The following is a 69,612-nucleotide window of genomic DNA, read 5'->3' on the forward strand; positions in this document are numbered from 1 at the left end:
TGATATACCCTAGTTAAAAAGGTAAAGGTAAAAGACCCCTGACAGTTAGGTCCAGTCAAGGGCAACTATGGGGTTGCGGCGCTCATCTCGCTTTCAGGCCGAGGGAGCCGGTGCTTGTCCACAGACAGCTTTCCGGGTCATGTGGCCAGCAAGGCTAAACTGCTTCTGGCGCACGGAAACACCATTTACCTCCTGCCACAGCAGTACCTATTTATCTACTTTCACTGGCGTGCTTTCGAACTGCTAGGTTGGCAGGAGTTGGGACAGAGCAACGGGAGCTCACTCTGTTGCAGGGATTTGAACCGCCGACATTCTGATTGGCAAGCCCAAGAGGCTCAGTGGTTTAGACCACAGCGCCACCCGCGTCCCTTTTCCCTCCAAGGTAGGCAGTGACTGATAAAGTACTTCTAGCCTTTCAGAAAAGTTGTTGTTTATTAAATTTGTATACCACCCTTCATCCATAGATCTCAAGGCTGTTCAAAACATAAAAATACAATATAAGAACATAAAATACTTAATAAAAACAATACAAACTAATACTCCCTCCCTCAAACACACGCTTACTCAGCCAAAAAGGCCTGGTTGAAGAGGAACATTTTTGCCTGGGAATTTAGAATATGAGATGCAGCTGACCAGAGAGACTTTGAGTGCATAGAGACATGCCTCACGGCTGTGCAGGGTTGGGCGATGTCAACTTTTCAACATTGTGGTGTTGAAAAATGGAGGGAAGAACAAGCTGTGTTGGGACCAGCCCTGCAAGGTGCTGGAGTGAAACTGCTGAGGCCCTTCATCCAGGTAGCATAATTACATCTTACTTGAACATATATAATGTGGTTAGTTTGGGGGATTCAGTGGTTAAAGTAGCCAGGCCAGCTTTTGGGTGAGTCAGTGGGCCTGGGCATGGTATAACAAAGGAAGTGGCTTTGTACCAGAGGACAAATGGGTGGGCCCTGGGCCCCCTCCCTCACCTGGCTGCTAGTGAGAAGGGCAATAGCCAGCGTTGTGTGAGAGAGCTGGGCTAGAAGCAGGCGGCTGGCAGAAGCCAGGGCGTCAGAGCTGTACCCGATTCCTGCTTGGAATCCAAGGCTGTGGTCGTGGGAGAAGCAAGACCCTTTCGGGGTGCTGATGCTGTGAGCACCTCCATTGTAGACTCAGGTTGTATATATGTGTAGATAAACCATCTCTCCTAAAGACATAACAATTGCTGCTGTCCATCATTCCAAGGAAACCGAACATGGGTAAGTGCCTGAAACCCCTGGAGTCCCACACCCTTCGGAGACTGGGGTAGTGAAGCACAAAAGAGGGTGTGTCTACTTGAATTTGCTTCAATTCATGCAAATTAGTATCAAATAAATTGTTGTAATAATTTTAAGGTGCACACGCTTAGTGGGCCACACTCCACAGAAAACCAGTAATAATAATAAGTTATTATTTATACCCCACACATCTCGCCGGGCCTCCCCAGCCCCTCTGGGTGGCTTCCAACAGGGTATTAAAAACACAATAAAACGTGAAACATTCCCTAAACAGGGCTGCCTTCAGGCGTCTTCTAAAAGTCAGAGAGCTGTTTACAGTATTCCCTTGACATCTGATGGGAGGGTGTTCCACAGGGCGGGTGCCATTACCAAGAAAGCCCTCTGCCTGTTTCCCTGTAACCTCACTTTTCGCAGGGAGGAAACCGCCAAAAAGCCCTCGGCACTGGGCCTCAGTGTCCAGGCTGAATGACGGGGGTGGAGACACTCCTTCAGGTCTACTGGACTGAGGCAGTTTAGGTGTGCTGGTCCAGGGGGGAGGTTACTGTTATTGGTTTCAGAACTCACAGGGTTAAGGAGTTCTGGTGACGTCTCTTTCCTGAGGCGTGGTTAGAAACACATACGGGAGTGGTTTGACGCTACGTGTTTCAGTCTGGTTTCGCTTTTGCGGAGGGAGGACGCAAGATGTGTGCGTTGTCACCGGGACAGATTTAAGATCTGGTTTACTTCATGATTAAAGGCTAACAAGATAAGGAACGCTTTGTGTCAGTTCTGAATTATTCACCCACATGCTGCAATTGCTTCACCGCTGTGTTTATCTCTGCTACCGGCAAGAGGGAGAGGCAGGAAGGATCTTTGGATCAGCACGGACAGACAACAGAGCTGCGCAAAGGGAAGCGTGCTGGACTCCATGTTTGTTTTTCTTGGAACTCATGGCAACACTGACCTCTCCGTTGCCATAGGTTATGGGTGCTTGCCAACGCTTTGAAGCATTGCAGGAACGTCTCACATGTGGGGGAAGCCAGCAGGAAAGTTGCTGGGGCCAGCCGGAGCTGTCTTTGAGGCTGGAAGGAGCTCGCTGGGAGGAGAAGCCGATCTGCCAGAGGCCGGAGGAAGCTGATGCTGTCGTGAGTACGCTTACCCCGGGGGAGAAGGAGATGGCTCAGTCCCAGGAACATGGCTTTGAGCTTAAGCTGCCATGTGCGAAGTTAACAACCCAAACGTGGTTGGAGTGGAGTTATTTAGCAGAGTTGTCCTTAGTTGGAGCCAAGCTCTGGGAATTGGTGAAGCCGATGTCTTCGTCAGCTGGGGCAGTTGGAAGCCAACGTGAAGCTGAGCAGCGTGTTCTGGTTTTCTGGCTGAGAATGTAAGTGCTGATTTAAGGCCTATAGTTCTGGATGCAAGGAAGCCGACGGTCGCTTGGCTAGCTCTCCAGGAAGTGTGCAACGCTGGGGGCGGAAGCAAGGGCCGGGAGATGGCTGCATCAGAACAGGAGAGGCAAGATGGAGCTTACCACCTTTGTGGAAGCCAGTGCACAGCTGGGAAAGGCTGTGGGACCCCTGAGGGGGGCAAAGGGACTATTACCACTACTGCTGCTGTTGCTGCCAGTTTTGCAGAGTCTAAAAGCTGCGTGGGTGATGCAACGTGTCTGCGTGAGGAGCTTGGAGAGAGGCAAGCTGCTGGGGGCCCTTTACCTACCACTGGGGGTGCAGGAAAGCGTCCTGGGAGCCCTGGGAGCAGTGGGGGGGCAGTGAGCAGTAAAAGAACAGAAAAGCCTCTTTTTCCAAAGGCTGCCAAGAGTTGTTTGCGTCGTGAGTCGAAGCCTGGGAAACAGGACAGAGCTAAATGCTTCAAGGTCAGACATCTGCTGCAGAGGGAGATAAGGCCTGCAGAGTTGTCTGGGAACTCTGAGATAAGTCCAGTCTTCAGAGCAACGCAGGATGTTGCGGTTTCGGACGCTGCCAAGGACAGAGGCGGCAGCGGGACGTTTGTTGCTGCTATGGCAACTTTGAAAAACAATGCCAGCAGGAACACAGATGTGAAGTGGGTGTTGGATTCGGGTGCCAGTCATCACCTCATTGGGACGCCATCTGCTGGGGAGCTGCGGAATTGCAGGGCTGTTTTAACTGGAACTGCTGTCACATTAGCTGACGGGACAAAACGAAAAGTTTCTAATGCTGCAAATGTATATGTTTCTGTTTTGCAGGCGGAGCTGGAGTGTTTCATTGTACCAGGGATGAAGTGTTGCCTGTTATCGATACCTGCTTTGGCGAAGCAGGGGTACAAAATTTGTTTTGAAAATAACACCTGTTCTATTTCCAGAGGGGGGAAGCTGCTTGTCAACGTGGAAGGCAAGGGCAATCTCTTTGTTCTGGAGACACCTCTGGAGGGTGGGGGGAATGCAGGAAAAGCACAGGCGCAGTGTGCTAGTGTTCCCAGTCATGATTCATGTGTTCATGTATGGCACAAGAGAATGTCTCATGCTTGTCTGGAAGATGTTAAGAGGCTGCCAGGCTGCACCAAAGGTTGTAAAATCACACCATGTGAGGGATCCCTAGTGTGCAGGGCATGCAGCAAGGTTCAAAGGTGCGGGTTTCCCGGGGTAAAGAGGGTAACCACAAAACCTTTTGAGTTGGTTCACACAGACCTTACAGGACCCATGAAGTGTGAGAGTCTGGGTGGGGCCAGGTTTCTGCTAACGATGGCAGATGATTTTTCTCAGAATTTATGGTGTTTCTCTCTCAGGTCACAGAGGGAGGCAGCGCAACTGATCCAGGATTGGGTTGCGGAGGTGGAACTAAGGTTCTCCACCAAGGTGCAAGAGTTCAGGAGCGACCGTGGGTCACAATTCACTGGGTCTGCTCTGAAGGAATTCTTCAAGGAAAAGGGAATTCGTCACCAGGTGACGGGTGCAAAGTCTCCTCAAGAGAGAGGCATGGCAGAGCACAGGAGTGAAGCACTGGCTGAAGCTGTCAGGGTTTTACTGTGTGACTCTGGGTTGCCTCAGAGCTTTTGGAGTGAAGCTTGGAAATTTGCCAGCTTTGTTTTTAACAGGTCCTACAATCATGATGTAGGTGACACACCGTATTTTCTGTTGCACAAGAGGAAGTCACAGGTGCATTTCTTCCGTTCGTTTGGGTCTAGGGCTTCAGTGCCGATACCAACAGCGCAACGGAAGGAGGGTGGTCCTAGGTGCCAGGACATGATCTTCTGTGGGTATGATCCTGCAACAAATGGGTGGAAGTTTGCATACCCAGAGGGTGATCAGACCAAGCTGCTGGTCAGCAAGCATGCTGAGTTCTTTGAGCAGGGTGGTTGGTCACAGCCTAGGTATGGTTCTGATTTTCTCTCAGAATGTCTGTCCGATTCTGAGGGGGAGAAAAGGGAGGAAGAAAGGGAGGAAGGAGAGTCAGAGGCGGAGCCTGTTGCTGATGACCAGGTTGCTGATGATGGTCAAGCACAGGGGTGGGTTTCTCCACAGGTTAAGATGGAACCCAAAAGTGAGCCTTCATCTCCTGTTAGCCAAGTGCAGGAGGCCCGAAGACGCAGCAAGTCAGAGGGGGAGTCCTCTGTGCTGGGAGACACACTTGCTGACCCCAGTGGGTCAGGAGGAGCGCCCGAGGTTGTACTCCGGCGGTCAACTCGGACCAAAAAGGGGATTCCACCGGAAAGGTTTCAGGTCACCAATGCGTGGGTTGGTTTCGCACAGTGTGATTCTGGGAGTGTGGAAGGGATTCAACAATTGCCTGGGATAGATGCCAGTGGGAGGCAAAAGGCAATGGGAGGTGAGTTGAACTCAAAGAGGTCTGTAAATAGGGGTTCACAGTTTCCCTCAGGGTTCGAGACGAGAGGGGGTGTTATTGGTTTCAGAACTCACAGGGTTAAGGAGTTCTGGTGACGTCTCTTTCCTGAGGCGTGGTTAGAAACACATACGGGAGTGGTTTGACGCTACGTGTTTCAGTCTGGTTTCGCTTTTGCGGAGAGAGGACGCAAGATGTGTGCGTTGTCACCGGGACAGATTTAAGATCTGGTTTACTTCATGATTAAAGGCTAACAAGATAAGGAACGCTTTGTGTCAGTTCTGAATTATTCACCCACATGCTGCAATTGCTTCACCGCTGTGTTTATCTCTGCTACCGGCAAGAGGGAGAGGCAGGAAGGATTTTTGGATCAGCATGGACAGACAGCAGAGCTGCGCAAAGGGAAGCGTGCTGGACTCCATGTTTGTTTTTCTTGGAACTCATGGCAACTCTGACCTCTCCGTTGCCATAGTTACCGTGGGGCGAGGTCCAGGACCTGAGTCGAGGGTCGGCAGACAGTTCTCCACGAGCGAAGCGGGGTCCACAGCGAGGAGCCGGGCAAGGACAGGAACAGGACTGGGTGCTGGCCGAAACAGCTCTTCAATGACGTTGCTCCCGCAACCTGGGACCGGGCTGACTGGCCTTTATCTTCTCTGAGGCCGGGGGCAGTCCCGGCCCCCAGGTGACCCGCCTCTCCTGGCCTTAAGGCGAGCACTCCTCCTGGGAGAAACCAGTTCCCTCCGCCTCTCTGTCCTGAGCCTCTGCAGCTCAGGAGAGGCCGGTGGGTTACTGGACCCAGGGGGAGACTCATTTTCCCCTGACAGGGCTGGGAGAGGCGCACCTGTAGGCAATGTGTCCTCAATCACCTCCGGAGCCAGAGTGGATTCACCTGGTGCCTGCTCCTGAGGTGCAGGCGCTTCAGAATCAAGGCCCTGCCCCAGCTCAGCCAGCCCTGGAGGCGGGGACTCCTGTGCAGGCTGGGATTCCTCCGGTTCAGCCTCTGAATCGGATTCCCAGGCCATCACATTAGGGCTTTAAAGGTCAGCACCAACACTTTGAATTGTGCTCGGAAACGTACTGGGAGCCAATGCAGATCTCTCAGGACCAGTGTTATATGGTCCTGGCGGCCACTCCCAGTCACCAGCCTAGCTGCCACATTCTGGATTAGTTGTAGTTTCTGGGTCACCTTCAAAGGTAGCCCCACGTAGAGTGCACTGTAGTAGTCCAAGCGGGAGATAACCAGGGCATGCACCACTCTGGCACGACAGTCCGTGGGCAGGTAGGGTCTCAGCCTGCGTACCAAATGAGTCTGGTAGACAGTTGCCCTGGACAGAGATTTGACCTGTGCCTCCATGGACAGCTGTGAGTCCAAAATGAGTCCCAGGCTGCGCACCTGGTCCTTCAGGGGCACGGTTACCCCATTCAGGACCAGGGAGTCCTCCACACCAGCCCGCCCTCTGTCCCCCCAAAACAGTACTTCTGTCTTTTCAGGATTCAACCTCAATCTGTTAGCTGCCATCCACCAACCGCCTCCAGACACACAGGACCTTCACCGCCTTCACTGATTCTGATTTGAAAGAGAGGTGGAGCTGGGTATCATCCGCATACTGATGAACACCAAGCCCAAACCCCCTGATGATCTCTCCCAGCGGCTTCATGTAGATGTTAAAAAGCATGGGGGAAGAGGACAAAACCCTGAGGCACCCCACAAGTGAGGGCCCAGGGGTCTGAACACTCATCCCCCAACACCACTTTCTGGGCACGGCCCTGGAGGAAGGAGCGGAACCACTGCAAAACACTGCCCCCAGCTCCCAACCCCTCCAGATGCTCCAGAAGGATGTCATGGTCGATGGTATCAAAAGCTGCTGAGAGATCCAGCGGAACAAGGAAACAGCTTTTACCCTTGTCCCTAGCCCGCCGGAGATCATCAACCAGTGTGACCAAGGCAGTCTTATGTGGATTAAGCTTCAGTTTGTTGGCTCTCATCCAGTCCATTACCATTTAATTTTTAAGATGGCAAAAATGGCAAATTTAGGATGATCTTGGCATTCATGTGGGAGGAGGCAGTTCTCTGGGGAAACTGATCTCCCAGCTGTTGTCAGACTACAACTCCCAGAATCTTTAGCAATGCTGACTGGGGCTGATGGGAGTTGGAGTTGAGGCTGATTTTCTACCCCTGGTGTTCATCATTTTGACAGAAAAGGAAGCTGTACTATGAATATTTAAAGTCATTTTCAGGCTTATTTAAAGGACAGAATGAATAGCTAGCTGAGCTTTCCTTCTGGTCCACCTGGGGGCAATTATTCAACACCACCTTCTTCATGAAGTTTGTTCACCATGATTTCTGAATCCCACTACAAATCTCAGCATCAGGCAAGCCATTCCCCCTCATGTTCTTGGCCCCAGGTATAATAATAGTGCTGACCTACCTTACAGGGCTGTTTCTAAGAATTAATGTGGAAAAGCCTGTGAAGAACCTTTGAGGACTTTGGTAGGCAGTTGTGCCTACCATAGTGTATAATAGCATGTAGCTACCTCCCAATGATAATCCTTACAAAAGCCCTGTAAGGTAACGTTTATTAAATGTTCAGCCTGTTAACTGATTGCCATGTAAAGCGTCTCCAAGCAACTTACAAAACTTTTAAAAAGCATAAAGCACAGCATAAAAGTATGTGGTTTTTTTCAGGTGGTTCACAATTTAGCGGAACCACCTGCAACATCGGGGCCCAATACGGGCCACATGTTCTCCTGCAATGATTTTGCAAAGTTTTTTGCAGATAAAATCGCTCAGATTCGGGAAGAGGTAGACTCCACCGTGGGAGCAGGGCGGGAGAGTGCTAGAGTTCTGTCTAGTCAAGTTGCGTGGGATCAATTCCAACCTGTTACCTCCGAGGATGTGGACAGGCTGCTTCGACGAGTGGAGCCAACCACCTGTCTCCTGGATCCTTGCCCATCCTGGCTTATAAAAGCTAGCCGGGAAGGACTGGGCGATGGGCTTCGTGGGGTGGTGAATGCTTCCCTCTGTGAGGGAGCCTTCCCAGACCTGCTGAAAGAGGCGGTTATTAAACCGCTTCTTAAAAACCATCTTTAGATGCGGCCACGATGGCCAATTATCGCCCAGTCTCAAATCTTCCATTCTTGGGCAAGGTGATTGAGCGAGTGGTTGCTGAACAACTCCAGGCACGCCTGGAAGAAGCGGACCATTTGGATCCCTTCCAGTCGGGATTCAGGCCTCACCATGGGACTGAAACTGCCTTGGTCGCACTGGTTGATGATCTCCGGCGGACTAGGGACAAAGGTGAGAGCTGTTTAATAGTTCTGCTGGATCTCTCAGCGGCATTTGATACCATCGACCATAACATCCTACTGGACCGTCTTGAGGGGCTGGGAGCTGGGGGCACTGTTTATATATACAGTGGTTCCGCTCCTTCCTCCTGGGCCGTGTTCAGAAAGTGGTGTTGGGGGATGAGTGTTCAGACCCCTGGGCCCTCACTTGTGGGGTGCCTCAGGGTTCTGTCCTCTCCCCCATGCTTTTCAACATTTACATGCAGCCACTGGGAGCGATCATCAGGAGGTTTGGGCTGGGTGTTCATCGGTATGCGGATGATACCCAGCTCTACCTCTCTTTCAAATCAGAACCAGTGAAGGCGGTGAAGGTCCTGTGTGAGTGTCTGGAGGCGGTTGGAGGATGGATGGCGGCTAAAAGATTGAGGTTGAATCCTGACAAGACAGAAGTACTGTTTTGGGGGGACAGGAGGCGGGCAGGTGTGGAGGATTCCCTGGTCCTGAATGGGGTAACTGTGCCCCTGAAGGACCAGGTGCGCAGCCTGGGAGTCATTTTGGACTCACAGCTGTCCATGGAGGCACAGGTCAAATCTGTATCCAGGGCAGCTGTTTACCAGCTCCATCTGGTACGTAGGCTGAGACCCTATCTGCCTGCGGACTGTCTCGCCAGAGTGGTGCATGCTCTGGTTATCTCCCGCTTGGACTACTGCAATGCGCTCTGCGTGGGGCTACCTTTGAAGGTGACCCGGAAACTACAACTAATCCAGAATGCAGCAGCCAGACTGGTGACTGGGAGCGGCCGCCAAGACCATATAACACCAGTCTTGAAAGACCTACATTGGCTCCCAGTACGTTTCCAAGCACAATTCAAAGTGTTGGTGCTGACCTTTAAAGCCCTAAATGGCCTTGGTCCAGTATATCTGAAGGAGCGTCTCCACCCCCATCGTTCTGCCCGGACACTGAGGTCCAGCTCCGAGGGCCTTCTGGCGGTTCCCTCACTGCGAGAGGCCAAGTTACAGGGAACCAGGCAGAGGGTCTTCTCGGTGGTGGCGCCCGCCCTGTGGAACGCCCTCCCATCAGATGTCAAAGCGATAAACAACTACCTGACATTCAGAAGACATCAGGGAAGTTTTTAATATGTGACATTTTAGTGTATTCTTCATCTTTGTTGGAAGCCGCCCAGAGTGGCTGGGGAAACCCAGCCAGATGGGCGGGGTACAAATAATAAATTATTATTATTATTATTATTATTATTATTATTATTATTATTATTATTAGGGGGGGATCCATATATTACAATAAAAAGCATACAAAATCTGCAAATCATGCTCTGTAAAACTGAAGAAAAACTTGGGTAGCAAAACAGCTTGGACCCGTTTACTCATGAGATTTCCTTACCCCACCTGTGCCCACTCGCTTTGTACAGTGGAATTGGTGCTGCTACAGCTGCCAAACAACACCCGTCTTTCAATTGCTTAGTGTGGCAATGCCAACACTGTGGAACTCCTGGCCTATTGAATTCAAGCAGGAGCCTTCACTGTACTCTCTTTCGTGCTTGCCAAGCCTACCCGGATGCTTACAAAGTAGAAGTAATTTTAATCTGTTTTAGTATTTTAACTTCTGTATACTTTTTAAGGATTGGTTGTGGTTTTTTCTTGATTTTACTTTTTTTGTAAATGGCTTTGGGGTTAAAGAAAATGAAAATAAGCCTTGCCCTCTTGTTTAAGCTTCTTCTTCCAACAACAACAACAACTGTAGTTGTTATTATTATATTTGTACCCCACTCATCTGAATGAGTTGCCTTAGCCCCTCTGGGTTGTTCCCGAGAAATAAGAAAAAGCATAATCAAACATCAAACATTAAAAAGCTTCCCTATACAGGACTGCCTTCAAATGTTTTGGCATATGACAGGAGGGCGTTCCCAGGGAGGGTGCCGTTACCGAGAAGGCCCTCTGCCTGGTTCCCTGTAACCTCACTTCTTGCAGAGAAGGTTCTCAGAGCCGGATCCTGTGTCCAGGCTAAACGACGGGGGTGGAGATGCTCCTTCAAGTGTACTGGGTTGAGGCCATTTAGGGCTTTACAGGTCAACACCCACACTTTGAATTGTGCTCAGAAACGTACTGGGAGCCAGTGCAGATCCTCCGGAACCCGTGTTATATGGTCGCAGCGGCTGCTCCCAGTCACCAGTGTAGCTGCCACATTCTGGATTAGTTGTGGTTTCCAAGTCACCTTCAAAGTTAGCTCCATGAACATCATGTGGCAGTAGTGCAAGTGGGAGATAACCAGAACATGTACCACTCTGGCAAGACAGTGCATAGGAAGGTAGGGTTGCAGCTGGTGTACCAAATGGAACTAGTAGACAACTGCTCTGGATACAAAATTGACCTGCATCTCCATGGACAGCTGTGCATCTAAAATGACCCTCAGATTGTGACCTGGTCCTTCAGAGGCACAGTTACTCCATTCAGGACCAGGGAATTTCCCACACCGGCCCTCCTCCGTCCCCCAATACTTCTGTCTTGTCGGGATTCCACCTCAATATATTGACTGCCATCCATCGCCCAATTGTCTCCAGACACCCACACAGGACGTTCACCGCCTTCACTGGTTCTGATTTATATGAGAGGTAGAGCTGGGTATCCTCATACTGATGAACACCCAGCTCCAACCCCCAGATTATCTCTGTCCACGGCTTCATATAAATTATTCTGGGCAACCTTCTGAGCTCCACATGCCAGTGGTAGGTGGGGTGAGGCAAAAATGAGTAGGGCAGCTAATGTAAATGTTACCTCTGTGCAGCAGGCCAGTTTCCATATCCACACACGCCCTTCCATATCCTTCATCTAGGCAAGCAAGAAGTATTATCAGAGTGAAAGAACGCATTCCTGCCAGGCAAAAACTCTCAGGGAGGATGTGAAACATGGTTTGTGGAGGGTTGTGGCCAGGGGAGAGTCCTGAGGGCCAGGCAGGGAAGCCTGGAGGGCCACATCTGGCTTAGGGGGCCTGTGGTTTCACCATTCCTGGGCTAATGATCCTTAAGGTCCCTACCAACTTTATGATTCTATGAATGCAGGAGTGATAATAGGAAAGCTGAGCACTGATGGGTGGGGCAGGGGAGGCACCCCATCACCAGAGGCTGTTTGGCTCAAGAAATGTGTCAAAAACGCAACCCACACAGGCGTCACCATTTTCAAGCAGCCACTCTGCTTTAATGTTAGGGTGTCGTTTTTCAAGAAAAGTCTCTGTCCGAGTGAGAAGAAGCTGTGACCCCACTCCAAAATAACAACCAGAACAACCCACCCTACCATCTCTGTTAGCACCCTGGGTATTCCTAAAGGTTGGTAGTGCTGGATCAATGCAAGCCAATTCCACAGGGAAGGGAGAGGAGAGTACACAACTAAAGCAAAATGCAATAGGAAAGGCATTCTCAAACTCAGCTTGGCCTGACCAGAGGGTGTGTGCATGTGTTAGGAGGAGGCAGTATCCCAGAAGTGCATCAAACCATGCCCTGATCTGCAGCGGAGGCCCAGGGAGTCACAGCAGGCTGCCTTCCTTGGCTGCGGGAGCTGGGCAGGGCCAATCCGGCAGAAATGCTCCTTCCGCCTACTCTGCCATCCAAAGCTTGAAAGTCCTGTCATAAGAGCATGTGGCGATCAGCTGCCCGTCCAGGGAGATGTCCAAGCCCATGACTTTGCCCTCGTGTCCTGCCAAGGTTTTCAGCGGGGATGAGCCTGGGTGCGTCCAGACCTTGGCTGTGTTGTCGTAAGATCCAGTAAGCAGGAAGTTGCCATGATTTGCTGGGTGGCGGAAAGAGAAAAATAACAGGAAGTGGGGAGGAGGACTAAGGAGGTAATATAGAGATTTACCACTTACAGCAGGGGTGAGGAACTACAACTCCCATCGTCCATGACCATTAGCTATGCTGGCTGGGGCTGATGGGAGTCCAACAACTTCCAGAGTGCTACCAGTTTCCCCAAAACCTTACCCAAAAGCCAACCATAAGCAGGGAACGGGGGATGCAGGAAGAGGGAGGGTGAGTGACAGAGCATACAGGCTATTCTCAAGAGCCAGTGTATTTGGGGAGGGTGGGGAGCGGTATATATCCAAGTCTTGGGAATCTATGTTGCACATGGAAACCACAGACAAGGTACTTTTCAACCCATTATATATCCTCAGTTTCTGGGAAAAGGCATTAGCAGCTACAGAGACTTACGTTCAAACTTCACTCTGGTCACCAGGTTCTGATGGGCAGGGATGGTGTAGATGCACTTTCTCTGGCGGAGATCCCACACTTTACAGGTGTTGTCGCCGCTTTCAGTGGCAATGTGGTACCTATGAGAAGTACGGAAGAGGAGGAATTCGGGTTTGCGTGCAAGGGGGTTGTTCCCAGTTTCAGCCCTATTCATAATCCTACATGATTATGAAAAAGCTTTAATAAAATATATTGGAGGAGGGGGGAAGGCTATGTACCCATCATACATTTAAAGCACACGGCTTCTGCCAAAGAATCCTGGGAACTGTAGTTTACTAAGGGCATAGGGAATTATAAGCTCTGTGAGGGGGAAACTAAAATTCCCAGGGTGATTTGGGGTGGGAAATGTGCTTTGAATGTATAGTGTGCATGCAGACCAAATTAGTTCCATTAATTTCAATTAATCTACTCCAAGCAGAAGTTAGTTGTCTGTGTGTCAATATTAAGACCTGCACCCCAAGAGGGGAAGGCAAATTGGTTCTTACCCGTTAGGGGAAAAGTTGATCCCATAGATCTCCTTGAGATGACCCTCCAAAAACATGATACAACGCCCTGTGCGCAGATCCCACACGCGGCCAAATGCATCAAGGCCACTGAAAGGAAGAGAAAAACGTCAAACAATCTCTTTCTCACACAACCCCCTTCCCATGCTTCCACTCTGAATAAGAGGCATCACTTAAAGCCATCTTTGGATCTTCTTTCCTCTTTAGTTGTCACCTAGGCTGGATGCCTCTTAACATCACTAAACAGGAGCCAAAGGAGCTTCTGCGAACCACAGTTGTTAAATTGGAGCAAAGCCTTTCTGCAATGCAGCTCGGATTGCCTCCCATGTTACTACCACCTCCTGTCTGCAGTTCCAAGGTTTTGCAAGCAGGACCCAGATCTGACCTACCTGGCAAATCACATGTAGGAAAGTCTAATTAGCACACTTTGTTTGCATAGATTTAGAATATTTATTATGCACTTAAATCAAAAAGTTATCTAAGAGGAGTACAAAAACTGAACGTGAAACATAGCTAAAATCTACAGAACAATTAAAAAGCAAATATACCTAAAAGCCATTGGCATTATAAACACGCATAAAAATAAGTAGAACTTTAAAAACAAAGTAACTAAATTATGCACTTGGGTAGGCTTTTCAAGCCAAAAAAAAAAAAAAAGGATTCAGCAGGTGCCTAAAACTATATAGCTTGCTTAATGTCAATAGGCAGGGAGTTCCAAAGCATAGTTACATGACAATGAAGGATCGACTCAATTACAAACAAGCTAAAGCAAGAGCTGCCCAGATCAGAATTTGCAAATTAAGAACAATGATGGGGCAAATCTTAATATTGCCCTAAAAAGTTGAAACTTTTATTTTAATGAGCAGTATAAACTCAGGAATACAGTCAAGCTATTAGGAACAAAGGAAGTTTCCTAGAAATGAGTCAGAACATTGGTCCATCTAATTCAGTAGTGTCTACACTGACTGGCAGCTGCTCTCCAGGATTATAGATAGGAAGATAACCATTGGGGATTGAAGCTGTGACTTTCTCCACGCAGAGCAGACGCTCTTATCGAAGCTATGGCCCCTCCCTCATTAGAATTTCCACCCTGTGACTTTTTAGCTCCAGGAGTGAAGACTTGAGTGGGATCTTCTGAAGGTAGAATCCCAACCAGTTCTCTCTCTTTTCTGGCATTTTAGAACTAGCAAGAATGAGCATCATTACTGACTGGCTGATACTTGCTCAGTGACACCCCCAGGGAGGGTTAGGACTTGCACATGCATGTAGATTTACCCAGTGGCAGAAAGGGAGCCGTCAACATGGAAGGTGATGTCGTAAACTCCTTTGCTGTGCCCCTCCTGGTGCAAGATTTCCTCCTGAGCCTCCAGGTCCCACAGGCGCCAAGAGTGGTCATAGCTGCAGGGGGGGAGGTGGAGAAGAGACAAAGACTCAAGTGAATATCTCACAAGGCCCCAACAGGTCCCCCCCCCCCCGAAGTTCAAGCAGGTGGCTGGATTGTCTATCCTGATCTCCACTACAAGCTAAGACCATGGAATTAATCTAATCTGCCCCTGGCCCCCACAAACTTAGACGATCAGCCAACTGATACAGGGATATGTGTAGCATTTAGGACACATAATTCAATTCTCTGCTCAGTATTGGGATCTTCAACTGCAGCTTCCTCCCATTCTGACCTCTCACTTTCCAGTCTTGTGTAATGAGTGCTGGGCTGAGTGGAAAGAAGTAACATATCACAAGGGGATGACAACAACTGTTTTTCTATCGAGGGCAGAATTATTTCGAAGGTAACCCATGGTGGTGGCATTGCCAGTGGTGGTGAGACTACTAACAATGGAAGGAACTCTCTTTTCTTCCTTTTCTTTCTGCTGCTCTCTGCTCTTCCTCTTTCTCCATCACATCATTTCCCTATTTATTCACCTCCTTGCTACCCACAAGAAATTAGACCAGGTGCCATGTGTGGCCCTTTGGGCAGCACCCCCTCCTCTGACTTACCAGGTGGTGCCCAGAAACCTGCCAGAGGGATGCCATGCCACCCGGGCTACTCTCGCTGTGTGTCCCTCGATGTCAGCCACTGGTTCATCACTGAAAGAAACACAACATCTCACGGCAAATTCTTGATGATGCTGACTGTCCCATAAGAGAGACTAAAATAAAGAGGGAGCAATACAGAATAGGAGAAAGGGAAAGGTGCGATGGGTGGATCCAGCTGGCTGGCTGGAGGACAGAGGGGGGGGGGTGTGTACAGAAACTAATCTGCTGTGTGAAGGTAAAATTTACAGTAGTTACTCCACCCACCACTGGTAAGTGACCCCCCTGAAGGGTGCCCAGAAGAGAAAAATGTTTCAGTTGTTATTGAAAGATTCACAGACTAGCTTGGCTTTATCCAATGACTTTATTAACAGCTTAGTCATAGTATACTACTGTATAAGATTTGTACACTGCTTGCTGCCTTTCAAGCCTAAAATATGTTGTGACGGGGCTTTGCAAAACTAGTTCACAAGTAAACAAACAATGCTGTCTCTGACTGGCTGCAAAAATACACAGGCAGCTTGGGATGCTTCATGTAGGCTACTCCCCATTGTTCCCAGGGCTGCAAAGTACAAATATTAAAGTAATCAAAGGGCATTCGAAACAGAAGGGAAAACCCTGCCTGCCCAAGCAGAGCAGTTGTGGCTCAGTGGTAGACACACTCTGCAGGCAAAAGAATCCCAGATTCAATCCCTGGTGTCTCCAAGTACGGCTGGGAAATCCTCCCACCTGAAACTGTGGAGAGCCACTGCCTGTTAGAGCAGACAACAGTGGCCTTGAGAGGCAATTAGTCTGGCTTGCTATAAAGCAGCTTCCTATGGGGTTGTATTCAATTCAGTTCATTTCAGAGTAGACCCAGTGAAATTAATGCATGTCCATGCATTTCAATGGGTCTACAACCCTGTGTTCCAAAAGAAAGCAACTGGATAGTGAACCAGTAACCTCATTGGCAGGAGGAAGTCCTAATACTTCCTCAAGTATAAGAGCTACTAGACCAGCTCCACTTACTGTAGCTGCTCTCTTCAGTTTGATTGAGCCCCCTTGTTGCTGGAATGATCCAGTCCTGTACACGCAACCCTGACTTTCTTAAACAAAAGGTGAAGGAACTCAGGGAACTCCAGAAGGAAGCCTAGCCCAGTGGGGTTTGAATTTGACATCAATATAACAAGCCACAGAATGGCCCCAGAACAACATGTTTTAAAGCTCTTCTACTTGTTCCTTTTGCGGCCGTGTCTTTACCTGCCCCATGTTATACAAGATGTCAGGGGTGGGGCAGGTGTGGCTTGGCAAAAATGGCCCCATGGGCCATATCAGGTTCCCTGCCAGGCCCAGTCAGGCCCATGGGCCACAGGTCCCTTACTGTTGCATAAGAGGGTCTCGAGTTCAACAGGTGGGAAAAAATCTATCACTAAATATGAGTTTGAGCAAAAGATTCCTGCATTGCAGGGGGTTGGATTCAATGACCCTTGTGGTCCCTTCCAACTTGACAATTCTATGATTCTATGATTCTATGACCTCACAGGCACCCAAGACTGAGAGAAGGAGTGCGAATTTACCACCACTGATGCTTCGGCCCACAGCAACAGTATCTGACAGAAATAAACCTCTTCCCTGAGGCCCAATTAAAGAATCTGCTCTCTCTCTGTTTCCTTGGATAACGCACTGACAGAATCAACTGCCTTCCCCAAGAGTCACAGTGCCTTGACTGTTGGAACAAATGCAGCCTATCTGGGGACATAGCAAGACAAGAGGTGTAAAAAGTAAGACAAGTATGACATGGGGGAGAAGTGGGAACCCCCCACCTCACAGTTTGGGCCAGGGGGCACAACCAATAAGCCAAGCAAACTCGTGTCTCTATAAAGGTTTAGAAACAGTAACACAGAAAAGAAGCCTCATTATAAGGAGAGAGGAGCACTGCTGGATCAGGCCCCCAAAAGCACCCACAGCAAAATAACTCTGGGAACTATAGTTCACCCTCACAGGACTATAATTCCCAGCACTTGTAACAAACTACAGCTCCCAGGATTCTTTGGGGGGAGCCATGTGCTTTAAAAGTATGGTGTGGTCATGCCCCTGCCTCAATCACTTGTGTTAGTGTTTTGTTTGTTGCAGAAGGAGGTTAAGCAGGAAGCCATTCTTTAATATTTTTCTCTACCACCCGCAGCAGCCAATAAAATAAGGAAGGGAAGGCAACTGATTTTCCTGGGCCCAGGCGTACCTTTCAAGACTCCAGAGTTTGACAGAGCCATCTGCTGCGCATGAAGCCAGGTTGACGTCCTTCTTGTCCAGGAAGATGGTTGCCTTTGGGTGAAAGACAATGGCTCCAACGTTGGTGTTGTGCCCTTGGGAACAGACGAGACAGACAGACAGTTTGAGAGCCAGCCAATTTTAAGCTTGCTTCCTCTGTCTGAGTCTGGGCCTCTTCCTATTGCTCCGAAGAGACTCTTTGACTGGGAATCACTCCAAATTTAGTTTTTGTGCTAAAGCCGGGGTGGGGAACCTTGGCCCTGTAAGCCAAATGTGGCTCTCAAGGCCTTCCACTTTGGTCCTTGGCACTCTCCCCACACTAATTCACTCTTTCCCCTCAGGCCACACACTTCACTCTCCCTGCTTCACGCCCTTCTTGAGTGTCTTCTGCTGCATGCCAATAGTGGGAGGGGCCAAAAGCAAAAGAAGGTGGAGCAACAAATGCAGCTTTTCCCTTTGTATAGTAGGCTACCTGCCTTCACACTCCCATTTCTAGTCTCCTTCCAGGCCTGATCAGAATTCAAGGCCACATTCCACCCAAGTAAAAACACTAAAGGAGGGTGCCAAGCAGGGTTGGTGCAGTTTGAAGAGAGCCCCAAGGGCCAGAGAGGCTGTGAGGGCCACATGTGGCCCACGGGTCTGACGTTCCCATGCTCTGAATTAGTCAGCAGCTAAGCAGTGGACCTATAGGATATGACTCCCAACACTGATTATTAGAGTCAAGGCTGTCTTCCAGAAAGGAATGCCATCTCACCCAAGCCCAAGGGGGACAAACAAATAAAGGAAGAAGTTTGCACAGCACCACTCTCAAAATTCATAGCCTCCCACCCATGTAGCCTTATGCTCCTAATCAGCCATATACTGTAATTGCTCCAGTCATTTGAGGGAAGATAAGAGAAAAGCAGGCTGCTTTGGCAATGGGTGCGGTGGGAGTCAGATACTATACCTCGCAAAGTGCAGATGAGATTACAATCCGGCACTGACCACAGTTTACAGAGGCCACTCCTGGGAGAGAAAAGGCAGAAGGAAAACTGACTGGCATTTTATTTTATCTTAAAATGTTTTCTATCCCTTGTCTTTCTGTTTTACAAACAAAACCAATCAAACAAAAGCAATCAAGGAAGCTAAGAGAGTAAAAAAAAAACCAAACACATATAAAAACCAAGCAAAATTCAGTTGCAAGATAACAAGTCTAAAAACAAAACAGAAGATAGCAAGTCTAAAAACAACCTTCAACAAAATGATAAAATGCACCCACAGAACTATCACATTCTAAAAACTACTCCCACAATAGCCTTCCAGAACTTGCTAATTACAGGGCGTTGGACAAGATGACTTTCGGGATCCTTTCCAGCTCTACAATTTTATGATTTTATGACTGCTCCCAACAGCTCAGGCAGCCTCTCCTGTGCACTATAGGAGAACTTAGCAGGATTGGGAGGGACATAATGAAAAGCAGAACAAAGTTTACCAGCAAGCTGTAGCCAGGAGCTTGGAGTTGGGGCTGAAGTTGCAATAGGAGATAGGGCGGTCGTCTCCAATTTGGCTGCAGAAATTATTCAAAGACTGAAAGAAAAACAACAAAAAAAGATAATATTTTGCCACCAGAGGAAATGAAGGGCTCAATAAAATGAGATGGCGCTGAGATGGTAAAGAAAAGAGATGACGTTTCCTGCCCAGGCTGCTCCCCCACCTCACCCCCAGTAGTGTTTCCTACTGAGCTGAATTGTGGGACCCATTTAGTGCAATGTTATGTGCTCTGAACTGGCAGCTGAATTCCAAGCAACCAGCAGAGATCTTTCCTTGTCCAGGAGATGGAGATGCCAGGGAGTCAACCTGGGATCATCCACATGCAAAGCATTTGATCTACCATTGAATTATGCTGAGGAGGAGCAGAGGCACAGAAGCCTTCTGCAAGCTCATTTGAACCTCAGCATCTCGGGGGCCTTCTGGGCTGCAGCAGCCCAGTGCCCAGAACTTTTAAGTCATAGCAGAGATGGGTCCCACTTACCCTTAGAGATTTGTGCAGCTCCTGTTTCTGGGAAGTCCGTGTGGCCTCAGGGACCTCCTTGAGCAGCCGGGCTTCCTCCAATCGATTCATTGCCCTGTGAAGGGAACAAAAATTAATGCAACCAGGTCTTGCCCATATTCAACCCTTGCAGAGGCCTACAAGTTGTAATGGTGACAATTCTTCTGCCACGTGCCATCTGTCTTTTGAGGTGGGTTTGAAATCCCCCATTTCTCAACCATCACCACCACTCTAGTTAGGGACAATAGATATACAAGGCCTCATCAATGTTTGCGTTAGCATTTCTCAATCCCAGCCCCTTACCGAGGGAGGGAGTAGTTGGCGATCCACAGTCTGGCCGTCTTCAAGGTATTTGGTCCTTCGTGGTACCAGGTTTGCTGATACTAAGAGAAATGAAACATTAAAGGGGTGGGTATCTCTTGTGAGACTTGGGTACTATAGTGGGCACACATTTATAGCTAAGGGGAAAGGTCGGAGCTCAGTGGGAAAGTGTGAGCTCCCAGGGTTTGTGAAGACTCCCATTTGAAACCCCAGAGCTGCTGTCACTCATAACACACTTTAAAATTTATTACCTCCTCTTTTGATTTCTTGGACTTCTCATCTTCTTTTTGGGTCTTCTTCAATGCGTCTGTGCCAACCACAGACAGAATGTTACGTAGCCTGTTGAGAAATAAAGTGAAGATTAACTTGCCTTTGTTTATATGAGTCACATCAATGAACTGGAAAAGGAAGTGAGAGCAAGTCAATTTCATCCTCTCTCACCTCTCCCTCCTTTCTGCAGGGCCCTCTCCAAAAAGTGTGATGGGCTTCCCGAGGGCTCGTAAGCAGGCCTTGACCTCAGAGTCATCTGTGGAAACATTGATTTGCCTGGCACGCTTCCGGCGCTCAAACTCTGCCAGGACCTCTGCCTGGCGCTCGCTGATGTGCTCTTCCAAGTCAAAAACTTCACCTGATCATAGTAGAAAGCCAAAGGTTATAGGAAATACAACCCCAACAGGACCCTACAAAGCCTCAACACTTGACCCTCACTTCAAAAGTTTGCTTCATTCCAATGAAGCCACATTCAAAGAGCAACAATATGTGGTATATGCTGTGTCACCTCTCTCTGCTCCTTGAGTGTCCAGGTCAAAGCTTATGTTATCAGTGAGGCCTGTGGCTTAAGACTTTGACGGCTGCTGTTGCTGCTTGTGTGAGTGCTGGGAAGACCGCTCCCTCTCCTGCCAACTCCATCTGGCCTAGGGGGCGGGGCCTGCACTACCATTACAGTTTAGAGGACTGAGCAGCTACCGGCAGCAATGGACAAAATAGTTTTAAATGTTTTAATTGCTTTTAATTTGCAGCACCTTAAATGGGGGTTGTTGTTTTTTATAATATTATATTATTTCATTATCTGCAGCAAATGTTAAAGATGTTTATATATATTTTAAGTTGTTTTAAAGGTGTTTTTATTGTTTACTTTGTTGTACCACCGTGAATGGTGGTTTTTATCTATGTATTTTTGTTTGTTCCGTCTTGTTTTGGTTTTGGGGTTGGACATTTGAGTGGGGTGGGGACTGGTTTTGTTTGGGCATAATTGTTTTGGTTGTTTTGTTTTCTATTTTGTAAATGGAGGTTAGTATGAGGCTTGGGATTGCTACCGTGGAGGGGCGAGGGAGGTATGGCGGTGGGGGCAGATGTTATAGGCGAAGGGGATCGAGATACGGATATGCTCGTACCCCTTCCAATCTGCGCCCCATCCCGAGAGACAAGGGTAGGGTGAGCAAGGATTACTCACCTCCTTCACTGGTGTTGTGCAATGCCAGGTCTATAGGCAACAAAACCACTACCCTGCGAGATTTCTTTACCTCGCAGGGAGTCGACCTGGCTTGTGTGACGGAGACCTGGGTGCGCGAAGGGGTAACTGTTACCTTACGAGAGATTGCACCCCCGGGTTTCTCCGTCCTCCACCAGTCACGGACTGTGGGCCGCGGGGGAGGGGTGGCAGTATTAATCCGGGAAGATTGTTCTTTCAGGGCTCTACCACCGCCATCGATCCCCGGCATTGAATGTGTTGGTCTAGTGTGGGGCTCCGAGGAGAGCTTGGCTGTCTGGCTGGTGTACCGGCTACCTAACGCACCAGCAGCCACCCTGTCAGGCCTGCTGGAGGCGGTGGCCGGCTGGGCCTTGGAGTTCCCTAACCTATTGGTATTGGGAGACTTCAACTTCCATGCTGATGCCACTCCCTCCTCACTGGCTCTGGACCTGGTGTCTTCCATGGCGACAGTAGGGCTCTCCCAGTTTGTTTCGGGCCCCACACATCAAGCAGGCCACACGCTGGATTTGATCTTTGGCGCCGGTATAGATGTGATCATGTCTCCTTCGATGAAGGTGCCATGGTCTGATCACTATGCTCTGAAAGCCAGGATTGACTTTCCACCCCCACCCTGCTTAGGTGGCGAGCCGATTTGGGCTCGCCCGCAGAGGCTGATGGACCCGGATAGATTCCGTCAAGCCTTGCGGGACCTTGCTCCCCCGGCGACTCATTGACTGAGCTTGTTGAGGGCTGGAATACCCAGCTCCTGGCAGCCATCAATGAGATCACACCTAAGCGCCCTCTGCGACCCCGCAGAAACCGGGCTCCCTGGTTTACCGAGGAGCTTCGGAAAATGAAGCGGGACCTCAGACGGCTAGAGCGAGTATGGCGGGGTGCCCGTGACGGAGCCTCAAGAACATCTTATAGGGCTTTTATGAAAACCTATGAGATGGCAGTGAAGGCCGCTAAGAAGTCTTACTTCTCGGCCTCCATTGCATCCGCTAGCTCTCGCCCGGCGCAATTATTTAGTATAATTCGGTCTCTTAACGTCCCTTGAAGGACAGCCAAATTTAAATAACAATCTGACACACAGCTGTGAGGCATTTGCGAGCTTTTTTGCGGAGAAGGTCCTGTTGCTCCGCCATGACCTCCCTGCCAATTTGGATACAATAAAGGAACTGGAGGCCCCTCGACTGTGCTCGGGTCCAGTATTGGACCACTTTGACCGGATATCTCCAGCCGATGTGGACAGATTCCTCCAAGCTGGAAAGCCCACCACCTGTCCTCTTGACCCGTGCCCGTCATGGCTGATTAGAGCGTGTCCAGACGAGGTGCGGGGCCCCCTGGGGGATATCATCAATTTGTCCCAGGGGAACAAATTATTCCCAGGGGAACTGAAGGAGGCGGTGGTGCGTCCGCTCTTAAAGAAAACATCATTAGATCCCTCAGATCTATCCAATTACCGCCCAGTCTCGAATCTTCCATTCCTGGGTAAGGTGATTGAGAGAGCGGTTGCTGAACAGCTTGGTAGGTTTCTGGATGAAACATCTGCTCTGGATCCATTCCAGTCCGGCTTCCGGGCTGGTCATGGGACCGAGACGGCTCTGGTCGTCCTAACAGATGATCTCCACAGGCAGCTGGATCGAGGCAGGTCGGGGCTGCTGATTCTTCTAGATCTGTCAGCAGCCTTTGACATGGTCGATCACGAACTCCTGGACCACCGCCTTGCCGACGTGGGGATCCAGGGCACAGTCCTTCAATGGCTGCGCTCGTTTCTCTCTGGTCGGGGACAGAGGGTGGCGCTTGGGGGGGAATTGTCATCACGCCACTCCTTGGTGTGTGGAGTGCCTCAGGGTGCAATTCTCTCCCCGATGCTTTTTAACATCTTTATGCGCCCCCTCGCCCAGCTTGTCCGGAGTTTTGGGCTGGGTTGCCATCAGTATGCTGATGACACCCAACTCTATCTGTTGATGGATGGCCATCCTGACTCGGCCCCAGACACACTGACCAGATGTCTGGAAGCTGTGGCTGGATGGTTACGTGGGAGCCGGTTGAAGTTAAATCCTTCGAAGACAGAGGTCCTCTGGCTGGGGCGGGACGATATGGGATCGAGGGGGCAACTCCCATCTCTTGCGGGGGTGCAATTAGTGCCAGCACCGTCCGTTAAGAGTTTGGGTGTAATCTTCGATACCTCCCTCTCTATGGAGGCGCAGATTACAGCTATAACAAAGGCGGCATTTTTTCATCTCCGCCAAGCTAAGCAGTTGGCACCTTATCTCTCTCGTCCTGACCTAGCCACTGTGATCCATGCGACGGTCACCTCCAGACTGGATTATTGTAACTCGCTCTACGTGGGGCTGCCCTTGAGACTGACCCAGAAACTCCAGCGGGTGCAGAATGCCGCGGCGAGACTCCTTATGGGGTCTTCGCTGCGAGAGCACATTCATCCGGTACTATACCAGCTGCACTGGCTCCCGGTGGAGTACAGGATCAGGTTTAAGGTGCTGGTTTTAACCTTTAAAGCCCTATACGGCCTAGGACCCTCGTACCTACGGGACCGCCTCTCCTGGTATGCCCCACAGAGAAACCTACGGTCTGCAAATAATAACATCCTCAAGGTCCCAGGCCTCAGAGAGGTTAGGCTGGCCTCAACTAGAGCCAGGGCCTTCTCGGCTGCGGCTCCAAACTGGTGGAACGCTCTGTCCCAAGAGACTAGGGCCCTGCGGGACCTGACATCTTTCCGCAGGGCCTGCAAGACAGAGTTGTTCCGCCAGGCCTTTGGTCAGGGCACAGCCTGACTCCCTCCTCTGGCAACCTGCACAGAATTTTGCTTAATTGGTTGCCATCAATTCGATTTAATTAATTTTCATAATGAAATATTTTTAGATTGTGTGACTATTTGACTGATTATTTGATTGTTGTTAGCCGCCCTGAGACCGGCTTCGGCTGGGGAGGGTGGGATATAAATAAAATTTATTATTATTATTATCCCTCTTTTCAGCCAAAACTGGCTCCCCAAATGGCTTAAAATCAACATTCATACAAAGGCAAAATGTAATTAATGTTTTGCTGGGGGGGGGGGGTAAGAGAGCACAATCTCTTATGGCCACTGGAAGTACACATTTTTATATCCAGAGGGAACAAATAGGATCTGCAGATGCGCAGGAGCTAGCCAACAAGCATTTGTTCCCCTGAAACGAAACCTACCCACATTGATCTGCTGCCACCTGTGACACTCCTTCTCATCTAGTGTTTTGCTTTTTGCTACCCCTATCTAGATTTAAATTATAAAGACCTCAGGGCAGGGATTTGTCTCTTGCTTGCTTTCTCCTGTAAAGAACTACAGTGGTACCTCATGTTGCGAACCGTCCCCCTTACAAATTCTTCGGGTTACGCGCTCCACTAACCCGAAAGTAGATGCCCCTCATTGTGAACTTTGTCCCGGGATGCGAGCAGAAACCACGCTCCGGTGGTGCGGCAGCAGCGGGAGGTGCCATTAGCGGAAGCGCACTTCATGTTACGAGCGGTTTCCGGTTACGAACGGACCTCTGGAACGGGTTAGGTTTGTAACTGGAGGTACCACTGTATGTATAACTGATAGCATCCCTGGGATAAAGATAGCCTGGTCACATTTATCCATGGGCTGATTACTATAACGCACTGTACTTGGGGCTGCCTTTGAAGATTGCTTGGAAACTACAGTTAAAGCAAATAAATGGGACTGGTCATATGGAACCTATTTTGCCTGTCCTAAAGAGATACACTGGATTAAAGTTCATTGCCAAGCTCAAGCCAAAGTGCAGATTTTGACCTACAAAGCCCCAAATGGGTTGGGGCCAGGCTAGTTGAAAGATTACCTGTTCCCACATGAACCCACCCAAACATTAAGATATATTCTAGGTCCTACCACCCTTGGAAGTATGGTGGACAATGACACAGGCTTCTTAGTTGTGGCATTCTGTCAGCACCAAGTGAATGTCTTCTTTGTTTGCATGTGGTTTTATGTCAGCATCTCGTTTAATCTCATTATGCTGTGTAATGCTTTAGTGTGATTTGTTTTAAAGGACTTCCTGATTTAATTGTAATTTTAGTATTGAACTGAGAACTTCTCTGAGAGCATTTGCTGAAAATGGCCTGCTTGCAAGCATTCTAAACAAATTATCAGCCCCACTAAGCAGTTCTTCCCTCCATCCTTTTCCTTCCATCTCCCAGTCAGCTCACTACCATCTCTTACCACTGGTGATATTGATGTTGCCAGCCTCAATAGCTGCTTTGACTGCATCCTTGCCCATCAACCCAGACTCCCCTTTGAGGAGACGCTCTTGCTCTTTCTCCTCTAAGCTCCCATAGAAAATTGGGGCTTTCTTGGCTGGAGGAGCATCCCCTTGATCTGAAGCCTTTGTTTTTGAACCCTGCAAGAAGGAAACTCAGCAGTAGCCTACATGGAGAAGGAAGAGAGCAAATTTGGATTTTCCCCCACCTGCTGTCATGGGCTGGCTTGATGCAGAGAACTGGGGAAGAAGGCTCAGAGCCAGGGGGGCAGCGATGCATGGTCAGAGGGAGAAGAGGCAACAGGCTTTAGTGAGCAGGAAGAGACATGGGGCAGAGAGCAGTCCAGACTGAGGCAGAAGAGGAGGCTGGAGAGGAATGGAGCCAAAAGGCAGTAACCAGCTCCCCTCCCCCTATACTCCTGACTCATGACATCTGCGCACATCTGACAGCCCCCACCCCATCAAACAGTACATGAGACAATTTTGTTTTGAATCCCAGCATACTGTTAATCATTAAGGCTAAAACCCTAAGCCCACCTCTGTGGGAGTCAGCACTACTGAACTCAATAGGACTTTCTTGTGAGTTGACATTGTTAAGGATTATACTGTTTGGTAATATATTTATTACAGTGACTAACATAAAATATTCCACAGGAACAGTCCTGTTAGTCCATGAGTATCATGGTACAGTGGTACCTCAGGTTACAGACGCTTCAGGTTACAGACGCTTCAGGTTACAGACTCCGCTAACCCAGACCTAGTACCTCGGGTTAAGAACTTTGCTTCAGGGTGAGAACAGAAATCACACGGCGGGAGCAGGAGGCCCTATTAGCTAAAGTGGTACCTCAGGTTAAGAACAGTTTCAGGTTAAGAACGGACCTCCAGAACGAATTAAGTTCTTAACCCAAGGTACCACTGTACTTTAAAAGCAAAGGAAATCCATGTCTTGCTCTGAGTAGGCCCAATAAAACTAATGGGCTTGAATTGGTTATGTTTATTCATTTCAGTGGGTCTGCTCCGTGTAGAGATAGCACTGGATACAATCCTAACATATATATATATATATTTATTCTGGCATAAACTTTCATGGACTACAAGTCCACTCTAATAGGTGGTTTTGAAACAACAACGTTTGTTAGTCTTTAAGGTGGCAAAGAATGCCTTGTTGTTTTAATGCAGCAGAAATATTAGAACTCTTAAAGCATAACATTTTGCCTTTTGTGGCAGAAGCTGAAGCGTTGAGTTGCACCCAACTCAGCTCAACTGAAAGAGGAGAGCCACTGAAATTAACAGCCGCAAGCGAGTCATATTCATTAATTCAAATGAGTCCAACCTTGAATTGAGCTTTAGTTGGATACAATCCGTTACGCTCTAAAAACTTTTACTACCGACGTGAGGTTACGTTAGTCACTGCAGTAAATAAGTAGACACTGGTGTCTTTCAAACAGATTTTTCATTTTATCATTTCTATGAAAAGATACACGTTTTTTAAACAAAGAAACCACATTCTATCCCAGTTTCAAACCCCCTGCCTTATTCACCGCGGCGATCCGCGACGCAGCCATGGCGCTTTCCCGACCCCTGCTCTCAGACCGGGGCTCTGTAGTGGGGGAATCACACGCAACGGGCTCCCCACAAACACTTCCGGCACAGCGGCTTCCCCCGCCCTTGCAGAGCGCCACAGCCAATGATGCCTTTCCATTCCATCCCGGAGAGTGGGCCGCTCTAGCTTCCCTGGAGCTCCATGGTTATGCGGAGCGAGAGCTTCCGGGTTGCTGGCTGGCGACGTGGGGCGTGGTGGGATCGAGCCTCTGGCGTCGGCGTCTGAACTAGAGGTGCAGGTGAAGAAAAGAGCGGGGAGCTACTGCGCACGTGCGAGAGAGCCGCAGTGTGGGGAAAGGTCTGCTTGCAAGATGCTGCGGCGGAAACCGACGCGGCTTGAGTTGAAGCTGGACGACATCGAGGAGTTCGACGGCGCCCGCAAGGAACTCGAGGTGGGTGAGTCAGCGGCGTAGCGTGAGTTGTCAGCACCCGGGGCAAGGCACGTAATTTGCGCCCCCCTAACCCCTAACCTGCGAGTTGCTGCTGGCGCTGCTGCCCAAACGACGCCGCTTGCCCGGAGGAGGAGGGGGGCAGAGAGGCGAGGAAAATGCAACGGTCCAGCAGCGGCAGCAGCACCGGCGGAGGCGGGGCTGTGAGGAGGGGCTGCCTGGCGCGTCCTCCGCGGCGAGCACTGAGAGCCGCTGCCTGCCGGGCGCCTTCAGCCCGGGCGCGCGCACAGCTCGTCGGTTCCGCGAGACATGCGGCTCCGCTACAGCCTGCGCCCGAGGCTCTTCGGCGACTCCGGAGGCAGCGAGCGCGCCCCCCCCAGATGTTGCGCCCGGTGCGGCCTGCCCCCCTTGCACCCCCCACGCTATGCCACTGGGGTGAGTGGTTGGTTGGTTGGTTGGTTGCGGGACGGCAAGGCGCTCCTTGCCCACCTTTCTTCGGTGTTGGTGTTGTTGTTTGCGCACTCTGCACATGCTTAGAGATTCTCTTGGCCTTGCTTTCTCTTTTCTTTTTTAAAAACCTGTTTCTCCTCACAAGGGGAGTAGCCATCCTGTTTGTTATTGAGCTGCAAGGCCCGGTCTTCTCTCTCCCACTCAGGAGGGTACCGAGTATAGTAAACAGGCGGTGAGGTAGAGCCACCCGCTGGAGTTGGGCGCAGTCCCCCCCCCCACTGTTCTTACTTGGGTGGAACATGCACAAACAAGCTTATAAAATTATGCACAGTACGGAGAAAGAACACTGGCTCCTCAGGGCTGCCATTTGCTTGTTTTAATAAAAGGTTGTTGGCTGGGGAAAAGGTCGCAGCTCAGTGTCAAAGGGTTTTCTTTGCATTGAGAAGGTCCCAGGTTCAATTGTGAGTATCCCCAAGTAAGTTTGGAAGAGGCTTCCTGCCTGAAACCGTGGAGAAGTGCTGCCAAACAGGGTGGACAATACTGAGCTAAGTGGATCCAATGGTCTGACTCTGTAAAAGGCAGCTTCCTGTGTTTTGTTCCATGACCATAAGCTCAGCTGTAAAGCATTTCCTTTGCATGCAGAAGCTCCCAAGTTCAGTCTCCCAGGTAGGGCTGGGAGACTCCCTGCCTGAAATCCTGCAATATTGTTGTTAGTTAGAGTAGACAATACTGAACAAGATGAAACAATGGTCCAATTTGGTATAAAATGGCTACTTGTATTCCTGTGCAAGAAGGTGTGTTTGTGCGTACACAGTAGCAGATCTAAATGCCAAATTATGCTTGAGGTTGCCTCCATGTTAGCCCCCTGCACTCACGAGTAAAGGTGTTTGGCCCCTTTCTGTGGCAGAATTTTTTGACAGCTTGCAATGTCTTAAATCTGAAAGCAAAGAATCAGATTCATTACAGCTATATTTGAAAAAGAAAACATGTCATGGCATGGGCGGAGGAGGTACATATGTGATTGTCCTGGAGAAGTTTTCTTTAATTATGCTTTAATTATGTTTCCACAGAGTCGTAGGAAGCGCGAGGAGGTGGACATGGTGGGAGCCAGCGATGCTGAGTGTGCGCTGGGACTCAGCACTGATCATAAGAGCCGGGAGCAGATGATACATGACCGGATTGGCTACAAACCCCAGCCCAAACCAAACAATTGTTAATCTCAGTTTGGGAACTTTGAGTTCTAGAGCCCAAAGGGTGGACAGTGGGAGTGCCTGGTACCTGTGAGCTTTGGAAGAAAGCAGGAATTTGTTTCAAGAGCCCAACAAACTCTGTTTAGAAATAGCAGAAGAGACTGAGCTGCTCTCCTCTAGGTTTTAAATGGAGTTCCTCCTCCAAGCAGAGCAAGTCTTGCTTTCCCTACAAAGATGGGATCTTCCTTACTTGATGGTTTCTTTTGTGCAACCTTGCTAGGCTGCTGTGCTTAATAAAATATTTGTTTTTAACTTTGCATGCTTCATTGTATAAACATAGATGGACATTTTTACTTGTGAAAGAGACCTTGAGCCTTGCTGATGGGTGCAGCAACAGAAGTGAAATTGAGCATTTTTTACTTTTTACTTTGAGGTGGTTGTAGAGTGGGTTTATTTACAACTGAGAGGCCCTAGATTATTAGTGGAAGAGCAGAGACTGGATATGCAGAAGGTCCCAGGCTGAACTGCTGACATCACCAGTTAAAAATGCTTCTGAGTTGCCAGCCTGGGAAATGACCATTTGCTGCCTGTATCCCTGGAGTAGACAAGGAGTGCGGAAGCTGTGGCCCTCCAGACAGTGCTGAATCATAGCTCTCATCCTCCCTGACCACTGAAATAGGGTGGCTGAGGTTGATAGGAATTAGGAGTTCACCATTGTCTGGTGGACAGTGGCAGAATTTCGCCTACTTTAGAGTGGACTGTACTGAGTTAAGTGGACGAAAAGTCTGACTTCGAAGCAAAATGGATTTGGGGGGCAACCACACTATATTCCTCATCTTTCTCACACGAAGATGAGTTGACCACGGTTATGATCAATATGGTTTTATTTTCGGGGTGAAACAAGGTACCAAGATCTACTTGTTACAGAGATGCTCCAAAGGTGCAGGAGATGTTACTTAGTGTTTGAGGATTCCCCCTCCCCTTTTGTCTTGGGAAGAAGGCATTCTGTCTAAAGCTGCTGCATACTGACAAATTAATCTTCCTGCAAAACAGTATGCCACAAGAGGCTGCCTTACAAGTCCATGGGTTGCAATAAAACATCTGCTCCTGCCTTTTGTGCTTGAATTCTGTGTGATCCATTCATAAGCAATGGGCTGTAGCCAATGCTAGTCCTACTCAGAGTAGATACACTGAAATTAATGAACGAGACTAACTTGGGTCCATTACTTTATTTGGGTTTACTGATTAGAACAAGCGTTAGCTGGTAATGGTTTTCTGCAAAGAATTCTGGGAGCTGCCGTTTGTTAAGGGTGCTGAGAGGAGTCGTTTTAGTTAACACAGCTGATTTTTGGTTCTTGCCAATAAACTGAGTAGCATAAAAATTATAGCGGGGATCAAATACTGGAGAGAACTCACAAAAATACAGTGGTGCCTCGCAAGACGAAATTAATTCGTTCCGCGAGTTTTTTCGTCTAGCGAATTTTTCGTCTTGCGAAGCACGAACTCCCATAGGAATGCATTGAAATTCAATTAATGCGTTCCTATGGTCAAAAAAAGTCCAAACAAAGCCAAATTTGGTACAACAAGAGTTTATTAAGTGCTCTTTAAAGTCACACATACTGTAAAGAGCATTTCAAAAATTGAAGGAACAAGTAAGTTTCTAAACATGACAGAAAAACATTTAAAAATCAACAAAGTGTACAGTACATTTTCTAAGACTCTGGGGGACCACTCGAAGAAGGTTCCTCTTCCACTCTTTGCTTCTTGCTGAAGAACCTGCCCATGGTCTGCTGCTTCATCCGCCTTTTCAGCACCTCCCTGAAAGGCGACATGACCCTCGTATCAAAAGTGTTCGCGAGGTCATGTGCCACGTGCTTGTCAGGGTGGTGCCGCTGTGCAAAAGCCTGCACATCCTTCCACTTCAGGCAAATGTCCCTCAGTTCTTTGGAGGACGGCCATTCCTCAGTTGCTTCCTCCTCTTCCAGCGAGGCCTGCTCCTGCGCAGCCTCTGCCTGCAGTTCGACCAGCTCCTGGGTGGTCAGCTCGTGGTCGTGCTCCTCCACCAGCTCGCTGATGTCCTCCTCTGTGACCTCCAGGGCCCATGGTCCTCCCCAAGGCAACAATGTCCTGCACCACTGTTGACTCTGGTGCATCAGAGTCACTTGGTGCCACGCAGTCCGGCCACAGGCTGCGCCAAGCGCAATTCAAATTTCTCTGGCTGATCCCATTCCAGGCCGTGGTGATCATCTTCAAGCAGGTGACGATGTCAAAGTGGTCCTTCCAGAATTCCCGCAGGGTGATGGTGGTGCAATCAGTCACCTCGAAGCATCGCCTGAAAAGCTCCTTGGTGTAGAGTTTTTTGAAATTGGCGATGACCTGCTGATCCATCAGCTGGAGCAGTGGCGTGGTGTTAGGCGGCAGGAACATGATGCTGATGAAGCTGAACTCCTCCAACAAGTCCTCCTCAAGGCCTTTAGGATGAGCAGGAGCATTGTCCATCAGAAGCAAAGCCTTCAGCAGCAGGTCGTTGTCCAGCAGGTACTGTTTGACAGCAGGGCCAAAAGCAAGATTGACCCAGTCCACAAACAGCACACGTGTGACCCAAGCCTTACTGTTGGATCGCCACATGACACTCAGCTGCTCCTTGTCGACCTTGTGTTTCTTGAAGGCCCGTGGGTTCTCCGAGTGGTACACCAGCAGGGGCTTGATCTTCAGGTCGCTGCTTGCGTTGGCACAGAAGAGCAGGGTCAGACGGTCCTTCATGGGCTTGTGGCCAGGCAACGTGGCCTCCTCCTGTGTGATGAAAGTCCTTTTGGGCATCCTCTTCCAAAACAGCCCGGTCTCGTCACAGTTGAAGACCTGCTGTGGAACGTAGCCCTCCGTCGTCACAACCTCCAGGAACTCCGCTGCAAAGTCTTCAGCCGCAGAAACATCAGAACTTGCAGCCTCTCCATGCCTGACCACGCTGTGGATTCCAGATCTTGTCTTGAACCGGTCAAACCAGCCTCTGCTTGCCTTGAAGACTTCTGGCTCGCCTGAGGTTCCTGGCTGTTCCCGGACGAGGTCTGCGTGCAAGGCCTTGGCCTTCTCACAAATGACGGCCTCAGTCACTGTGTCCCCTACACGCTGCTTCTCTTCTAACCAGATGAGCAGCAACTTCTCCACCTCCTCCAGAACAGCTGGGCGGTTCTTCACGATCCTGGTGACTCCCTTGGCTGCATCAGTCGCAAGGATCTTCTCCCTCACCTTCAGGATGGTCCCGATGGTCGATGGATTCCTCCCGTACTCCCTGGCGAGGTCTGTCACACGCATTCCACCGCCGTGCTTCCGGATGATCTCCTTCTTCATTTCCAGCGTAACCTTCGCCTTCTTCCCCTCGCCGGCCTCTGCAGCAGCAGTCTTCTTGGGTCCCATGGCAGCACAGCTCCTACCTTCGCAAACCCCCAAAAATAAATAAATCAGTGCTTCAATTCCAAAAAATTCAAAAGCACCCAGCCACCCACCACACAGAAATTCAAACCCAGAACCAGGTCCTTGAATTCCAAACACCCCAACCCAAAATCCAACCACCCCCCCCAAGTTTTAAAACTTTAACTTACCGATTGGCTGCAAAAGAAGTTTTGGAAAAGCTTCAAAAATCACCAAAGTCTTCAAAAACCTCAACTGTTCCCCCAGCCCCTCCCCAACTGTTGCAACCCCCTCCCCAACTGTTGCAACCCCCTCCCCAACTGTTGCAACCCCCTCCCCAACTGTTCCCCCAGGCCCTCCCCAACTGTTGCAAACCCCTCCCCAACTGTTCCTCCAGCCACCCACCACACAGAAATTCAAACCCAGAATTTTTTTTAAAAAAAACACAGCAGAGTGGCCCAATGGTCACAGAAAATCATAAAAATGCAGAAAAAACCACACAAGCTTCCAAATTATTGCAAACCCCTCCTCAACTGTTCCCCCAGCCACCCACCACACAGAAATTCAAACCCAGTTTTTTTTAAAAAAAAAACCAGCAGAGTGGCCCAATGGTCACAAAAAATGCAGGAAAAAAACACACAAGCTTCCAGATTCTTACAAACCCCTCCCCAACACCAAGTCCTTGATTTCCAAACACCCCAACCCAAAATCCAAAACCCCCCAAAAAAGTTTTAAAAGTTTAACTTACCAAATGGCTGCAAAAGAAGTTTTGGGAAAGCTTCAAAAAGCAGCAAAGTCTTCAAAAACTTCAAAAAATACTACCACACCACGTGCTATGAGTTGCTCCTCGAAGTCAAGTCGCAACTGCACCTCTTCAAGCAATGCACCCTGGGTATTAACGGTTTTAAGAAAAAGGAAACAAACTTGCAATACGTTTTCGTCTTGTGAAGCAAGCCCATAGAGAAATTCGTCTTGCGAAGCAGCTCAAAAACCGCAAAACCCTTTCGTCTAGCGAGTTTTTCGTCTTGCGAGGCATTCGTCTTGCGGGGCACCACTGTAATAATCCTAATAACATCTTTTGTCTTCAGAATTGACGGGTAAATCTCAGTCTAACTGGAGCTCAAACAAAGGTAGTAGGGGAACTTCCATTATTGTTAGCAGGCAGGTCTGGTTCTGGAGTTGGGTGGCCTAACAGTGAGGGGGGGGGTGCTATTAAAGCCACGTAAAAAACAACGACCTACTTGATGTTTAGAACATTTGATGTTTCTCAATCCTCTCCCTGGAGGAAAAAAGATTCAGTTACATTAAAAGGCAGCCGTGGCTTCCCCCCACCCTGCCCCAGTGTTGGGAGCAATAGCCCTCAGCAGCTTGTGTAGATGTTGGAAGGTTTATAAGAAGTAGGTGCTGAGAGAGATGGGGAGAAACAATCTCTATTCAACTACAAAAGCCCTCACAGCATCCACCAGGCTTTGGCCAACAATCACAAGAAAGCATCACACCATTCCTTCAGGCAGCCATAACAGTCTCTGGATTGCTTGGCGTTGGCACCGCATGTGTCCTTCAGCCACTCGCGGAAGAGGTCCTTCAGCACTAAGAACTGTCCCAGAACCACGTACGCCTTGTCAAAGCCTTTGTCTTCCAGCTTCCTGCCAAGTACATCTCCAATGCCAGCTAAAGTACCAAGAGACTTGTCCCCCATGGGCTCAGCCATGAAGTCCTGATGCTTCTGACTGGTGGTCATGTTGCCTGCAGCTCTGCCTGCTCTCTCGCCTCAACCACTGCTCCCATCAAAGGGTGCTGAGAGTTGTTAGAAGACCCACTAGTCTCTTCACAGAGCTACAATTCCCAGAGTTCCCTGTGAAGAGGGATTGATAAACTGCTCTGGGAGCAGAAAAGGGGTTCTCAGCTGTAATGGGTATGGGGTTGCTCATGCGTAAGTTGCTGCCTCTCCTGGTTATGTTGCCTTGTTAAACTTTTCTGTCTGCATAGCCCTTCAATTCGTGGCTGCCTCAGTCGCTAGCAGAATCCGTCAGTGGGCGTTTCTTAAATCTTTTCCAACATAAAAGTTGTTTGACACCCAGTCTCCTCCTACTCTCTCTGCGCGGAAGTCTTCTGTGCAGGGTGGGCGTGGGTAGCGGAGGACCCGTGCTCTCCCCGCTGGTGTCCGGTGAAGAGTCCTGGAGCCCTCTCGCCGATTCCCCCATCAGCCCCTCTATATCCCTGGTGTTGCGCTGATTTGCTTCCCCATCTGCGGAGCTGCATCTCTCCCTGCTGGGCCCTTCTCCAGCATCATTTAAGAGCCTTCCCTCCGCCTCTAGCTCCGATGTCAGTTCCCTGACATCAGCCCTCTTAGCAAATCAGTTCCCAGGATTCTTTGAGGGAAGCCATGACTATTTAAAACAATAGTGTTTTAAGTGTGTTTTGTGAATGTGGCCAGTATACAGGTGAAACTCGGAAAATTAGAATATTGTGGAGAAGTTCATTTATTTCAGGAATTCAGCTTAAAAGGTGAGAGCTGGACCATAAAGAAGGCTGATCGCTGAAGAATGGATGCTTTTGAATTCTGGTGCTGGAGGAGACTCTTGAGAGTCCCATGGACTGCAAGAGGATCCAACCTCTCCATTCTGAAGGAAATCAGCCCTGAGTGCTCACTGGAAGGACAGATCCTGAAGCTGAGGCTCCAATACTTTGGCCACCTCATGAGAAGAGAGGACTCCCTGGAAAAGACCCTGATGTTGGGAAAGATGGAGAGCACAAGGAGAAGGGGACGACAGAGAACGAGATGGTTGGACAGTGTTCTCGAAGCTACCAGCATGAGTTTGACCAAACTGCGGGAGGCAGTGGAGGACAGAAGTGCCTGGCGTGCTCTGGTCCAGGGGGTCACGAAGAGTCGGACACGACTAAACGACTAAACAACAACAATATATGAGATAGACTCATGACATGCAAAGCAAGATATGTCAAGCCTTTATTAGTTATCATTGTGATGATTAGAATATTAAATGAAATCAGCAAAATAAGGACTGCAAATAGAGCAAATCTCTTTTCTGATAAGAACAGCTTTTGCATCTCATTTGGAAACCAAGGACCCAGAGTCTGGAGGAAGAACGGGGAGGGACACAATGCCAGATGCTTGAAGTCCAGTGTGAAGTTTCCACAGTCTGTGTTGATTTGGGGAGCCATGTCATCAGCTGGTGTTGGTCCACTGTGCTTCATTAAGTCCAGGGTCAATGCAGCCGTCTACCAGGAGATTTTGGAGCACTTCATTCTTCATGGGGATGCTGACTTCATTTTCCAGCAGGAATTGGCACCTGCCCACACTGCCAAAAATACCAAAACCTGGTTCAATGCCCATGGGATTACTGTGCTTGATTGGCCAGCTAATTCGCCTGACCTGAACCCCATAGAGAATCTATGGGGCACTGCCAAGAGACAGATGAGAGACATAAGACCGAGCAATGCAGAAGAGCTGAAGGCTGCTATTGAAGCATCCTGGTCTTTCATAACACCTCAGCAGTGCCACAGGCTGATAGGCAGTAATTGATGCAAAAGGGGCCCAAACCAAGTACTAAGTACATATGCATGCTTCTACTTCTCAGAGGTCCAATATGGCTCTATTTGCAGTCCTTGTTTTTCTGATTTTATTTAATATTCTAATTTCCTGAGATTGTTAATTTGGGGTTTTCATCAGCTGTACGCCATGATCATCACAATTATAACAAATAAAGGCTTGACATATCTCGCTTTGCATGTCATGAGTCTATCTCATATATTAGTTTCACCTTTTAAGTTGAATTACTGAAATAAATGAACTTTCCCACGATATTCTAATTTCCGAGTTTCACCTGTATATAAGGAGGCAGCATCAAAATCTGTCTCCTGCATGTGGTTCTGAAAAATGTTTTGACACCGAAATGCATGAAAGATGCTGGCCTAAAAAAAAAAAAGAAGACACTAGCTTCATGGTACTGTTAGGTGCCATGCAGGGTGCTTTGAAACATTTCACACACATCCACAATTTCTATAAAATACATTCTGCTTTATTAGTTACATACACAGACTGTTCATCTGTACTTATATAATGTTATCAGATGCGCAATCTCAAACTGGATTTAATGAACATCTGCCATAGAATACTTTGCTAGAAGAGAGAGACAAGTCTGAAAATATATTGAAAGGCACCATTGTTTATTGGGCACAGTGGGGTATACAGCACCAGCAACACAATTCTTTAGCAAGTAAAATGAGGCCCCAACTGCACCATGTGTTTAAAGCAATATCACATTGCTTTAAGCAGTCATGATTTCCCCAAAGAATTTTGGGAACTTCAATTTGTTATGGGTGCCGCAGTTGTTAGGAAACCCCTAGTCCTCTGATAGCTACAATTCCCTGAGTGGTTTAACAGTCAATCCTTTTACCATGGGAACTTTGGGAATTGTAACTCTGTGAGGGGAAAAGGGAGTTTCCTAGCAATTCTCAGTACTCTTAACTGAGGTTCACAGGATTCTTTGAGAAGCCATGACTGTTCAAAGGGGGCAACTGGCAAGTTGAAGGCTCAGAGGTGGGAGGAAGCTGGAGGCCTCAAGTACACCCAGACCTTTATTGCAACTTCTCATGAGAACATTGTGGATCTTCACTCTCAAGAGGTACCACACTTCCACCAAAGGCACCCCACTCACAGAACATGCCAAGCAGTACTTGCCTGGGCAAACATGGGTTTGTGGGCTGATGGGAGGGAAGCAAGCAGAGAAACAGAAGCAGGCAGAAGAAAAAGGCTGGAATGTGGCTGCCGCCAAGCATGTATTGCTGAAAACACATGTTAAATGCACATAAGATGCAAATTGCCTGTTTTGCTTTGCTTCCGGTTATACATAAGATAATAATAATAATAATAATAATAAATTTTATTTATATCCTGCCCTCCCCAGCCGAAGCCGGGCTCAGGGCGGCTAACAACACTAAAATAGTGCAACATTATCAAAAACATCATAAGAATTAATTAAAATCAAAAATGATGGCAACCATAAACTAAAGTATTGTAAAGATTGCCAAAGGAGGGAGTCAGGCTGTGCCCTGGCCAAAGGCCTGGTGGAACAGCTCTGTCTTGCAGGCCCTGCGGAAAGATGTCAAGTCCTGCAGGGCCCTTGTCTCTTGTGACAGAGCGTTCCACCAGGTTGGAGCCGCAGCCGAAAAAGCCCTGGCTCTAGTTGAGGCCAGCCTAACCTCTCTGTGGCCTGGGACCTTCAAGATGTTTTTATTTGAGGACCGTAAGTTCCTCTGTGGGGCATACCAGGAGAGGCGGTCCCGTAGATACGAGGGTCCTAGGCCGTGTAGGGCTTTGAAGGTTAAAACCAGCACCTTAAACCTGATCCTGTACTCCACCGGGAGCCAGTGCAGCTGGTATAGCACCGGATGAATGTGATCCCGCAGCGAAGACCCCGTAAGGAGTCTCGCCGCGGCATTCTGCACCCGCTGGAGTTTCTGGGTCAGTCTCAGGGGCAGCCCCACGTAGAGCGAGTTACAATAATCCAGTCTGGAGGTGACCGTCGCGTGGATCACAGTGGCTAGGTCAGGGCGAGAGAGGTAAGGAGCCAACTGCTTAGCTTGGCGGAGATGAAAAAATGCCGCCTTTGTTATAGCTGCAATCTGAGCCTCCATGGAGAGGGAGGTATCGAAGATTACACCCAAACTCTTAACGGACGGTGCTGGCACTAATTGCACCCCCGCAAGAGATGGGAGTTGCCCCCTCAATCCCATATCGTCCCGTCCCAGCCAGAGGACCTCTGTCTTCGAAGGATTTAACTTCAACCGGCTCCCACGTAACCATCCAGCCACAGCTTCCAAGCATCTGATCAGTGTGTCTGGGGCCGAGTCAGGATGGCCATCCATCAACAGATAGAGTTGGGTGTCGTCAGCATACTGATGGCAGCCCAGCCCAAAACTCCGGACAAGCTGGGCGAGGGGGCGCATAAAGATGTTAAAAAGCATCGGGGAGAGAATTGCACCCTGAGGCACTCCACACACCAAGGAGTGGCGGGATGACAGTTCCCCCCCAAGCGCCACCCTCTGTCCCCGACCAGAGAGAAACGAGCGCAGCCATTGAAGGACTGTGCCCTGGATCCCCACATCGGCGAGGCGGTGGTCCAGAAGTTCGTGATCGACCATGTCGAAAGCTGCTGACAGATCTAGAAGAATCAGCAGCCCCGACCAGCCTCGATCCAGCTGTCTACGAAGATCATCTGTTAGGGCGACCAGAGCCGTCTCGGTCCCATGACCAGCGCGGAAGCCGGACTGGAATGGATCCAGAGCCGATGTTTCATCCAGAAACCTACCAAGCTGTTCAGCAACCGCTCTCTCAATCACCTTACCCAGGAATGGAAGATTCGAAACTGGGCGGTAATTGGATAGATCTAAGGGATCTAATGATGTTTTCTTTAAGAGCGGACGCACCACTGCCTCCTTCAGTTCCCCTGGGAATGTCCCGGTGCCAAGGGACAAATTGATGATATCCCCCAGGGGGGCCCGCACCTCGTCTGGACACGCTCTAATCAGCCAAGACGGCCACGGGTCGAGAGGACAAGTGGTGGGCTTTCCAGCTCGGAGGAGTCTGTCCACATCGGCTGGGGATATCCGGTCAAAGTGGTCCAATACTGGACCCGAGGACAGTCGAGGGGCCTCCAGTTCCTTTATTGTATCCAAATTGGCAGGGAGGTCATGGCGGAGCGACAGGACCTTCTCCGCAAAAAAGCTCGCAAATGCCTCACAGCTGTGTGTCGAATTGTTATTTAAATTTGGCTGTCCTTTGAGGGACGTTAAAGACCGAATTATACTAAATAATTGTGCCGGGCGAGAGCTAGCGGATGCAATGGAGGCCGAGAAGTAAGACTTCTTAGCGGCCTTCACTGCCATCTCGTAGGTTTTCATAAAAATCCTATAAGATGTTCTTGAGGCTCCGTCACGGGCACCCCGCCATACTCTAGCCGTCTGAGGTCCCGCTTCATTTTCTGGAGCTCCTCAGTAAACCAGGGAGCCCGGTTTCTGCGGGGTCGCAGAGGGCGCTTAGGTGCGATCTCATTGATGGCTGCCAGGAGCTGGGTATTCCAGCCCTCAACAAGCTCAGTCAATGAGTCGCCAGGGGGAGAAAGGTCCCGCAAGGCTTGACGGAATCTATCCGGGTCCATCAGCCTCCACGGGCGAGCCCAAATCGGCGCACCACCTAAGCAGGGTGGGGGTGGAACGTCAATCCTGGCTTTCAGAGCGTAGTGATCAGACCATGGCACCTTCATCGAAGGAAACATGATCACATCTATACCGACGCCAAAGATCAGATCCAGCGTGTGGCCTGCTTGATGTGTGGGGCCCGAAACAAACTGGGAGAGCCCTAGTGTCGCCATGGAAGACACCAGGTCCAGAGCCTGTGAGGAGGGAGTGGCATCGGCATGGATGTTGAAGTCCCCCAATACCAATAGGTTGGGGAACTCCAAGGTCCAGCCGGCCACCGCCTCCAGCAGGCCTGACAGGGTGGCTGCTGGTGCGCTAGGTGGCCGGTACACCAGCCAGACAGCCAAGCTCACCTTGGAGCCCCACACTAGGCCAACACATTCAATGCCGGGGATCGATGGCGGTGGTAGAGCCCTGAAAGAACAATCTTCCCGGATTAATAGTGCCACCCCTCCCCCGCGGCCCACAGTCCGTGACTGGTGGAGGACGGAGAAACCCGGGGGCGCCATCTCTCGTAAGGTAACAGTATCCCCTTCGCGCACCCAGGTCTCCGTCACACAAGCCAGGTCGACCCCCTGCGAGATGATGAAATCTCGTGGTTTTGTTGCCTATAGACCTGGCATTGCACAACACCAGTGACGGAGGTGAGTAATCCTTGCTCACCCTACCCTCGTCTCTCGGGATGGGGCGCAGATTGGAAGGGGTACGAGCATATCCGTATCTCGATCCCCTTCGCCTATGACATCTGCCCCCACCGCCATACCTCCCTCGCCCCTCCACGGTAGCAATCCCAGGCCTCATACTCTAAGCCAAGATCTAAGCCAAGATTAGCCACACTAGAAGAGACTGGTTTCCTCCCATCTATATAAAATGAAAGTTTAAGTCTCCTAAAGCTGAGAGCACACCGATACTAGTTAGGGCAGAGGTGGGGAAATCTGTGGCCTTGCAGATGTTGGGACTCCAGCTCCCATCAGTCCTAAGCACCACGGCCCCTGGTCAGAAATGATGGGAACTTTTGTGCAGCAGTACCTGGTGGGCCCAAAGGTTCCCCATCCCTGTACTCTAGTATGAGCATCTTGCCTGTAAAGGGATGATTCAGAGGTTGGAAGCTGCTTGCACCTAGCTCAGTTACCTGCCATCTACTATAGACTTTCACCTTTTCAAGTGACTTAGTGTATAGTGAAATGTTAAAAACACATAAAACACAACAACATAGACCTGGGGAAGCCATTTGACTGTGACATTTAAACTATGACACAGTTTGTTTGCTTCATGCTAAAGACAGACTGCATGCGGAAATTCTGTAATAACCTTGCATCTCACTTTATAAAGTTACTAACTTTACTTGCACAGTATTATTCATTTGGGGCATGTAGTGATCTTGGATGAAAAGAATCACCCACACTCAAAGCAATTTACAAAAAAAAGACAACTTGAAGGAAATGGCTATCTAAATTCTACTCTTTTGTTGCCTCCAAAGTCAATTTTTGCAGAAGTCTAAAGCAGAAAAGTGGGTATGATTTTTATATGCAGGGACTGAAAGCCAAGCCTGCTCAAGAAGGGTTGCACATGCCTTTTAAAGAAATTATGCCAAAGAAGTCAATCCAGAATATTTCCATTACTGGTAATGGAGGTATAGACCTTCAGTCTTAAGTGTTTTATTTCAATTAGGACTCAATGAATGCGGTTGCAGGGAAGAGCTTAGGCAAATTATTTTTAAAAAGCCTCTCTTACTATATGCTAAGCAACATAACAACATATTAAATGACCAACAGTTAAATGATACACTGCTTTCATTTTTAGCTTCCAATAAACTTGCCCAAAGGGCTACTGTAGATGGGGGTAGCCAATTGGAGACCCTCTCCGGATGTTGTGAACTCCCAACTCCCATCAGCCCTAGCCAAAATTCACATGAGGCTTGAACAGCAAAACTCTGGGAGGAGTGCCAATAATAATAATTCTCCTCTGTCCACCCCTTGGCCCAGGTCGTTTGATTCACAAAAGAACTTTTTACACAGTGTTCATAAGAACCAATCAGATTTCCTCTGAGCATTTCAAAACCCCAACGTGGGACAAAGTCAGATCAGAAGAAATTCTTTTAACGACAAAGAAACTATTTCCTACTTGAGCATGCATATGTAGTTCAGAGTAAATAAAATAGGAATAAAAGGAGGAATGCATTCAGCAAAACCCTAGAGGTCGTAAACAGGAGAGGCAGGATGGCAGTATTTACTATCTTCTCGTGAACTCTCTTCCTGGCCCTTAAGATCTATCTAAAAATTAAACTACATCAAAGCTACCTTCTATCTTTATGACCCAGGATGCCTGATGAACAACTGGCCTGTGTATTTAGAATGTTTATACGTGCCTGTCAGGCGTAGAGAAAGCAAATGGCAGAGGTGGAGAGGCTTGTGGGATTCGATCAGAAATTATTGTCAATGAATCAACCCCCGTCAACGCGATGCTTTCATCGCAGACACAAATGGCTTGCTCCATATTTCATAATTCCTCATAGCAATCCCACCTGACCCCCACACTCTGGATATTTGCACCCCTACATCTCACCGCTTTTTATTTTTAAATTTTTTTATTTGTTTTTGTTTTTTGTAAGAAGAGCTTAAGATAGTAGAGGTTAAGGTAATAGATGTACTGTGTTCTCTTCATGTTCATGTATGTGTTCTTGTATCACATAACGATGTCTAGCAGACATTCCTAAAGGAGTGCTCGACAACCTCTGCCTATTCTTTTCTAAAATTGAGTGACTAGGCAAGACCAAAGTCAGTCTGCTGCGGCAGCACTGAGCATCAGATAAATTGGCGGGAATGTAGTTATAACTTCTTTGATTACACGTGAAAAACCAATCATCTGGCAAGCTAACATGAGCATAATTAAAAATAATCTGCTGAACATGTGAGCAATTCCAAGTTGGCCATCCTGCGTCCAGACAGCAAGTTGCTTTCTTACTGCAATTCCCAATCTGAACACAAGAGGTGTCTGGTGGTGCTGCAACTCTAGGTGTGTATAATGCTATCGCATCCAGAGGTAACTTTTGTGTCACCTTTTCCCAGTCATGGAGATTGGTATAACCAATGATACCTTCAGGAATCCATTTAGAAAACCACTTTCCCATGTGTGTGGCATGTGCCATATGAAAGGGTTGTGTACAAACAGGGAGTATACAATTTCCTAAGGTAGTGTGCATATCATATGCTTCACTCAGACAAAAATGAGAGACGTTAGCCACTTTAGCGAAACGCATCCACAAATTATAGTTATGACTAGAAGAAGTGCCAGGGGGAAGATAGATACACTGAGTACTTGGTATCAAGAAAACAAATAATACACATGTTAAAATCAGCATAGAGTTCATATTTAGCTGAGTAATCAAGGCTACTAAAAAAGTCCCTGATGCTTCTGGAACATCATGATGCTGAAGTTGTGAAAAGATAAAGTGCGAGACTGGCTTCATTACTATCAGATAATGGAGGCATATAATTTGGATAAGAAAATTGGCTTCCAGGTGGAAAAATCAAAATTAGAAACAGAACTGTTAAAACCCAAAACTAAGATTTTGTCAAAGATGTATAACTTGCTGTTGAAATGGAATACTCAGGATGAAACGGTGAAATCTGCTATGATTAAATGGGCACAAGATGTTGGACATAACATTATGTTTCCTGACTGGGAACAGTTATGGACCACAGGTATGAAGTTTACGGCATGTAATGCTTTAAGAGAGAATATTACGAAAATGATATACAGGTGGTACATGACACCAGTCAAGCTTGCAAAAATCTATCATTTGCCTGACAATAAATGTTGGAAATGTAAAGAAACTGAGGGTACATTCTTTCACCTTTGGTGGACGTGCCCAAGGATTAAGGCTTTCTGGGAGATGATCTATAACGAAATGAAAAAGGTATTTAAATATACCTTCCTGAAGAAACCAGAGGCCTTTCTCCTGGGCATCGTCAGCCAATTGGTACCAAAGAAGGATAGAACTTTTTTTATGTATGCCACAACAGCAGCAAGAATACTCATTGCAAAGTATTGGAAGACACAAGATCTACCCACCCTGGAAGAATGGCAAATGAAGGTGATGGACTATATGGAACTGGCGGAAATGACTGGCAGAATCCGAGACCAGGGAAAAGAGTCGGTGGAAGAAGATTGGAAGAAATTTAAAGACTATTTACAGAAATATTGTAAAATTAATGAATGTTAGAATGATGTTGGATAGAAATTAAGGGGTTTTCAGCTGTAATATTATAAAGGAATATGAAAAATGGATTATTAATAGGTAAAAATTTAATGTTACAATAGCTTAAGATTAAAGACTAGGATAAACAAAGAGGGTAAGGATTTGCTGAACCAACAAACTGAACTGGAATACAAAAAAGGGAGGTGTGAGAGGTCCGGGAAATAAGCTAATGAAAAATAAGTAATGGAAAGAATGAGTTGTTTTTAACTATTTTTATTTTGTATTTTCTTACTTTTTATTTTTATTTTGTAATACTTTGAAAATCTTAATAAATATCTGTCAGGGGTTCAGAAGCAGAGACGCAGAGAAGGGAGGAGACAGAGAGCGAGGGGGAGGAATACGAAGGAAAGATGAGTGGGGATGACGAACCGAGATCACCGAGCTTATCCAGTGAGTCCGAGGATTCCCAGAAGGGAGCGCCAGCGGTCAGAGCAAGGGGGGAAAGCAGGGGGACACCCCAGGAAGAAGGGTCCAGAGAGGAATCAGAGAGCAGCAGTTGGAGATCGGGACCCACGTACCCAGCCGGGAGCAGCGGGGAGAAAGGGGACCAGATATCGGGTTCCGGAGGCTTTCAGAAGGAGGGAGGGCATGAGTCAGGAGTAGTCACGCCCACCTCGGGGAGCGACGAAACGATCAAGAGGAAGGTTGAGAGTTGGGCGCGCGCGCCAAGTTCAAATGTAGCGGAAGCTGGCGCAGTAAGCAGCCCAGAGAGTGAACCAGGTCCCAAAGCCCGCCGCAAGGAGGCGGAAGGGTCAGGGGGGTCCGCGTCAGAAGAGAGTAGGAAAAAGGAGACCCCGGGGGGCAGAAGGACCCAGAGACGGAGGGAAAGGCGCAGGAGGTGGAGCAAGGCTAGGGTATTAAGCTGGTGTGCTAGAGGCGGAGACTCAGACGGGTCTTCGCCGGTCTGACCTAGAAGAAGTAGGGCTGCATATTGCAGTTTGGAAATGGAAGCTGTAATCCAATAAAGACTCTTTTAACCTGAACGCTGGCTAACGTGGTCCTATGTGAGCTGGGACTGAGTGGCAGCCCTGACAGTAAGACCCGTCTCATTTAAGCTTCGGACACCTGATACCTCGCAGCGGAGGCAGAAGCAGCGAGAGGAGGAGATTGGTGTTTGGGAGCGAGCTCACAACGGTTGGCAGAGATGACGGAAGCAGAGAAAATTTCAGCGCTGCAACAGGCAGTGACCCAATTGAACGCGGAGGTACAGGCATCCAAGAAAAGGGAGGAGGATGCGGCAGCCGCCTACAGAGATCTCCACGCCAGGTTTGAAGCATTGGTTAAGCATGGGCAGCCAGGACCCAGACCGGAGGGGGTTGGGTTGGCACGGAGAGCAGGAGGGCTTGTGGCTCACTTCGATGGGAATTTACAACAGTACCCCAATTTTCGAGCAGACGTAATGTGCGCACTGCAACTGCTGGCAAAAGACTTTAGAGATGAGGAAGAGAAAGTGGGGTTTATACTATCCCATTTGCATGGGGATGCTAAAGCGTGGCTACGCAATTTGTGGAGGGATAAAGATCCGGCGCTTCAGAGTGCAGATGCCTTTATCAAAGCGATGGATGCGTGCTTTTTATCTACCATTGACGTGGATCTTGCCCGACGGGAGATTCATGGACTGGAACAAGGGAGGGCGAGCGTACGGCAGTATCACGCCCGCTTTTTTGCGCTGGTCAGTGCCTTAGAATGGGACCGGGATTCGCCCCCAGTCAGAGACCTATTCTGGGAGGGTCTGAGCAGTGCTGTTAAAGACGAAATTGCGAGGGGGGAGAGGCCCCGGAGCACGCAGGAGGTGGTCCAAAGGGCGCTGACTGTGGGGGTGAGGCTGGAAGAACGTCCATGGTGCAGAGACGAAGGACGTGGAGGGCGCGAAGCAGCGAGAAGTTTCTCTTTCGTTCCCAGGGAAGCTGCGCGTGCGCAATCCACACCTCCGCCAGGAGGGGGAGTGGAACCTATGGAGGTGGGAGGCGCCAGGGCTCAGTCAGCTACCAGAGCCCCTGCACCGGCGGCAGTCAAGACTAAACCTCCTAGAGGGACCCGGAAGTGTTACATATGCGACAGCTCTCAACACTTGGCGAAAGAGTGTCCCCAGAGGAGCTCCAAGCACACTGCAGCCTCCGCAACGGTGAAAGCGGCCACGCAACACAGCGAACCCCAGCAGGGAAACGATGATGTCTGGCTGGAGACAGAGGCACTGGGGCCCAGCCAGACGCATCACTGAAGCAGTCCCCAGCGATCTTGCAACCCACGGACCCCCTCCCACCCAAACCAGTAGTGCAGCTCACAGCATCTCTCCAGCTACCCGATGGCGTCACTATCGAAGTGCCGCTTTCTGTGGATTCTGGAAGCAACGCAGACTTTATAGCGCAGGATTTTGTGGAGCAGCACGCTATACAGCTATTACCTGCCACTCTGCCCCTGCAAGTCGTCACAGTGGATGGCAGAGAGTTGCTGGGGGGGCAGGTGGTGAAGCAGACGCCGCCAATGGTGATGCGCCTTGGTAACCACAGGGAAGTCATCAGTTTTAATGTCACCCGACTGTCGGACACACCCATTGTGTTGGGCATGAGTTGGCTGGACAGGCACAGTCCGACACTGGCTTGGTACCAGCGACAGCTGATCTTCGGCTCCTCTTACTGCGCAGAACACTGCATCCTGCCCAGACAGGAGGGAGAGGAGGAGGAATCACAACTGCAGTTGGGAACGTTGCAAGCAGTCCCCCACAAATACGCAGACTTTCTGGAGGTCTTCTGCGAGAAGGAGGCAGACAAGCTACCACCGCACAGGCAATATGACTGCAAGATTGACCTCCTACCAGGGGCGACGCTACCGAAAGGGAAGCTGTATTCCATGTCTGAGGACGAACTACAGGAACTCAAACAGTTCATAGATCACAATTTGGAGCGCGGTTTCATCCGGGAGTCCAGGGCAGTAGGGGGCAGTCCTGTTTTCTTCGTGAAGAAGAAGGACACGCCCCAAAAAAGACTGGTGGTGGATTTTCGCCTCTTGAACAAGATGACCAAGCCCTCTGATTTCCCCATGCCCAGGATTGACGACCTACTGGCGACGGTGCACAAGGGACGCGTGTTCACCAAGTTGGACCTGCGAGTGGCGTACAATCTCATCCGCATGAGGGAGGGCGATGAGTGGAAGACAGCCATGTTCACGCCTCTGGGCACCTACGAATACAGAGTGATGCCGTTTGGATTGCAAAACGGTTCTCACTGTTTTCAAGCTTTCATGCATCATGTGTTGGCGGGACTCCTCTACAAGAAGTGCGTCTGCTTTCTGGATGACATCCTGATATTCTCCGAATCGCAGCAAGCGCATGACCAAGACGTTCGGGAGGTGCTGGAGAGGTTGCAGCAGCATAGACTGTACGCCAAACTGGAGAAGTGCCAGTTCGACACGAAGGAGGTGGATTTCTTGGGTTACAAGTTGTCGGACAAGGGGCTAGCCATGGACAGCGCCAAGGTTCGCGCGGTGTTGGATTGGAAGAGCCCGCGCAACCGGAAGGAGGTCCAGCGGTTTGTCGGCTTCGCCAACTTCTATCGCAAGTTTATCAAGGGGTTCGCGATGCAGACGGCGGCTATTACGGACACGCTAAGCTCCAAGAAAAAGAAATTCATCTGGACGGAGCAGGCGGAGCAGTCCTTTCAGGCACTCAAGCGTCTCTTCGCGTCGGAAGAGCAACTGCTGCATATCGACCCCAGCAGACCGATGCGGGTAGAGACAGACGCGTCCGATAGAGCAGTGGGAGCTGTCCTGCTGCAGAGGGACCCACAGGGGGTCTGGAGGCCGGGAGCGTTCTACTCCAGAAAGCTCAGCAAGTCGGAGCAGAACTACACCATCTGGGACAGGGAGTTGCTTGCCATTCATGCAGCTTTCAAGGCGTGGAGACACTTCCTGATCGGCGCCAAGCACACGGTGCAGGTCTGCACGGACCACAAGAATCTGGAGCACTGGCGCACGGCGAAGTTCCTGAACCAGAGGCAGATACGTTGGGCGGAGTTCTTTGCTGACTTCGATTTCCGAATAGAGTACGTCCCAGGCGACACCAACATCATGGCGGATGCACTGTCCCGAAAACCGCAATACCTCGAAGAGGCGACGCCAGCGGCAGCCATGCACATCTTCGCGCCAACAGCGTGGGCGTGCGCTTCAGCCACAGTAGACCTGGATGCGGTGCGGCGGGCGTTGCAGGACGACTCATTCGCGCAGGCGAAGATGGCCGAGGTGCACAAGGGCACGGCGAAGAGCGACGAGTTCCAGATACGAGACGGCTTGCTCTTACGTAAAGGGGCCATCTACGTGCCGGGAGACGAACTTCGCGCCAAGGTACTGCAGCAGTTGCACGACGCACCCACGGCCGGGCACTTTGGCACAGAAAAAACGGTGGAATTAGTCGCAAGGGACTTTTGGTGGCCCAGACTGAGAGGGGAAGTCGCGGACTACGTCGCGAGGTGCGACACCTGCCAGAGGGCCAAACCGGTGCACAAACCACCGGCGGGACTGCTGGAACCGCTGCAAACGCCGTTTGAACCGTGGGAGAGGGTGGCCCTGGACTTTGTCACGGATCTACCCAGCTCGAGAGGCAAGACAGCTGTACTAGTGGTGGTGGACTTGTTCACCAAGATGGCACATTTCATACCGTGTGCGAAGGTGGCCACGGCAGAACAAACAGCCAAACTGTTCATAGATCACGTGTTCAAAGTGCACGGGCTGCCGCGGTCTATACTGTCCGACCGCGGCCGCCAGTTCATCTCGAATTTCTGGCAGAAGCTGATGGGCTTCCTGAACGTCAAGATCAACCTGACATCAGCGAGACACCCGCAGACCAACGGGCAAGCGGAGAGGGTCAATGCCATCATGCAGCAGTACCTGAGATGCTATGCCAATCAACAGCCTGCGACGTGGGTGGATTACCTGCCGCTCGCCGAGTTCGCCTACAACAACACGAAGCACGTGTCCACAGGGGTGACGCCGTTCTTCGCCAACAATGGGAGGAATCCCAGAACCTTCCCGGGACTGGACAGAGTGGGGGAAGGGGAACCGCAGACGGCGGACGCTTTCGCGTCTGAGTTGCAGGAGGTCCACGATCAACTCCGACGGCAGCTGGAGCTAGCGAAGCACGCATACAAGGTGCAAGCTGACAAGCACAGGCGGGTTGGCGAAGAGATACGAGTGGGAGACTGGGTCTGGTTGGCAGCCCACGCAGTGCCGACCAGATCGTTAGCCAAGAAGAAGTTGGGGCACAAGCAACTCGGTCCATACCAAGTCGAAGCGCAGATCAACCCAGTAGCTTTCAGGCTGGTGCTACCGGAGGGTTCCAGGATGCATCCGGTGTTCCACAGGTCGGTGCTCACTCCCTACAGGACACCTCACAGGTTCCAGGAACCAGGAACGGCACCGAGTCCGTCTCAGGAGCGGACGGAGGCGGGGAGATTGCCACAGCAGGACCCCATCAACGAAGTCACGGAGATTTTGGACTCCAGATGGGGGGAAGACGGAGTAGAATACCTCCTAGCCAGAGAGGGCACCCGGGCCAGTGCTAATAGCTGGGTGCCAGACTACGCTTTGGAGGAACCCCTGCTCAAGGACGAGTTTCATGCCCTTTTCCCACACAGACCCATGCCACAGGTGCCACAGGGTTCTGTCTTGGGCCCGGTCTTATTCAACATCTTTATCGACGACTTGGATGATGGACTCAAGGGCATCCTGATCAAATTTGCAGATGACCCCAAACTGGGAGGGGTGGCTAACACCCCAGAGGACAGGATCACACTTCAAAACGACCTTGACAGATTAGAGAACTGGGCAAAAACAAACAAGATGAATTTTAACAGGGAGAAATGTAAAGTATTGCACTTGGGCAAAAAAAATGAGAGGCACAAATACAAGATGGGGGACACCTGGCTTGAGAGCAGTACATGTGAAAAGGATCTAGGAGTCTTGGTGGACCACAAACTTGACATGAGCCAACAGTGTGACGCGGCAGCTAAAAAAGCCAATGCAATTCTGGGCCGCATCAATAGGAGTATAGCATCTAGATCAAGGGAAGTAATAGTGCCACTGTATTCTGCTCTGGTCAGACCTCACCTGGAGTACTGTGTCCAGTTCTGGGCACCACAATTCAAGAAGGACACTGACAAACTGGAACGTGTCCAGAGGAGGGCAACCAAAATGGTCAAAGGCCTGGAAACGATGCCTTATGAGGAACGGCTAAGGGAGCTGGGCATGTTTAGCCTGGAGAAGAGGAGGTTAAGGGGTGATATGATAGCCATGTTCCAATATATCAAAGGATGTCACATAGAGGAGGGAGAAAGGTTGTTTTCTGCTGCTCCAGAGAAGCGGACACGGAGCAATGGATCCAAACTACAAGAAAGAAGATTCCACCTCAACATTAGGAAGAACTTCCTGACAGTAAGAGCTGTTCGACAGTGGAATTTGCTGCCAAGGAGTGTGGTGGAGTCTCCTTCTTTGGAGGTCTTTAAGCAGAGGCTTGACAACCATATGTCAGGAGTGCTCTGATGGTGTTTCCTGCTTGGCAGGGGGTTGGACTCGATGGCCCTTGTGGTCTCTTCCAACTCTTCTATGATTCTATGCCCTCCCAAGAGGATGGTACGGGGTCTGTTTTCCAGCCTACTTAATACCCCCCCATGTGGATTCCTGACCAGATTGCCTCTGCACTCCCTAGAAGGAGGCGTTTCGACTGACCTGGCAACAATTGCAGGTGGGAGTTCCCAGAATTGGGGCAAAAATCAGTGGCCTCCAGAAAGGATACTGGCCCATTATTCTCCAGCCTCATGGAATCGGGGAGAGAAAATCTCTGGGGCAAGGGGGCTGATCTAGAACTTGAACCGCGTAATCAGACTCCAGGCAGTGGTAGAGATTGTTGCTAACACAACAGCCACGGCCCTTAGGTTAATTGCCACGCAATTGGATGAGACACGCGTTTCTCTCAGTCCGCTTAGCGTTGGACTTTCTCCTGGCGCAATATGGCGGCTTTTGTGCAGCGTTAAATCTCACGGGTGGGGCCTGTTGCTTTAACATCTCTGATCATGGTGAAGCCATTCGCAATTTGGCAGCAGGACTTGAAACAGTGGCCCATATTCCTACCGAAACCTGGGAGGGATGGGACATGTCATGGCTTGACTGGTTGCCAAACCTAGGATGGGTAAAAGGCCTGGTTTTGCTGCTGCTTGGCCCACTGTTCATCTTGCTAATTTTTTGCTTTTCTGTACCTTGCCTGCTGCAATGCTTGCATACAATGACACGCAATATGATTTCACGCATGCTTCGCCCCCTTTCGCTTCCCAGATCCAAGATAACCTTGTCCTGGTACATTGACTTGCAACATACTTCCGGGAACAGAGTCAGAGAACGAAAAGCAACATTTCTATGTAAGAATCTGTGAAGGGGGAGAGGGAAGGAGGGGCTTTGGAGAACAGGATAAAAACCTGATGTAAAATACTTTTTGCTGCGGCCTGTCTTTTGTGAACTGAATCACACAGGTGCCTCTGCCCCCCCCCCCATGGCAGAATAAAACACTCTTTCTCTGGATTAACCCCTTGGTGTCGTTTGGCTCCTTTTGTCTCTGCTCGGGTGCAACAATTTTTCCTACCCATGGATTAAAAAGGCTACATACCAAGGAGAGCCTAATCCCATCCCCAAACTTGCCAAGGGGCCAGACATGCAAAGGAAGTTCTGTTTTACTTTGGGTGGTGGGACTTCAGAAGTGTTTGCCTATGCTAATCTAACACCTGGGTCTTGCCCTGACATGTCTGCTTATGCTGATGTTGTACCAAGGACTTGTCTGGACATGTTTGCCAAGGTTAACCCCTCCCCTTTGAACTGTATTCTGGGATATGGTGGGAAAGTTTTAAAAAGTCGCCACCCCATCCTCGGGGTTCCAAATTCCTCTTTGACCCTGTTGCAGAATAAACTTTGGTCTACAGCTATTTGCTCCGGTTGGTGGCTGGACTCCTCCTTTATTCTGGCTCTGCCCGACCGGTTGGGGGACTGAGCAGCCTCCCACCTAGATTCTTCCGTAACAGTATGTTGTTTGTTACTATGGTGTGTATTTTTGCTTGGATGAACCCCCCAACTCACAAACAAGCCCTGACACAACCAGCATGTTTTTCTCCTCTGAAACACAGCTAAACTTTTATCTCTTCGTACATAAGAACATAATAGCCTGTTCAGGAGTCTCTGGCGAGGTGCTGTGGCTGCTTTTTGCAGGAAGGAGTTCAACAGGAGTAGCCCATCTTTCCTGGCGGGCCATTTCTGCATGTTTTGGCCTTGCTAGCAAAGCCACATCATGCAAGAGTTGGTTGCTGAGAGCCCTTGAAGCCTCCTCAGACCACAAGGGTCTTACGGTTACCTACAAGGCTTTCCTGCCTCAGCCACAGTTAAAGTCCTCCCGTTGCCACAGGATCCTTTCCAGAAGGGCCAAACTCAAGCTCAAGCCACCTATTTCCCTTACCCCTGAAGAAGAAGAAGAAGAAGAGGGGGAGGAAGAGGAGGAGTTTGGATTTGATATCCTGCTTTATCACTACCAGAAGGAGTCTCAAAGTGGCTAACAATCTCCTTTCCCTTCCTCCCCCACCAGAAACCCTCTGTGAGGTGAGTGGGGCTGAGAGACTTCAGAGAAGGGTGACTGGCCCAAGGTCACCCAGCAGCTGCATGTGGAGGAGCGGAGACACGAACCCGGTTCCCCAGATTACGAGTCCACTGCTCTTAACCACTACACCACACAGGCCACTGCACTGCTGCCAACGAAAGGGCAGGGAGGCTTGAGAGGGAGGAGACGCCCTGAAGTGGAGCCTGGGCACGCAGCTCACCGGAGGAAGACAGCAGAAAAAGCCAAATTCAGCAGTGGAAGAAGAAAATTTCAGAATATAAATGCAGAAATATAAACATTTATTACAAAAAAAGTATCATGACTTTAGAAGACAAAAGAGTAAGAATGGGAGTCGCTATCCGAGACGCAGAAAGACCAGCCGCCTCCGCCGCCCTCACTTCCTCTTTGTCGCTGTGCCAATGACACAGTCATTCACCTGCAAGGCAAGACCGGGCAGATTTGGGGGGCCAGAAACTGGTCCCCACAGCTGCTGCTGCCGCCACCTCCTCCATCCAGCTGCGGTCAGGATGCCCCTTCCGCAGAGGAGATTCTGCAAGCAGCCCAGAGAAAGGGACACCCCCGCCCCCCCCCCCCCCAGCCGGATGCTGCAGCCACTTACCTTTCTGGCAAAGCGAAGGGAATTGAGGGACTCGGCAAAGTTCTCCTCCGAGGGCGAGATGTTAACAAACATCAGCCTGGGGGGAAAGGCCAGAGGAGAGGGTGAGGAGAAACAGAGGCTGCCTCAAGGGGGGTGCATGGCCCCCCTGTCAGAGACCTCTGGGTTGAAAGGGGTCATCTAGCCCAACCCCCTGCGTTCCTGGCAGGACAGCGCAGACCAGGCCTCAAAGGGGAGGGGGAGCCATCAACTCCCTCCTTGCCGACTCACATCTTGGAATTGCCGCCTAAGGAGTTCTGGAGGAGGTAGGTCAGCTTGCTGTTCCGGTAGGGCACATGGGCCTCCTGCAAGGGGGCAAAGGAAGCGGACAAGGATGGGTGCAGGAGGGGGAAATGTGTGGGGACCCTCCTCCCCACTTAGGGCAGGCCGGTTCCGCCAGCATCATGAGGCTGTCCCATTCCCGATTGAATTGTAGAGTTGGAAGGAATCACAGCTCTAGAGCCCCCGATAGGTGGGCACCCCACACGTGAGACAGTGCTGGACGCCACATCCTCACCCTCGCAGAAGACCAGCGCACTGCGGGAGGCGGGCTGTGGGGCTGCAAAGGGCTGCCCCATGGCTGGCCAGGACTCCCCCCCCCCCGGAGGCACACGCGACCCCCCTCTCCCGCCTACCTTGTTGCTGAGGGCGGTGATGACCAGGCCCAGGTTGGAGAGGCTGCTGTTGATGGCCTGGGTCTCCTTGAGGCGGTCGCCGGTGGAGAGGGACCTGTCCAGGCGCTCGCTGCCAGCCAGGTCCACCAAGCTCAGCACGGCTGCGGGGGGGGGGGGGACGACAAAGGAGGGGTGAGGGTGGAGGGAGAAGGGGGGGGTGCTGGGGACCAGGGACCCACAGAGGGCCTGGCCTAGAAGAGGAGGGAGAGCAAGGGAGCGCCTCTGGGCCAGGGCAGGGACAGAGGCCTCCGGCGAAGGGGGTCGTGGGGCCGGCCACACTCACAGGAGGTGTGCAGCTCCCGGTTGGGGTTGTGGCCCTCGATGCGCAACTGGAAGAGGCTGTGGCTGCGGGACGAGCGCTCGTTGAGATTGGTCTTGGCCACCGAGCGGTTGGCTTTGGCTCTCTGGAGCAGCTTCAGGACCTGAAGGGGCAAGCGGGGGGCAGGAGGCGGAGAATGGCGGTCGGAAGGGACCCCAGAGATCCTCTGGCCCTAGCCAGCCCCAGGCAAACAGCGTGAAGAGGCTAGCCGGGCACATTCCCCCCCCCCGGCTATTGGCTACTTGCGACCAGACTGAGATGCCCGGGCGCCCGATGGCGTTGGACATCACCGCCTGGAGGGGAAGCCTGGGAATCCTCGGAGCAAGACTCTTTCCACACACGAGGACCTCGTCCTATAGAATTCTATCCGTTACACAATCAGAATGAGTATCAGGAACCAAAACGGTTTCTCTCAGCAGCCTGAGCAGGAGCAGTGAACAATGGCAGCTCCTTGTTCTCACCTGACTTCACTCCCCCGCTGCCCCCACTGCCCCACGCTCAGCTGCAAAGAATATTCTTATATTCTGAATGTACAGTTAAGAAAGAGAAGTTGGAATAGGCCAAGATATGTGGACTGCCCCAATCCCAGCTCAAGGTGGTCATCTGAACTGGCCAGATGTTTAACTGAGAATCAGTCAGTCAGTCAGGCCATCATTTGAAAAATAAGACTTTAGAACGCCTGGCCCCAAAATGGCAACGAGACATCCCATTTGGGTGAGTTTAAGCTTGGTTTAAGGAGCCGCTTGGTGCCTAGCCTCTACACTGGAGTTTCTACCATTGCCTGCAAATAGAAAGGGAAGCATGGGGGGGGGGGGAGTTCTTCCTCTGGGAACTCTAGGGCAGGCAGAAGCCCCATAAGGAGCCGAGGGGCCAAGACCCAGGTGATCTGAGCTCTCCAGACAGGCAGGATGGCTCAGGCCTTCATGCAGAAGCCTCTCAGAGAACGGCACAGTCGGAGGGGAGCCCCCAGGGTCATCTAGCCCAACCCCAGATTCCTCCCTCTGCTCCTCCCCTCAGAGGCTTTGGATGCAGACACACTCTGGCTGCCTTGTCCCCAGACCAAGGCCCTAAAACGGGTCACAATGGGGCTGGTTCTCTGGCTTCTGCCTCTCCTCCACCCCTTGCAAGCAGGCTGGTGGCCGGACACAGTGCAGAGAGCGGGAGAAGAGTAGTGTTGGAAGGGGACCCCCAAGGGTCATCTACCCGACCCCCTGCACCGCTGGAACCCCCCAGGAAAATCCCAGACAGACAGCTGCCCCCCCCCCACCGCGGTACCTCTTGCTCCGAAGCAACGGGGACGTAGCAGAGGTTGGGAACGTGCAGCTCCTCCGTGCATTGGCTCACTCGCCGGATCTCCAGCTCAGAGCCCTGCTCAGGGCGCAACACCAGCAGGTCCCGCAGAGACTCATTGTAGATCTCCAGGAAGTTGGCAGTGAAATGGTACTGGGAGGAGACAGGCAGAGGGGCAGGATCAGACCAGGGAAGGCGGCTGGGGTGGCGTGTGCCCAGCCAGCACATCGCTCCCAGCTCAGACTCGGGGACCAACTGGCATGGCTATTCCAAGAGGAGGCTTCCAAAGGTGAGGCCCAGGAGTTCAGACAGGCCAGCCCTCGGGTGTTCAGGGGATCTTGTGAGGCTGAACGGAAGGCCCTGCAGAAAAACACTGGCGGTCTCACCATCCTGTGGGGTGGGTGAGGGTGAAGGAGGCAGCCCTCTCTCACCAGCGCCCTCTCTGGGAGCTCCCAAGCCCAGTGCGAAACCCCCCTGGCAATTGCAGCATGGCGAGTGAATGCAGCGGGGGTCTCCACCCCCTTTGGACACCTGCATCCGCTTTCCCTCTCTGCCCCCACCTTCCAGCCTTTGGCCTCCATCTCCCGGGCTTTCCTGAAGATCTGCTGCACTGCGCGGGGGATCATGCCGGCCGTGGAAGGGTCCTGGCAGTCGGGGCCCTCCATGGTGTACGTCTTGCCGCTCCCCGTCTGCCCGTAGGCAAAGATGCAGACGTGGTAGCCGTCCAAGGCCGACTGCGGGGAGGAAGGGAAGCCGTCAGGCTGGCGTCCACCAGACCCCACCTGCCCCCGGAGGGGGAGAGCCGCCCTATGTGGAATTTCCAGACCATCCTTCAGCCACGACTCACAGGACAAACCAGCCAAATCAGCCGGGAAATCATCCTCACGATCATCATCATCATACAGTGGCACCTTGGTTGTCGAACCGAGTCCGTTCAAAAACTAAGGCTGCCAAAGAATGTTGGGGAGTTGGAACACTTACTTCCAGGTTTTCAGCGTTCAGGGGCCAAAGTGTACGAGTACCAAGGTGTTTGAGGGCCAAGATACGACTGTACCATGCTCAACATAATAACAAACTAGAAGAACTGGGCCGCTTCCCCCCTTAATGTATTTATTCTATATATTTATTTGATTGATTTATGTGCTCTTCAGGGTGGTTGACAGAATAATATGCTTTTCCTTACCTGCACAAGCAGAGAGATCTCCTCAAAGACCTCCTCCTGGGAGCTGGACGGAGGGAAGACCTGGTCAAAGTTGAACTCATAGACAATGTCCTCTTTTCGCTCCCGGCCAACGTGGGACTGGCAGAGAATCAAAGAATTGCAGAGTTGGAAGACCCACGAGGCTCATCTAGTCCACCCCCAAGCAAGACTTGAACCCACAACTCTGAGATTATGAGCCTCTACCGACTAAGTGGTGACAGGGGCCGCGTTCCCCCTTGGCCAGCTCTCCCGGGGCCACAATGCTCTCTCTCGCACACACACACATATCCTCCAGCTGGCATTGGGTCTGTTGGCCTTGGGCCGGCCATCAACATTTGGGTTTCTCCTGCTCCTGCAAAGGTCATTGCAGGAACAACACTGGCTTATTTGAAGAAGAAGAAGAGTTTGGATTTGATATCCCGCTTTATCATTACCCAAAGGAGTCTCAAAGTGGCTAACGTTCTCCTTTCCCTTCCTCCCCCACAACAAACACTCTATGAGGTGAGTGGGGCTGAGAGACTTCAAGAAGTGCGACTGGCCCAAGGTCACCCAGCAGCTGCATGTGGAGGAGCGGAGATGCGAACCCGGTTCCCCAGATTACGAGGCCACCGCTCTTAAGCACTACCCCACACTGGCTCTCGGCAGGCTTTGCGGCAGGTGGAGACTTCCTGACGTCCCCTGGCAACTGTGACAGCCCAAGATGCCACCAAGACTTCGACAACCGCCTTGTCCCCCCACCCCCAGACTGACCTCCTCCGCCTTGGATAAGACCAGGCTCTTGCTGTTGTCTGGCGGGAAGCGGAGGTGGCTCACCCCCTGTTTCTGGGCCTCCTTCTCGCTGCTCAGCAGGGGGCGCACGCGGCAGAAGACACGGATGTTGCCCTGGAGGGAGCGGGGAGTCGTCAGCACCCAGCCCCACAAAGGGTCCCCCAGTGCCAGCCCCCCACCACCACCGGCCCACCTTCAGCTCCTGGACGGCGTTGTGCAGGGAGCGCCGCTCCATCTCCGACTCGTGCTGCTTCTGCTCCAGCTGGGCCTTGTGTGCTGCCAGCGCCTCATTCTCCTGCGCCCGCCGGGCCAGGCTCTCCTGCGCCAGGCGCAGTTCCGCCTGCGTCAGAGAAACCCCAGGGCCAGTGAGGGACGGGCCACCTCAAACCCAGAGCCGCCCACCCGCCCTCTCAGCCAGGCAACAATTCAGGGAGGAGGCGGCAAATGCAGGCTTCCTCAGCTGGGAAAGGAAAAGCACCAGCAGGAACAGACACAGCAGAGGTTAGCACTTCCCCCAGACAGATATCTAGGGCCCTCTTGCGATGGATAGAAAAGGGACTTGTGTGAGAAACAGGGTGTGAGGCTGAGGAGAAGGGAAGCGCTTCCCGCGAGAGCCGAGAGGGATACACTTCTCTGTATGGGGGGGATTGAAGATTAAGATATAATTATGATAGAGGGCTAGACACATAAAATTTTGTGTTTTATTGCGATTATTACTATTACTGTTGTGATTTTTATTTATTTTCTTTCTTTTTCTCCTTATCTTCCCACCTTTTATTGCTTTTTTCTGTATTTCTTATTATCTTTTATTAAAAAATTCTTGTTTTCCAAAAGTGTTTGCAACATCTTTCTCTCATCTTATTATCTTTTTTAAAACTAGTTTGGTTTGTATTATATGTTGAAAATATTTAATAATTTTTTTAAAAAAACATTTTTTAAGGTATCTAGCTCTCTTTTCTGGGGCTGAGGACCCTTAACTGTGATCTTGAGTCTGGCATTGTGGAATCAGAAGGGTACCTACGGGACATCTAGTCCAACCCGCTGGAATGCAGGCGTCACAAGCGGATGTTGGCTAGTCCCAAGGATTCCTCGCCTCACCTTGGGATTCCAAGCACCATTCAAGGGCGGGTGGAAGGGTCCCCAGCCCCCCCCCTCACCTCTCTGGCCTCCAGCTGGGCAGCCAAATCCTCCTTGTCCTCCCTGGCTTTGCGGCCAGCGGTTTCCAGCTCCTGGATCGTCTGGCTCTGGCTCTTGACGGTCTCCTCCAGCTGCTGCTCCTGCTTCACCAGCTGCTCCACCCTCTGCCGGCTCTCTGTGGCCTGCGCTTGGCAGGTCTGCAGCTCCAAGGCCAGGGCACTGCCAAGAGAGGGTAGGGCAGAGGTCAGGTCCTGCTGCAGGAGGAGCAGACGGAGCCCGCCATGCCCTTCTCAGGCTGCTGCTCGCTCACCTGTTCTGCCCCTCCAGCTGCTGGTTGCGGGCCGTCGCCTGCTTCAGCTCCCCCTCCAGCTGGCTCAGCTGATGCCTCAGGGCCTCATTCTCCCCGGCCAGCCCCTGGGCCTTCTCCTTGTAGGTCCCCCCTTTGGCCCGCAAGTCGCTCACTTGCCCCTTCAAGTCCCAGGGGGCCCGCTTCTTCTCACCCCCGCCAGCAGCGGCAGGAGCAGCGGCTGCCAAGGGGAGAGGGAGAGAGAGAGAGGACAGTGTGAGGGACCCGGTGGCGGCTCAAGGATGGCACGGGGGGGGGGCACCTCCCTCCCTTCTCTAGGCCTTACCTGGCTTAGGGGCTGCCGCAGCCACCGTCCGACGGGATCCTGCTGGGAAACAAGGAACGAGACATGAAGCAGTGAAAGGATTCCCAAGGGGACCCTGTCTCCCCTCCGTTGCTTCATGAAATATCTCCAAACAATAGTAATACTTCAAAACATAAAATCAGCAAGGAACTCAAGACAGATTAAAGCAACATATGTGGGGGTTCCCTTCCACGGATTGCGCCTAAAGTCAAAATCACGTATAGCTGAAATATGCTGGATTTAATGGTGGGCAGGATTGCCAGAGCATTTTCCCCAGCCCCTCTCCAAACTTTTAATATTGTTTCCTACACTGAATGCACACAAGTTAAAGGGGCACCAGATGCAGGATTACGGGGAACCCACATTCTACACATCTGAATCAGCTTGGAAAAACTAAAATGGCTTCAGCAGGTGCCAAAAAGAGTCCAGCAAAGATAGCTGCCTGGTGTTGTAAGAACATAACTGGATCAGGCCCAAGGGGGCCTGTCTAGCCCAGCATCCTGTTCTCAGTGGCCAAACAGTTTCCTGTGGGAAACCAGAGAGCAGGATTCAAGTCCAAGAGCCCTCTCCCCCTTTGTGGCTTCCAGCAACAGGTATCCAGAAGAATTTCTGCCTCCAGCCATAGAAGCAGAGCACAGACATCACGGCTAGTAGCCACTGATTGCCCTCTCGGATGTGCATCTGTTTAATCCTCTTGTAAAGCCATCCAAGTTAGTAGCTATCACTACCTCCTGTGGGAGGAAGTTCCATAGGTTAGCTATGCAATGCCATTGTTTTTTATACAGAGGTGGCTTGGTTCTCAAACTTCATCCGTTCCTGGAGTCCAAGACTCCAGAAACCATTCGCAAACCAAGGGACGGCTTCCGACTGGCTGCAGGAGCATCCTGCACTCATTCGGAAGCTGTGTCGGATGTTCAGCTTCTAAAAAACGTTCGCAAACTGGAAAGCTTACTTCCAAGTTTCCAGCGTTCAGGAGCCAATTTGTTCAACAACTAAGCCGTTTGAGAAGCAAGGTACCACTGTAATGGAAATCAATACAACAATATTTATAATATTTTTGAAAAATAACACGATGGGTGCTGCTCCTCTAAATGATCAATTCCTTACAGGTACGATATGGCACCCTTAACAGGGACGCTTCTGCAGCCCGCTGCCTACCTGTGGTGGACGGCCCTGCCACACCCGCAGTCGCCTGGGTCCGAGTGCTCGAGCGGCGGCGCCCCCCTGCCAAGAAAGCGGTGTTACAGCAAAGTCCAGAAGGGCTCCCCAGGTTCTGCCCCGCCCCCCCCCCCCGACCTGAGCTTACCGGCCTGGCGGTGGCCTCGGAGCGCAGGGGCCGCTGGCGGAGGCTTCGGAACGGAGGGGGCTGCTGTCACAGGTCCTCCCTGCTTGGTAGGCTCCAGGGGAGCCCGAGCCCGTTTCTGGGAGGAAGGAAAGGGCAGCCGCTTGTTATTCTCCAGGGCCAGGCTGGATGCCCCCTCACCGGTCCTATTCCACGTCCCTCTCTGCTGGAAATGGCAACGCCCCATTCGCACCCCCCCCCCATGCTGCAGAAGGGAGGGGCTTGGGAACTCACCCTGGGGGGCTCATTCTCATCGCTGGCCGGGCGCTTGAGGTGCAGCGCAGACACAGGGAGCCGGGAGGGGCCTTTCGGCAGCAGAAAACTTTTCCCCTCAGAGTTCATCGTGGGGAGAGAAAGAGAAGGCCGCTGAGTTCATTTAATGAAGCATCTCAGAAGCAGGGTGGAGGGGGGGGGGGAGTCGAAGGCCGAGGCAGGCAAGAGAGAGGCGCCCCCCCCGGCCCCCGAAAGGGACTCACGGGAGGTGGACCATCCATCAGCTCCAGGCAAGGCCTTCGGGGAGAAGCCAGTGGGAGGCCAGTAAGGAAATGAAGCCCAGCCTGCAAGGTCAAAGGAGGCCCGGCTAGTCCAAATGGCCCCCAGCACCGAGATAGGCTGCCTCTGGGCCGGGAGGCAGCAACCCTTTCCCGCAGGGGGCCGGTCCGCTGTCCCGCAGGCCCTGGGGGGGCCGGACTACACGGGGAGGGGGGGGAAGAGAGCGAATTCCTCGGCCCCGCAAAGAAGCCAGAGATGCCTTTTCAAGGAAAGGACACCTTCTGCGCATGTCCAAGGGCGCCGATTGCCGGGCCCTCCGCGGGCCGGAGGGAGAAGGCGACGGGGGCCGGATCCGACCGCGGGCCTCAGGCCGCCTCCCCCCGATCTGCTGGGGCTTGGCTGGTCCCCCCTCCCTCCCGCCCGAGGAAGGGGCCCCTCTGCCCTCTGCCCGCGCCCCGAGGCCTCACCGGCGCCCCTCCGGCTCCTCCGCCTCGCCCTCCGTCTCCCTCTCCGACCCAAACGCCGTCGATTTAAACGGACAGCTCCCGTCCTCCTCCGCGGCGCCGCCCGGCAGCCAATGGCCAGGCGGCGAGAGGAGGAGACCAATCCGCGCCGCCCGTCGCGCGGGCCGGACCCGCCCTCTTCGTCTTACGCCCACGGCTCCGCCCCTAAGTCCCTCCTCGGCGCACGCACTGCGCACGCGCGCCGCCCAAGAAGGCGCCCGAGCCCGCCTCCGCCGGAAGGAGCGTCGGCGGGAGGGCGAGCGTGAGTGCGCGCGCGCGCGTGCCGCAGGCGGCCCCGCCCCTCCCTGGCAACGGCCGCGGCGCGCAGGGAGCGGGCGGGGGGGCGGGCGGGGGCGGGGCCTGCGCCGGAGGGGCGGGGCCAGGGAGATCTAGGGGGAGAGAGATCAATGTCTAGGGAGATCAATAAACAAACGGGAGGGGCCCCCCGGGGGAGGCCGGCGGAGCGCGCCTTGGCCACCGGGGCAGCAGCTTCCCCCGTTGAACACCCGCCTGCCCCTCTGCGCAGGTGGGGCGGGGCCTGGAGGGGGGGGACCCCGAGTGACCCTGGCCCCTTTCCCCTCCCCCCCATGAAGGGGGATCGGGGGAGGGGCCTGAGGCAGGGGGGGCACACAGGGACGCTGCAGCGGGGCGATCCCCTTGGAGGGGGGCGGGGGGTCCTGGCATTGGGGGGACCCCCGGGCGCTGCCACGGTCTTTCCCCCGCTGCCCCCCCCAGCCCGGCGGGGGCGTGGCGGGCCCGGGTGGGGGCGCTGGGGGGGGGCTGGGCCGCCCGGCCCTTGGCATCCCCCCTGGCGGCCCCCCGCTCCGGCTGCTGCGTCACTGGCGCTCGGCGGGAGGCTGGAGCCGCCGAGGGTCCCGCTCCGCCGCCCCTGAGACCCCCCCCGCCCCCCCCCCGCGGCGAGAGGGACCCCCAGAGCGGAGCCGGCAAGGGGGCGCCCCCCGCCCCTCCCCCGCCTCGGCCCGCCTGACCCGGACCAGCGCCCGCCTGACCTCTGACCCTTCCGCCTCCTTGCGGCGGGCTTTGGGACCTGGCTCACTCTCTGGGCTGCTTACTGCGCCAGCTTCCGCTACATTTGAACTTGGCGCGCGCGCCCAACTCTCTACCTTCCTCTTGATCGTTTCGTCGCTCCCCGAGGTGGGCGTGACTACTCCTGACTCATGCCCTCCCTCCTTCTGAAAGCCTCCGGAACCCGATATCTGGTCCCCTTTCTCCCCGCTGCTCCCGGCTGGGTACGTGGGTCCCGATCTCCAACTGCTGCTCTCTGATCCCTCTCTGGACCCTTCTTCCTGGGGTGTCCCCCTGCTTTCCCCCCTTGCTCTGACCGCTGGCGCTCCCTTCTGGGAATCCTCGGACTCACTGGACAGGCTCGGTGATCTCGGGTCGTCATCCCCACTCATCTTTCCTTCGTATTCCTCCCCCTCGCTCTCTGTCTCCTCCCTTCTCTGCGTCTCTGCTTCTGAACCCCTGACATCCATCCCCCCCTCGAAGCCCCCCCTTCCCCCCTCCCCACTTTCAAGGGTGGTTGCAGGGTGCTCCATCATCACAGGAGTGAATGCCGGATACAGTTCGCTCCTCGTCGCTGGCCGCCAACTGAAGACCTCCGAGTCTTCCTCCTCGCGTTCGTCAACGGTGAGCTGCTCCGCCTCCATTTCAGTGCCGCCGTGCTCGAAACCGAGATCCTCCCCGCACACGTCCATGTCAGTCTCTGCGTCGGTCGCTTGACCTGGCATCTCCAGCCACCTCCGGCGCCACTGCTCCTCTGGCCGATCGTCCCACCAATACGAGGTGTCGGACGCCGAACCCTCCGGTGACCCCTCTGGGGAACGTGTGCCCTGTGCGGGCTCCCCGTCCGAGTCGAAGCCATGGAACGTGCTGGAGGAAAGTGTGGGCGTGAACAACCAGTCGTCGAAGAAGCCTGCCGGCATGGGTCTGTGTGGGAAAAGGGCATGAAACTCGTCCTTGAGCAGGGGTTCCTCCAAAGCGTAGTCTGGCACCCAGCTATTAGCACTGGCCCGGGTGCCCTCTCTGGCTAGGAGGTATTCTACTCCGTCTTCCCCCCCATCTGGAGTCCAAAATCTCCGTGACTTCGTTGATGGGGTCCTGCTGTGGCAATCTCCCCGCCTCCGTCCGCTCCTGAGACGGACTCGGTGCCGTTCCTGGTTCCTGGAACCTGTGAGGTGCCCTGTAGGGAGTGAGCACCGACCTGTGGAACACCGGATGCATCCTGGAACCCTCCGGTAGCACCAGCCTGAAAGCTACTGGGTTGATCTGCGCTTCGACTTGGTATGGACCGAGTTGCTTGTGCCCCAACTTCTTCTTGGCTAACGATCTGGTCGGCACTGCGTGGGCTGCCAACCAGACCCAGTCTCCCACTCGTATCTCTTCGCCAACCCGCCTGTGCTTGTCAGCTTGCACCTTGTATGCGTGCTTCGCTAGCTCCAGCTGCCGTCGGAGTTGATCGTGGACCTCCTGCAACTCAGACGCGAAAGCGTCCGCCGTCTGCGGTTCCCCTTCCCCCACTCTGTCCAGTCCCGGGAAGGTTCTGGGATTCCTCCCATTGTTGGCGAAGAACGGCGTCACCCCTGTGGACACGTGCTTCGTGTTGTTGTAGGCGAACTCGGCGAGCGGCAGGTAATCCACCCACGTCGCAGGCTGTTGATTGGCATAGCATCTCAGGTACTGCTGCATGATGGCATTGACCCTCTCCGCTTGCCCGTTGGTCTGCGGGTGTCTCGCTGATGTCAGGTTGATCTTGACGTTCAGGAAGCCCATCAGCTTCTGCCAGAAATTCGAGATGAACTGGCGGCCGCGGTCGGACAGTATAGACCGCGGCAGCCCGTGCACTTTGAACACGTGATCTATGAACAGTTTGGCTGTTTGTTCTGCCGTGGCCACCTTCGCACACGGTATGAAATGTGCCATCTTGGTGAACAAGTCCACCACCACTAGTACAGCTGTCTTGCCTCTCGAGCTGGGTAGATCCGTGACAAAGTCCAGGGCCACCCTCTCCCACGGTTCAAACGGCGTTTGCAGCGGTTCCAGCAGTCCCGCCGGTGGTTTGTGCACCGGTTTGGCCCTCTGGCAGGTGTCGCACCTCGCGACGTAGTCCGCGACTTCCCCTCTCAGTCTGGGCCACCAAAAGTCCCTTGCGACTAATTCCACCGTTTTTTCTGTGCCAAAGTGCCCGGCCGTGGGTGCGTCGTGCAACTGCTGCAGTACCTTGGCGCGAAGTTCGTCTCCCGGCACGTAGATGGCCCCTTTACGTAAGAGCAAGCCGTCTCGTATCTGGAACTCGTCGCTCTTCGCCGTGCCCTTGTGCACCTCGGCCATCTTCGCCTGCGCGAATGAGTCGTCCTGCAACGCCCGCCGCACCGCATCCAGGTCTACTGTGGCTGAAGCGCACGCCCACGCTGTTGGCGCGAAGATGTGCATGGCTGCCGCTGGCGTCGCCTCTTCGAGGTATTGCGGTTTTCGGGACAGTGCATCCGCCATGATGTTGGTGTCGCCTGGGACGTACTCTATTCGGAAATCGAAGTCAGCAAAGAACTCCGCCCAACGTATCTGCCTCTGGTTCAGGAACTTCGCCGTGCGCCAGTGCTCCAGATTCTTGTGGTCCGTGCAGACCTGCACCGTGTGCTTGGCGCCGATCAGGAAGTGTCTCCACGCCTTGAAAGCTGCATGAATGGCAAGCAACTCCCTGTCCCAGATGGTGTAGTTCTGCTCCGACTTGCTGAGCTTTCTGGAGTAGAACGCTCCCGGCCTCCAGACCCCCTGTGGGTCCCTCTGCAGCAGGACAGCTCCCACTGCTCTATCGGACGCGTCTGTCTCTACCCGCATCGGTCTGCTGGGGTCGATATGCAGCAGTTGCTCTTCCGACGCGAAGAGACGCTTGAGTGCCTGAAAGGACTGCTCCGCCTGCTCCGTCCAGATGAATTTCTTTTTCTTGGAGCTTAGCGTGTCCGTAATAGCCGCCGTCTGCATCGCGAACCCCTTGATAAACTTGCGATAGAAGTTGGCGAAGCCGACAAACCGCTGGACCTCCTTCCGGTTGCGCGGGCTCTTCCAATCCAACACCGCGCGAACCTTGGCGCTGTCCATGGCTAGCCCCTTGTCCGACAACTTGTAACCCAAGAAATCCACCTCCTTCGTGTCGAACTGGCACTTCTCCAGTTTGGCGTACAGTCTATGCTGCTGCAACCTCTCCAGCACCTCCCGAACGTCTTGGTCATGCGCTTGCTGCGATTCGGAGAATATCAGGATGTCATCCAGAAAGCAGACGCACTTCTTGTAGAGGAGTCCCGCCAACACATGATGCATGAAAGCTTGAAAACAGTGAGAACCGTTTTGCAATCCAAACGGCATCACTCTGTATTCGTAGGTGCCCAGAGGCGTGAACATGGCTGTCTTCCACTCATCGCCCTCCCTCATGCGGATGAGATTGTACGCCCCTCGCAGGTCCAACTTGGTGAACACGCGTCCCTTGCGCACCGTCGCCAGTAGGTCGTCAATCCTGGGCATGGGGAAATCAGAGGGCTTGGTCATCTTGTTCAAGAGGCGAAAATCCACCACCAGTCTTTTTTGGGGCGTGTCCTTCTTCTTCACGAAGAAAACAGGACTGCCCCCTACTGCCCTGGACTCCCGGATGAAACCGCGCTCCAAATTGTGATCTATGAACTGTTTGAGTTCCTGTAGTTCGTCCTCAGACATGGAATACAGCTTCCCTTTCGGTAGCGTCGCCCCTGGTAGGAGGTCAATCTTGCAGTCATATTGCCTGTGCGGTGGTAGCTTGTCTGCCTCCTTCTCGCAGAAGACCTCCAGAAAGTCTGCGTATTTGTGGGGGACTGCTTGCAACGTTCCCAACTGCAGTTGTGATTCCTCCTCCTCTCCCTCCTGTCTGGGCAGGATGCAGTGTTCTGCGCAGTAAGAGGAGCCGAAGATCAGCTGTCGCTGGTACCAAGCCAGTGTCGGACTGTGCCTGTCCAGCCAACTCATGCCCAACACAATGGGTGTGTCCGACAGTCGGGTGACATTAAAACTGATGACTTCCCTGTGGTTACCAAGGCGCATCACCATTGGCGGCGTCTGCTTCACCACCTGCCCCCCCAGCAGCTCTCTGCCATCCACTGTGACGACTTGCAGGGGCAGAGTGGCAGGTAATAGCTGTATAGCGTGCTGCTCCACAAAATCCTGCGCTATAAAGTCTGCGTTGCTTCCAGAATCCACAGAAAGCAGCACTTCGATAGTGACGCCATCGGGTAGCTGGAGAGATGCTGTGAGCTGCACTACTGGTTTGGGTGGGAGGGGGTCCGTGGGTTGCAAGATCGCTGGGGACTGCTTCAGTGATGCGTCTGGCTGGGCCCCAGTGCCTCTGTCTCCAGCCAGACATCATCGTTTCCCTGCTGGGGTTCGCTGTGTTGCGTGGCCGCTTTCACCGTTGCGGAGGCTGCAGTGTGCTTGGAGCTCCTCTGGGGACACTCTTTCGCCAAGTGTTGAGAGCTGTCGCATATGTAACACTTCCGGGTCCCTCTAGGAGGTTTAGTCTTGACTGCCGCCGGTGCAGGGGCTCTGGTAGCTGACTGAGCCCTGGCGCCTCCCACCTCCATAGGTTCCACTCCCCCTCCTGGCGGAGGTGTGGATTGCGCACGCGCAGCTTCCCTGGGAACGAAAGAGAAACTTCTTGCTGCTTCGCGCCCTCCACGTCCTTGGTCTCTGCACCATGGACGTTCTTCCAGCCTCACCCCCACAGTCAGCGCCCTTTGGACCACCTCCTGCGTGCTCCGGGGCCTCTCCCCCCTCGCAATTTCGTCTTTAACAGCACTGCTCAGACCCTCCCAGAATAGGTCTCTGACTGGGGGCGAATCCCGGTCCCATTCCAAGGCACTGACCAGCGCAAAAAAGCGGGCGTGGTACTGCCGTACGCTCGCCCTCCCTTGTTCCAGTCCATGAATCTCCCGTCGGGCAAGATCCACGTCAATGGTAGATAAAAAGCACGCATCCATCGCTTTGATAAAGGCATCTGCACTCTGAAGCGCCGGATCTTTATCCCTCCACAAATTGCGTAGCCACGCTTTAGCATCCCCATGCAAATGGGATAGTATAAACCCCACTTTCTCTTCCTCATCTCTAAAGTCTTTTGCCAGCAGTTGCAGTGCGCACATTACGTCTGCTCGAAAATTGGGGTACTGTTGTAAATTCCCATCGAAGTGAGCCACAAGCCCTCCTGCTCTCCGTGCCAACCCAACCCCCTCCGGTCTGGGTCCTGGCTGCCCATGCTTAACCAATGCTTCAAACCTGGCGTGGAGATCTCTGTAGGCGGCTGCCGCATCCTCCTCCCTTTTCTTGGATGCCTGTACCTCCGCGTTCAATTGGGTCACTGCCTGTTGCAGCGCTGAAATTTTCTCTGCTTCCGTCATCTCTGCCAACCGTTGTGAGCTTGCTCCCAAACACCAATTTCCTCCTCTCGCTGCTTCTGCCTCCGCTGCGAGGTATCAGGTGTCCGAAGCTAATGGAGACGGGTCTTACTGTCAGGGCTGCCACTCAGTCCCAGCTCACATAGGACCACGTTAGCCAGCGTTCCGGTTAAAAGAGTCTTTATTGGATTACAGGTTCCATTTCCAAACTGCAATGTGCAGCCCTACTTCTTCTAGGTCAGACCGGCGAAGACCCGTCTGAGTCTCCGCCTCTAGCACACCAGCTTAATACCCTAGCCTTGCTCCACCTCCTGCGCCTTTCCTTCCGTCTCTGGGTCCTTCTGCCCCCCGGGGTCTCTTCTTTCCTACTCTCTTCTGACGCGGATCCCCCTGACCCTTCCGCCTCCTTGCGGCGGGCTTTGGGACCTGGCTCACTCTCTGGGCTGCTTACTGCGCCAGCTTCCGCTACATTTGAACTTGGCGCGCGCGCCCAACTCTCTACCTTCCTCTTGATCGTTTCGTCGCTCCCCGAGGTGGGCGTGACTACTCCTGACTCATGCCCTCCCTCCTTCTGAAAGCCTCCGGAACCCGATATCTGGTCCCCTTTCTCCCCGCTGCTCCCGGCTGGGTACGTGGGTCCCGATCTCCAACTGCTGCTCTCTGATCCCTCTCTGGACCCTTCTTCCTGGGGTGTCCCCCTGCTTTCCCCCCTTGCTCTGACCGCTGGCGCTCCCTTCTGGGAATCCTCGGACTCACTGGACAGGCTCGGTGATCTCGGGTCGTCATCCCCACTCATCTTTCCTTCGTATTCCTCCCCCTCGCTCTCTGTCTCCTCCCTTCTCTGCGTCTCTGCTTCTGAACCCCTGACATCCATCCCCCCCTCGAAGCCCCCCCTTCCCCCCTCCCCACTTTCAAGGGTGGTTGCAGGGTGCTCCATCATCACAGGAGTGAATGCCGGATACAGTTCGCTCCTCGTCGCTGGCCGCCAACTGAAGACCTCCGAGTCTTCCTCCTCGCGTTCGTCAACGGTGAGCTGCTCCGCCTCCATTTCAGTGCCGCCGTGCTCGAAACCGAGATCCTCCCCGCACACGTCCATGTCAGTCTCTGCGTCGGTCGCTTGACCTGGCATCTCCAGCCACCTCCGGCGCCACTGCTCCTCTGGCCGATCGTCCCACCAATACGAGGTGTCGGACGCCGAACCCTCCGGTGACCCCTCTGGGGAACGTGTGCCCTGTGCGGGCTCCCCGTCCGAGTCGAAGCCATGGAACGTGCTGGAGGAAAGTGTGGGCGTGAACAACCAGTCGTCGAAGAAGCCTGCCGGCATGGGTCTGTGTGGGAAAAGGGCATGAAACTCGTCCTTGAGCAGGGGTTCCTCCAAAGCGTAGTCTGGCACCCAGCTATTAGCACTGGCCCGGGTGCCCTCTCTGGCTAGGAGGTATTCTACTCCGTCTTCCCCCCCATCTGGAGTCCAAAATCTCCGTGACTTCGTTGATGGGGTCCTGCTGTGGCAATCTCCCCGCCTCCGTCCGCTCCTGAGACGGAC

General features: G+C 51.9%; 3 protein-coding genes and 1 pseudogene across 6 annotated transcripts; 1 reads left to right on the plus strand and 3 right to left on the minus strand.

Annotated features, from left to right (window-relative positions):
• Positions 1-11,521: 11,521 nt before the first annotated feature.
• On the minus strand, positions 11,522-27,055 carry LOC308578352 (U4/U6 small nuclear ribonucleoprotein Prp4-like). 3 transcript variants are annotated; one of them, XM_081178621.1, is made up of 14 exons: positions 27,005-27,055; positions 25,427-25,604; positions 20,163-20,349; positions 19,973-20,060; positions 19,704-19,783; positions 19,383-19,476; positions 18,843-18,937; positions 18,318-18,376; positions 17,343-17,466; positions 15,089-15,178; positions 14,369-14,491; positions 13,076-13,183; positions 12,552-12,670; positions 11,522-12,135 (listed from the first exon to the last, which is right to left on the minus strand). In XM_081178621.1, exons 1-14 carry the CDS (start codon positions 27,026-27,028, stop codon positions 11,942-11,944), a joined length of 1,563 nt encoding a protein of 520 aa, XP_081034747.1. In that variant the 5' UTR covers positions 27,029-27,055; the 3' UTR covers positions 11,522-11,941. The 3 variants fall into 3 exon arrangements, with proteins under 3 accessions (XP_081034747.1, XP_081034746.1, XP_081034748.1); XM_081178620.1 differs by having other exon boundaries at positions 26,996-27,052; XM_081178622.1 differs by lacking the exon at positions 27,005-27,055 and adding an exon at positions 26,797-26,972.
• Positions 27,056-27,337: 282 nt separating this feature from the next.
• On the plus strand, positions 27,338-29,406 carry LOC308578329 (anaphase-promoting complex subunit CDC26-like). The gene is made up of 2 exons (XM_081178605.1): positions 27,338-27,457; positions 28,975-29,406. Exons 1-2 carry the CDS (start codon positions 27,377-27,379, stop codon positions 29,119-29,121), a joined length of 228 nt encoding a protein of 75 aa, XP_081034731.1. The 5' UTR covers positions 27,338-27,376; the 3' UTR covers positions 29,122-29,406.
• A 4,322-nt stretch (positions 29,407-33,728) lies between these two features.
• On the minus strand, positions 33,729-34,329 carry LOC308578354 (barrier-to-autointegration factor pseudogene; annotated as a pseudogene). The gene has a single exon. The product of its transcript is annotated as a barrier-to-autointegration factor pseudogene (transcript).
• Positions 34,330-53,001: 18,672 nt separating this feature from the next.
• On the minus strand, positions 53,002-59,434 carry LOC308578144 (carboxy-terminal kinesin 2-like; the record flags this gene model as incomplete). The annotated part of the gene is made up of 13 exons (XM_081178409.1): positions 53,002-53,043; positions 53,185-53,302; positions 53,494-53,567; positions 53,898-54,037; positions 54,220-54,358; positions 55,531-55,698; positions 56,106-56,279; positions 56,729-56,845; positions 57,497-57,628; positions 57,708-57,854; positions 58,672-58,870; positions 58,962-59,178; positions 59,284-59,434. Coding segments are annotated over 13 exons (1,818 nt in total), but the record flags the coding sequence as incomplete, so codon positions are not given.
• Positions 59,435-69,612: the final 10,178 nt, after the last annotated feature.

Source organism: Podarcis bocagei (assembly GCF_964188305.1).
Source record: "Podarcis bocagei genome assembly, chromosome: W".
Classification (NCBI taxonomy): domain Eukaryota; kingdom Metazoa; phylum Chordata; class Lepidosauria; order Squamata; family Lacertidae; genus Podarcis; species Podarcis bocagei.

Bases quoted from the DNA above. Each gene is read 5' to 3' on its own strand.
- LOC308578352 (XM_081178620.1), bottom strand. From the start codon at position 27,028: ATGGCTGCGTCGCGGATCGCCGCGGTGAATAAG. The intron at 19,477-19,703 runs GTAAGGGGCTGG...TTCCCTTCACAG, and splicing joins GCCAACTACTCCCTCCCTCG to GGCAATGAATCGATTGGAGG. The intron at 18,938-19,382 runs GTAAGTGGGACC...TTTTTCTTTCAG, and splicing joins AGCTGCACAAATCTCTAAGG to TCTTTGAATAATTTCTGCAG.
- LOC308578329 (XM_081178605.1), top strand. From the start codon at position 27,377: ATGCTGCGGCGGAAACCGACGCGGCTTGAGTTGAAGCTGGACGACATC. The intron at 27,458-28,974 runs GTGGGTGAGTCA...ATGTTTCCACAG, and splicing joins GCGCCCGCAAGGAACTCGAG to AGTCGTAGGAAGCGCGAGGA.